Source organism: Budorcas taxicolor, chromosome 12 (assembly GCF_023091745.1).
Source record: "Budorcas taxicolor isolate Tak-1 chromosome 12, Takin1.1, whole genome shotgun sequence".
In the NCBI taxonomy this organism is placed as follows: Eukaryota; Metazoa; Chordata; class Mammalia; order Artiodactyla; family Bovidae; genus Budorcas; species Budorcas taxicolor.
This window is the reverse complement of record NC_068921.1, coordinates 75,207,586-75,278,393: the sequence shown is the minus strand read 5'-3', so window position 1 is coordinate 75,278,393 and position 70,808 is coordinate 75,207,586. Positions and strand designations below refer to the sequence as shown.

At 40.5% G+C, this 70,808-nt stretch overlaps 1 protein-coding gene across 1 annotated transcript; it reads right to left on the bottom strand.

Moving 5' to 3' along the window:
- Nucleotides 1–11,704: 11,704 nt before the first annotated feature.
- IPO5 (importin 5) lies at nucleotides 11,705–53,014 on the bottom strand. Its single transcript, XM_052649929.1, has 26 exons — nucleotides 52,864–53,014; nucleotides 46,551–46,631; nucleotides 43,813–44,005; nucleotides 41,925–42,027; nucleotides 40,716–40,812; nucleotides 40,389–40,493; nucleotides 38,145–38,267; nucleotides 37,939–38,059; nucleotides 35,572–35,659; nucleotides 33,509–33,615; nucleotides 27,870–27,994; nucleotides 27,687–27,776; nucleotides 27,432–27,605; nucleotides 25,465–25,683; nucleotides 23,922–24,005; nucleotides 22,389–22,521; nucleotides 22,170–22,291; nucleotides 20,063–20,159; nucleotides 18,703–18,875; nucleotides 17,675–17,786; nucleotides 17,531–17,586; nucleotides 16,374–16,496; nucleotides 15,300–15,519; nucleotides 14,491–14,719; nucleotides 13,125–13,266; nucleotides 11,705–12,523 (listed from the first exon to the last, which is right to left on the bottom strand). Exons 1-26 carry the CDS (start codon nucleotides 52,951–52,953, stop codon nucleotides 12,437–12,439), a joined length of 3,294 nt encoding a protein of 1,097 aa, XP_052505889.1. The 5' UTR covers nucleotides 52,954–53,014; the 3' UTR covers nucleotides 11,705–12,436.
- Nucleotides 53,015–70,808: the final 17,794 nt, after the last annotated feature.

Below are 70,808 nucleotides of genomic sequence, written 5' to 3'. Positions count from 1 at the left end.
GGTTTGGGACAATCCCCTGAAGTTGAGCATGGCAACCCACTCTAGTATTCTTGCCTGGAGAATCTCCAAGGACATAGGAACCTGGCGAGCTATAGTCAGTGGGGTTGGAAAGAGTCAGAACGCAACTGAAGTAACTTAGCATGTATGCATGCATGCACGTATTGATTCTATTCATCAATTTGGGGAAAAATGGACATCTTTACCATATTGAGTCTTCCAACCAAGAGTACAATATATCTCTACATTTATCCAGGTCTTCTTTGGATTATTTAATCAACATGTGATTTTGAGCATACAGACCCTGCCCTATTTTGTGCTACAAAAGACTCCGAAAAGATAAGCTACCAAATGGGAAAAAAAAATTAGCAAATTGCATACCTGACAAAGACCTTATATCTGTAACGTACAATGAATTCTCATAACTTGACAGTAAAAAAACAAAACTAAAAAACACAGACTAGCAATCTAATTGTGAAATGGGCAAAAGATATGAATAAATATTTCATCAAATAGAAATTAGGGATGGCAACTGAGCCCATGGAAAGATGGTTACAATCATTAACCAAATCATATTTTAATATTCACAAACTTGATTATACACAAAAATTAATATACTGAGTGTTCATGTTGCCTGTTAAGTGTGGGAGAATTAAATGTATTCATATTAAAAAAAAATAAATGTATTCATATTATGACCACTAACAATAAAAGACATACTTAAGAAATTCAATTCTGTCAAAATTATGTTTTTATCATATACAAAGGCTATTGTTTTATCCATAGACATATGCCAAATGTATAACAATGTAAAAAGTATTCACCATATTGTGTATATATTCCTTTTCAGAAATGTGTTAAGAACACAGAGCTAGCTTCACCTGTATTTTAGGGTGATAGATTTTATTTTTCACATTTAAAAATATTTATCTTCAATGAGTCCCTTAATTCTGTTGTTATTCATTTGATCATGAAATGCTTGTGGTTTCTTCAAATTCTTTCTAGCTCATTTGCTTCACCATATTGTACTAGGCTCTAATTCTGAAGGGAATGCCTAGAAGCTGGGTTCTAAATATTGCTGTAAAAAACAACCCTAGATATCAAATAGCAATTAATTCTCCACCATATGTTTATTGAAGATCAAATAACTGGTTGGCATTTATCAGGCACTGAAAGTACAGAAAGTTTTAAGTCCTCCACCATGGAAAATTTTCAAAATAATAGCTCAAGACTTAAACCTTACCAAGTTTATGTTGTTAATTGAATTATTTGTCTGAACAATGAAGGAGGGTCAGAAACGATAATAGAAACACACTAGTAATTAAGCCAGGAGAGAATCTTTCCACTTGAGAATCATTTGCTATCTTTTCTGCCCCAAGGGCTCTAATTCACAATAATCTGCATTTCTTGCCCATTTATGCTTTGAAAACTGAACACAGAAGGAGAAAAATGTAACCCTGACCTGTGACAGGAGATGGCAGCCACATTATCCACCTGACCGAAGAGAAGGCCTCAATGTTGCAGTGTCTCTAATATAATCGGTATATTCCTCAGAATCAGCTTCCATACAGGCCAGCCTTTTTTTTTTCTCCAAAAGGATGAAACACAAAAAGTCATTGTTCGCTAACTCTTTAAAGCAGTGACGCTCCTCTGCTGCCCCCTCAAGGTTCTCACATTTTTTTCTCCAGGGAGACAAATCTTAAATAACCCCCAATCCTATCCCAAATAGAATATAAAAACCATACATACGCTGCTCACCGTGCAAACTATTGACAGCATCAGTTATTTAAAAACAGTCATCTTGGGGTTTCCCTGAAGGGTGAAGAGTCCGCCTGCCAGTGCAGGGGACATGGGTTCGATCCCTGCTCTGGGAAAATCCCACACGCCTCGGAGCAGCTAAGCCCGTGCTCCACAACTACTGAACCTGAGCTTGAGAGCCCAGGAGTCACAACTCCTGATGCCCACACGCCTAGAGCACGTGCTCCACGACAAGAGAAGCCCCCGCAACGAGAAGCCCGCACCGCAGTGAAGACCCAGCACAGCCAAAAACAGACAAGAACGAACAGACAAACAAAAACCAGTAATCTTATCTTCCAGACATTTATTTCATGGGGTGACTGTTTACTTTCCATTGAGCAAAATTCAAGGATGATGTATCTTTCAAATATATTTTGTGTACATTTTAAGGTAAAAGAGAAAAAAACAAAGAACCCAAAGAGTTTCTTTTTTGGGGTGGTCAAACCATGCAGCTTGCAACATCATAGTTCCCCAACCAGGGTCTGAATCTACGCCCTCTGCAGTGAAAACACAGAGTCTTTACCACTGGACCACCAAGGAGTACCCAGCAAAACCTTTTTTTCAAATGTTTTTAGACTCTAAGATATCCACAGGGACTTCCCTGGAGGCTCAGTGGTAAAGAATCTGCCTGCCAGTGCAGTAGACACAGGTTCGATCCTGGTTCTGGAGGATCCCACACGCCTTTAAGCCCTTGTGCCCTGCTCGCTGAAACTAGAGAAAAGCTTGCCCGAGTAGTGAAGACCCAACACACCCAAAAGACAGATAAATAAACAAATAAAATTTAAAAGATACCCACAGGATTCATTTGTCAGAATAAATTCAATTTTGATTATTTTATTGTCCATCATCAACCTATCAACTCAATTTTTGTTCGCCAATAAAAGAATTTACTAGACATTGTGAAAGGTCAAATTTCGAAAAGGTGTTTTAAGTTATTTGTAAACTGCTGTGAACAGGTCCCCTTCAGGTTCCACAGGCATAATGTGTCTGTGGGAGGGATGGGGGGCGCCCAACCTTCATCAGAACGTCTGCACGCCTGACCTCACTGAGTTCTCAGAGACCCAGCAGAGCAGGTATTTCCCTGTTTCACAATGAGCAAATTGAGGTAGAGAGGTTATGATGCCAAATGCATTTTCCAAACCACACAACTAATAAAGAGGATACCTGCAATTCAAATGGGGCTTCCCTGATAGCTCAGTTGGTAAAGAATCCACCTGCAATGCAGGAGACCCTGGTTTGATTCCTGGGTCGGGAAAATCTGCTGGAGAAGGGATAGGCTATCCACTCCAGTATTCTTGGGCTTCCCTTGTGGCTCAGCTGGTAAAGAATCTGCCTGCAATGAGGGAGACCTGGGTTTGATCCCTGGGTTGGGAAGATCCCCTGGAGAAGGGAAAGGCTACCCACTTCAGCATTCTGGCCTAGAGAATTCCATGGACTGTATAGTCCATGGGGTCGCAAAGAGTGAGACGTGACTGAGCGCCTTTCAAATCTAGCCTGGTCTGACTATGAAGTCCATGCTTAAATGTTGGAGAAAAGGAAACCCTCGCACAGCGTTGGTGGGGATGTCAATCAGTGCAGCCACTGTGCAGAACAGCACGGAGGGTCTTCAATACATTAACAACAGAATTACCATATGATCCAGCAACCCCACTCCTGGATTTACATCCAATGAAAATGAAACCACTAATTTGAAAAGATAGGTGTACCCAGTGTTCACAGTAGCATTATTTACAATAGACAAGATATGGAAGCAACCCAAGTGTACATCAACAGATGGATGAATAAAGATGTAGCACACATAGAAACTGAAATATTGCAAAGCCATAAAAAAAAGAGAATGAAATTCTGCCATTTGCAGATGGATGGAGCTAGAGAGTATTATGCTTAGTGAACTAAGTCAGACAGAGAAAGGCTAATACTGTATGTGGCTGTTTAGAGGGTGGCTAAACGGACTTGGCAGGATTCTTGCTAAGACTGGATAATGCAGAGACAAACACGGCAGTCTGAAAAGTCAAGCCCTAGGTGAAGGAACCACCTTACCTGCTTCCTGAGAAATCTGTATGCAGGTCAAGAAGCAACAGTTAGAACTGGACATGGAACAATAGACTGGTTCCAAATTGGAAAAGAAGTACGTCAAGGCTGTATATTGTCACCCTGCTTACTTAACTTATATGCAGAGTACATCATGCGAAATGCTGGGCTGGATGAAGCACAAGCTGGAAATCAAGACTGTCGGGAGAAATATCAATAACCTCAGATATGCAGATGACACCACCGTTATGGCAGAAAGTGAAGAGGAACTAAGCCTCTTGATGAAAGTGAAAGAGGAGAGTGAAAAAGTTAGCTTAAAACTCAACAGTCAAAAAACTGAGATCATGACATCTGGTACCATCATTTCATGGCAAATAAATAGGAAAACAATGGAAAAAGTGAGAGACTTTATTTTCTTGGGCTCCAAAATCACTGCAGATGGTGACTACAGCCATGAAATTAGATGCTTGCTCCTTGGAAGAAAAGCTATGACCAACCTAGACAGCATATTAAAAGCAGAGACATTACTTTGCCAACAAAGGTCTTTATAGTCAAAGGTCTTTATATTCTCCATCAAAAGAATTGATGCTTTTAAACTGTGGTGTTGGAAAAGACTCTTGAGAGTCCCTTGGACTGCAAGGAGATCCAACCAGTCCATCCTAAAGGAAATCAGTCCTGAATATTCATTGGAAGGATTGATGCTGAAGCTGAAGCTCAAATACTTTGGCCACCTGATTTGAAGGACTGACTCATTAGAAAAGACCCTGATGCTGGGAAAGATTGAAGGTGGGAGGAGAAAGGGACAACAGAGGATGAGATGGTTGGATAGCATCACCGACTCAACAGACATGAGTTTGAGCAAGCTCCAGGAGATGGTGAAGGACAGGGAAGCCTGGTGTGCTGAAGTCCATGGGGTCACAAAGAGGCAGACACTACTGGGCAGCTGAACAACAGCAAGGTGAGGGAAACAGCTGAGAGGAGTCTGATTAGAACTTGGGTTAAGGAGAGTCTTTGTCACTCTCAGGGGAGTCAGAAAATGTCACAGTATTTTAAAATATGCATAAAAGATACCTGGGAGTTTTTGTCTTTGAAAATTATTTCAAAAGGAAAAGTAACCTGCCCCCCCCCCCCAACCCCAACCAACCTATGCAATTCTCCTGTTTTCCTCTGATTCATACTTCCAAGTGTCTCACTGGCTGAGCCATATTCTTCTTGCTGGCTTTTGTTCATCTAATGTGACAGAATAATTACCACACTGTATTTCTTCAAATCAAGCAGAACAAAGCTTCTTGGACCTATACAATTGTGTTGCAAACCTCATCCAAGAAAAAGTGTTTCCTGAACTTCACTCATGAATACTGTCCATGTACTTGCCATACTTCAAAGCAATTGTGCCTCTGTTTACATTATAATTTTAAAAATCCACTCAGTGACTTTTTAAAGGAAAATTTTAAATTACTACTATGAATGAAACACAGACTGATATCATTTGCTATTAAAATAGCATGCAACCACAAAATACACACATTAAAAACAGAAGTGTTATTAAATTTAAAAAAGATGAAATGAAATAAATGATGAGACAATTAATTTAGGAAAATGCATTCTTGAAAATATGCTCCCTAAAGAGAGTGGAACTTTTTATGCTGATTTAGTATAAAAGGATTTTGGCCAGATGTCACTTAGTTTAAGATGAAATGAGGTTCTAAATCCATATAATGAGCTAGTTTTAAAATTTTGATGGTAACCAGCACTGCACATACTACAAGAGACATTTAACCTCCATCTTTAACAAAGTTCAATACTGAGAATTAATTCCTAACCAAAGTGATGGTAATTTTATTCCAAAAATGCATTTGAATGTTTATCACCCTGGAAGGATACATTAAAATAGACAATTTTTCCTTCTGAGAATGTTTTAAAAAAAATAATTTTTGGATAATTTAGTTATGTGGGAACTTTATTATACATGTATTGCAAGGGCACAGACCTTGAGTTGGCCAATTTAAAAAATTTCTTTCATAGCAGAGGTATTTAGAGGCCAAAAGAAAATAAGAAGACAATAGGGTAGATAATCACTATTGACTTAATGGCGGGGGCGGGGGCGGCGGAGAGGATAACCAAATGTTTTAAAGAACTCAGGCTAGGTTACCTAGGAGGGTGGGCAGTTTCTCAGAGTAGTTCTTAACCTGAGATTCATATCCACAGAAAGACATGTCTGCATTTTCATCAGGGATGCTAATTTCCTTCCAGAAGGTGGTTATGAATTGCATCAAGCAAAAATGTTCTGGAGGGACCAAGTTCTCCTTGTGAGTAGAACTAGGTGGAGGTGGCCAAGGAGAAAGTGTGGGAAGAGACTTTTCACCGAATAATGTTTTATAAACCTTAAATTTTGAACCAGGTGCAGGTGGCCCTTTTTGTACAATTTAAGTGATTAAAAAAAGGAAATTAAGACTCTTGAGAATTTGGGCCCCTTTCTCAAAATACCCACATATTTTTGTGACGTATGAGAACTAAAGGCAGAGAGCATCCCTTGCTTATCCATTTGCTCCTACCACCTGAATTGAGAAAATATGTCAGTGCTTTTTTCATAATATTTCCAGCAAAGTGTTCAGAAGCAGGAAGCTCCGATCGCTAACAGACTCTCAACTTCTGTTGGTATCTGGAATGTCTGCCTGACTGGGGACTGGCCCCCGAGGCCTGGATGCAGCTGTCAAGTAACAGCCACTACTGGAGTTCCCCAGGCATGCTACACTGTGGTTACAGGATTCTGTCCAATCCTCACCACCACCTTCCACCACACACCAGAGGAAGCCTTTGGAGCACCCAGAAGAAACTATTTGGAAATAAGGTAATCTATGGGCTTCCCTCGGAGAAGGCAATGGCACCCCACTCCAGTACTCTTGCCTGGAAAATCCCATGGACGGAGGAGCCTGGCGGGCCAGAGTCCATGGGGTCGCTAAGAGTCGGACACGACTAAGCGACTTCACTTTCACTTTTCACTTTCATGCATTGGAGAAGGAAATGGCAACCCACTCCAGTGTTCTTGCCTGGAGAATCCCAGGGATGGGAGAGCCTGGTGGGCTGCCGTCTATGGGGTTGCACAGAGTCGGACACGACTGAAGCAACTTAGCAGCCCCAGCAGCAGCAGCATGGGCTTCCCTGGTGGCTCAGAGGTAAAGAATATGCCTGCCGAGCAGCAGACACAGGTTTGATCCCTGGGTTGGGAAGATCCTCTGGAGGAGGGCATGGCCACCCACTCCGGTATTCTTGCCTGGGAAATCCCATGGACAGAGGAGCCTGGCAGGCTACAGTCCATGGGGTTGCCAGAGGTGGACAAGATTTAGCAACTAAACAACATCCAAATAGCTCAAAAGTCAAGATGGGATGTTTGCAATAAACCGTCCAGGTAAGAAGCAAATGCTTTCCATATGAAAGTGTTACTGAGCACTTTCACTTTCATGGGGAGAGCATTTGCTCCTTACCTCGACCTGGTTCACTGCAAACATCCCGTCTTGACCTTTGAGCCATCCGGATGCAAATGCTCTCTGTATACTGTGTAAGAAAGCAGGAGCGGGCAGAGGGAAAGACCCTACCTTCAGGTGGAAACAGTGGTTTTCAGGCAGGAGGCGTGTGGGTCTAGGGCTCACTTCTCAGGTGGGAAGAGTTGGGATGGAAAGGGATGATGACCAGTCAGATGTGGGGATGGGCTCGGGCCTGGCTGGCTGAGCCGTTTTGCAGGCCTTCGGGAGTGACTTCCAGGAATTGGCTGCTGTGTTGGAGGTGGGCAGGCTGTGTGGGTAAAGCAAGTTGCCAAAGGGTGAATGGCAGGTCTGAGGGCCAGGGAGGTGCCCCTCACTCTGCTTCTGCTGACCGGACCCTTGAGGTTTCTAACTTTGGAAGGAGTAGCAATCCCTTTTCTGACACTAAAAAGTGTCCTCAAGCACAACCTCCATTCCACTGATGCACCTTCACTAACTGCTCTTTTAAGACGCGGTTATTTCAATGCATTATAATGTCTCCGAATTGGTGATTCGTCTTGAGACAGCAGCCATAAGAAGAGCTTATCTGCCTTATGGCTTATTGATCATTCATAGTAGTGGTAACCATTCCCCATATGACCCAGTTCACAAACATGGCAACACTGATGGGCTGTTTTTCCAAAAGTAGAACTATCTTTTCTGGCCTTTTAATAATGAACTTTCAATGTGTGTTTTTTAGTAAGAAGATGCAACAGGGTCGTAACCCTATAAACATTCTTTCACTATTTCCTGATCACAGGGGGATCTACTTCATTTCAATGGCTGTTTATAATTTTCCTCCAAGGGGAGAGCAGTGAAAGTAGTTCAAGCGTTAGCTGTTTAGTTCTGTCCGACTGTCTGCCAGCCCATGGACTCTAGCCTGCCAGGCTCCTCCGTCCATGGAATCCTCCAGGCAAGAATCCTGGAATGGGTTTGCCACTTCCTTCTCCAGGGGATCTTCCCAAACCAGGGATTGAACCCGGGCCTCCCACACTGTGGGCAGATTCTTTACCGTCCGAGCCACCGGGGAAGCCCCCAAGGGGAGAGGGGTTAGAGGAAATCCAGGAGTGTGTGCAAGAGAGTGGAAAGCAGCAGCCATTGGTTGCCCTAAAAGAGGGATCCCACATGGGCCATCTGCCACACAGCCTGTGGTGGAGAGACGTGGAGAGACCTGGAGAGACCGCTTCCGCTCAGGGAAGGCTTTTCAGTGACCAGCAGAGGCCAGACTTCAGTGTCTGGTGCAGTTTGTTGGAATCCCCAGATGGACAGCTTCCAAGTGAGCACTGAGGCACAGAAAGGCGGAAGAGCTTCCCAAGGGTCGACTGGTGACAGTGGGGTCAGGCCGCCCACCTCTGGATGGCCACCATGGAGACCTCCTCCTGCAGGGGCGGCAGTCACCGGAAGGGCAAGAGTCCCTGGTCTGGTGGAGAGAACCACCTAAGGCTTCAAGTGTGTTCCCTAATCAAGGGCAAGCTCTTCGTTTTGAGGTTGCAGTGCAGACACGGTAATGGGTGGCTTTAGGGGTTGTGCCACACACACACATCTCCAAACACCAGCCACTTGGTGCTGAGCAAGTAAAATCCCATTTCCATCAGCCAGACACACTCCTGGTACCACTCCGCTGACTCTGCAAAGATGTTGATCCTTTTCACAACTGCCTCACAATGCTGAGGCTCTTCAAGGAATTTGCAAAAAAGAATACTTGATTTTGAAAAAATGAAAATGTAAATAATGACAGCTAATACCAAGCCTGACTTCTAAACTCAATTCAGTTTTCTATAAGGTGGGTACTATTTTATTCCCGTTTTAAAGAGAAGGCAACATACTGAAGTTATTAGCCTGTCTGGAGTCTCAGCGCATGTACCGTGTACCCTGAGATTCTGGAACCCAAAGGTTTTAATCAGCTGTCAGGTACGATGGCCCATCTTGTTTCTGTAGTCTACTGGCACACCCGTTAAGTATTGTCTAAACATTTCACAACAATATTCTGCTACTCTAACTGGAATTTTTTTTTGTAAATAATTTTTGTGGTATTTTACACAAAAACTAAGATCACACTGCTTTGGGATTTCTTAGAAATGAGTAACTGAGCTACAGTTTATCTTCAGAGTTTGTATTCATCCACTCAAACATACAACATACACAGAAAAAACATGACCAAATATTGTCCAGCAGCCGGCTGTCAGGATTACAGATTGTGTGAGGGAAAATTGGAGGGGGGGGGGGGGGGGGAGTCAGTCAGTCCAGGATGGTTCTAACACCCTATCTGGTCAGAAGTTCAAGTGTTGGAAGTAAAAATCCAACCCCACTCCTTGCAGTAATTCACTTCCTTCTAAAGCTTCATACCTTCAGGGCTGAGGAAATGAAAGAAGGTTTTGGCTATGACTTTTTTGAGGTAGGGGGTTAGGAAGAACAGAGAGATTTCTACTGAACAAGCCGAGAGCCAGATGGTTTGATGCAATACTTGTAGGCAGAATGAAGGTGCACTAATTACTAAGTGAGCCGTTTGGCTTAGCTCTTTAGCCCTCCAGACAGGCCGTCCCTCAACATGAGATCACGAGGATACAACGCTTAAGGCACTGCCAGTATGCACTGCCCCTTATCAGGAGACCAGGTGCATCACGGATGTTTATTTGCTTATGTATTTGCTGATGGTTTTGTTAGTCAAATGACAACTACAGAGTTACGATCAAGTTGACTCTCATTACAGAAACATATGAGCTTTAAGACAATTTTGCTTTTCTTCAGATTTACAGCATTAAGAAAATATTCCAAATGAGTTATGCTAAAAATTTCTGACACTTATGCACGTAGCTTAACCCTCTGTGTTACAAAAGACCCAGAAAAGGTTAAGGGCCACACACATTTTTTTCCTCTAGAAATAGCTCAAATTCGTAAATATACCATTCTTGGCTGTCATGCAAGGCCACTAAACTTGGTACAAAAAGAAAAAAAAACATGAATTTTCACCTTGTAGAGGCAAAATCTTGTAGAGGTGTTAAGAAGGTTTCCCCAGGTAATTTCAAAGAATTGTGTGTCACAATTAGTTACAAGCCCTGGATTTCAGGATCATGTCACACTGTCTTTAAAACCAAACTTCTCTGATTAATTTGGTTCAACTCCAATTATTTATTCTATTTCTATGCAGAAGGATGCAGTCAACCTGCAATTGATTGATCTGTACCCAACTACGTCTTTCAGGGACCTTAGACCCCTGTGACGAGTATGTCTTCTGACTTTTTCTAAAAACGTTGAAGTAAGTGCTCAGTATAGCCCTCCACAAACACTAGACTCTCCAAAAAAAATGCAGCCATCTTCTGACCATATTCCATCTCAACTTAGGTGAGCACACACCACATTTTTAACATGTTTTAAGTATAGTAATGTCAAAAAAAAAAAAAGCAAATCTAAATTGCTCCAGTTGATTGCTATCGCTACACAAATTAGCTTTCCAAACAGCATTCTGTTTAAGAAAGGACTGAGGGGTTGTCCTACCACATTTTACTCCAACAGGAAGACAGGCTATTAGGCAGCTTCAAATATCCCCTCCCATCATATTAAGAGAGTCAAACAGGTACCACTGAAAGCAATCATCTTCTTGAGAAGTCATTCAACATGGTGTTTGTCCTGCCAGATACCAAAGCTTCTGGGCTGGAAACAAAATACACATGAAGGGTATTTGCTCCCAACCAATCCATCTTTATATAATTTATTTTACTTTCTACTTCATTTCAGATTTACTTTTAATAAAGTAATGCAAATCATTTAAAGAAAAAAACCTTTAATTTTAAATTCTGATCTAGGCATAAAATTCATTTTTGTATCACGGTTAAATTCAGTACAAACTATAAAATTGTTAACACTTGAGTTTCAACAGAAATCTAGTAAGACCTCTTAGAAAAATTCCTTAAAGAAACAACAGCAAGTCATTTACTGCTATGAGGTTAATACATAAAGAAAAAAACATTCACACATTTTACTGAATTTATCAGTAAATAATTTTAGCCATAATACTTATCATAAAATTAAAAGTTTAAAAGTTGTGTGTGGCTCCATAGCAATTACAATTTGCAATAAAAATACTAAGCCAAATTCTTTTCTTCTAACAAGAACAATGCTAGCTTTAAACGACTGAAGTTTGCACATCAATTGTGAATGGCGTAGGTGTATCATAACTTAGCTTAAATTAAAGTGGAAGATGGTAAAAACTAGATGCTTCTAACTTTGAATTGCACGAGGAAAATATCAGGGGGAAACAAAATTCAGAGCCATTGTTAGCAGTTTAAAAAATATTACTCTTACATTAAAAACATTAAATGAATCAAAGCCAGACAGTACTGAATTTTTACACAAACTCCTTTCGTATTTCAACGCTGTTTATTGAGGAGTGAACGAGACCACTGCCAGACATGCCAACGATACTTCACATTCAAGGGCTGGAAGCCGAAAAGCTCTCCAAACTGAGTCACTGCACAAGCCTTTCAGGGAAAAGGGCCGGAAGTGACGTAAAGTTACATCTCCAAACTGAGTCACGGCATAAGCCTTTCAGGGAAAAGGACCAAAAGTGACGTAAAGTAACATTTTCATGCTTGTTGTTTTTGTCTTCAGCTTTTCTTCAATGTTTGGATCTATGAGCTTGCTGGGTAGAAGGCTTCTTTCTACCCCACAAAAAGACTCACACTCCAATTAACAGAATGAACACTAGGTGTATAGCAACTTGTTTTCACACACATCTATGCTGAGGAACAGATCTTAATTAAAGCTGTTTTGTCTTAAGTTTCCTTACATCTAGTGAGGAAAATTAATTTTATTTCCCTTTCGCCTTCACATGGGTGGGTTACACCAATAGAAAAATACTCTTCAGTGTTACTGCAGGGCTCACAGGACTTCCTCAGTAGTCGGGTGGGGGACACCCACTTACACACCATCCTGAAACCCAGGGCTCCTCGTTCTGCTGTTGTGGCTTTGCAGAAGAATGGCCTACACACAACTCTACCGTTCTCTTTTGCTCAAAAACAAAACAAAGAAACCTAAACAAAAGGGTAAACGTTTATTTGGAGTTAGTTTTCTGGTGGTGGTAGTAAGGCCCTTCAGGCAGAGTTCAGGAGCTCCTGTATGGCTGCCTGCTGTTCGGGACTGAGCTGCGCTATGCATTCAGTCCACAGTCCTCCGGAAGTCTAGGAAAGAACAACGTTACATATTTAGATTTGGCAAAACGATCACTGGGCAGTACTCTCATGACCACCATTAGGCAGACTGGGATGCCAAAATACCTTCTTTCCAATAGATGAGCGTGATGAGCATCACTGCAGAAGCAAGACATCCTTTCATCCCTATGAAGTTTGTTTCACTCACAGTAAGCTTTCTCATTTTTACATTGATAAAGCTACACTTTTGATGCCCTGTTCAAGTTATCTATACACATCCACTTAGGGAGGAAAACGATTATACAACGTTGGTAGCCGACAGTTACTACGATTAACATCTCGTCTTTCTGTTTTCACATATATATAGAAAACTAACATAATGAGTATGTGCTAATCTCAGATTTAAGACAAAGGTTTCAGTTTTAATAGATAATGAGAATATATGGGTAGATTATATTAAGTAAAATATATTTGAGGCTTGATGACAAGATAATATAAAAGTGAAATTTCCTTAGCTTGTTGAATTTCTATTCTCTTCCTCTAATCGAAAATATACAGAAAAACAAAACTAAACAAAAAACCCCCTAAACCATTTTAGTTCTTCTCTCCCAGTTTAGCTAAAGCAGCTTACCTGTACTTGGCGAACTACATTGGCCAGACGTTTGGCACAAGGATCGTCATGTTTAATTGCCTCGTGCATTTCTCCATCTGCGATTATACTGAATATTTTGGGCAGATTGGTATTGTTTGGGCCAAGAACAATTGGGTGATTACTGAAATAAGAGAAGAAAACAATTATAAATGAAAATTGTGATAGAAAATCACTCAAGCACTCATATACTCTCCCATACCCTTCCCTCAATACCAAATTCTGTTATTAGGTCCCTCCTTACACAATGATTATGCACTAAAATCAACTGCCTTTTAAATCCAGTAGGAGGAAACCTGATTAGCTTTGCAGCTTCTTCCCAAGTAAACCATACATATAAGAACAGTTCCTTAACATAAATTTTATTTAGATACTACAGAATGGTTTCTAAAATAACTTTGAAGTTCAAAAAGACGTACGGGCACTTCAAAAGTAAACTGGGAAATAAGTTCCAGTTGAGTTTAATGGAAAGAAGCCTAACAGTGAATCTGACTAGTTTCATCTTTTTCATTAGGAAAATTCCAGAGCAGTCATTTCCAAGAAAGAAGATTAAGCAGCATGATGGAGAATGGGCCACTTCAGAGGCAAGAGCAGGTTAGCGCGTCTCCACGATGGCTCTGAAGCATTCCTTAATGATGTCCTCAGTGAGAGACTTCCAGTGTTTGCATGACCAATGAGAACTTAGGCGTGAAGGAATACACCCACTGGCTCATTTCTACAAACTCCATGAGACAAGTGGTTGTAGCCCCTGGATTTATTTATGAACTAAAAGCAGTAGTTAACAGTGACAGAGCCCAGACTACCAATGGACACAACTTTGATGTGATAGCTTTTGTAACCTCCTGGTTGTTCTAATTCTTAGCAATACTCATAGACACAAAATAACACTAATAACGCCAGAGGTCAAGGGCCAGACCCTGAGTGCCCATCTGGTGTATTTCCCTTAGACCACTGGTTTTTTAAGTCAAAGAAAAACACTAGTATTTCAGAGGGTCAAATAACAGTACTAACCCATGTTCTTTCATCTCATTTCTATTAGTAGATGATATGCCAATGATGCCTCAGTAAAGCTAATAACTGAATGGATGAAAGAATGAATGAATGGGGTGGAAGACAGAACAGAATCTTCTTTGAACATCTTATTCTATAATGCCTCATCTGTTGAACTGAATCCCACAAATAACTCAAAATTAGATGTGATTATAAGGCACTCCTAACTGTGATAAGGCTTCTTAACCTGATTTATAAACACAGCATTATTAGGACCTGAACGCCTGAAAGGCATGCACAGGAAGCACCAAGTTGCGTGAAGGGGAAGGAAATAAGGTTGCCCTGTCCCGCTGCCTACCTCTCAATCAGGTCGCAAAGGTAACTGAAAGTCTGAACAGCTTCTTCTTTATCCTCATGCAGTGGAAGCCAAGAGAGCCAATGTGGGAGGACTTCCTCAACGTTCACACAGTCAGGCTTGAACTTCATCATTTTCCCCACCGCTGAGATGCAGTTCTCAGTAGCATTGATGTTTTCTTTGGTCTTAGCATCAGCAGACTGAATAACTCTTACCAGCAGTGGAAGTGCTTCTAAAACAAGCATTTGCAAAGAAGTCAGTTCAAGGCTCATTTTCACGCAAATGATCAAAAAAATGTATTATTTTTGGTCTAGCTACAAATCACAGTGAGAAAATGTTCAAGTGTAAGGAGCACTTTGTTTTCATGACTTCAGAACCATGACAAGGAGAGAGGGACTTTGCCCGGTGTGCTTAGGACCAGCCACACTACATTAATTCATAGGCCTTAAGAGGTCAGCAGCCTCCAGACTTGCACTCCTGATCACCTCAGTGTACTACATCTTTTAAAAGCCTCCAAGCTCTACTCCTATGTCGAACTCACAGAGACCAAGACATGCCTTAAAAGCACGCCCTCCAAGCCCCAGATGAACTGCACCCTGGGAGTGAGGCGAGGAGGTGCTGGTCCCGCTCAGACTTCATTCCCATCACTATGCGAATGAGGATGGTAAATGTCTAAGTGCTGTAATAAGGTGTTTGCAAAAGGAAATGAGAAGGAAGCAGTGTATACTGTTTTCAGGGTCGGGGCAGAGAGCAAGGCAGGGCTAACAGGGATGTCTAGGGTGAAACGCGTGTAACCAGATAAACAGAAGTACCTGTGCAGAAAGGACGGTAGTTATCGCCACCATACTGTGCCATGACTCCCAGGCCATATGCAGCTGCCTGCCTGACTTCCGGGCTGCTGTCACATACATATTGGAGCATTGGCCTTAAGAAATATTCTGCATATTTAAATGAGGCTGGACTACAGTGTTCTATGACATCATCAAAGATGCACAGTCCCCACTGTCTGTCTGGCCACGGTCTATGCGGACACTACAAAAGAGACATTCTTTTAAGCTTTGGATACTGGAGTGAAGACTGTAAAGAAACAAACATTCACTATTGGCTGTCATGTCACAGGGATATTCCTGATACAGGTAATGAAAAATAAACACTGCAATAATCAGTTCTTGTGAATAACAACCCTCAAACTACTCTCTAGATTTTCCACCACCTGAAACTACCAAGTGTGAGGAAGAATGACAGCAGCATCTACGCACAAACATTCACTTTACAAAAAGACAACGGCAATGCTATATGTAAAAAGCACAGCAACAGCAAAAGCTGCAAACTTCATAGTTCTGATTCAACAGGATGTCACGGGCGTAAATCATTTTTAAAAACATACTGTACTACTAAGTATCACAAAACACAAAATTAAAAGCCAAAAAGGGATAAATATCCAATGACTGCTTTTAATTTATAATACATTTTAAAAAACTGAATATGTAATGCTATCACCCAGAACCTATGATTGCTGGTGGTACATAATATAGATCAAAACTGAATTTTCTAGGGTCTACTTTAAAACAAAAACCTGTAACCGTTTTGTTTCCATTTATTAATTTAGCAGGGTATAGATAATCTGAAATAATAAAAAGTCAGTTGTATATTTTTAGACTGCATTATAAATTAATTAGACTATAGAAAACCTAATTAGTAAACTTCCAAGCATACATTGAGAAAATATCCAAGGCAATGCAAAAAACTCAGTAAATTAAAGAGGTACGGTGAAAACTATGGTTTCTAGGATCCATTTTAACCTGAAAGTGTTAAAATTTTCAAATGCTGTAATAGATTTTCAGGTCAACTATCTAAAATAATTGTTAAAAAGAGGTAATACTCACAATTAGGTTGACAATTAACGGAAGCAGCTGTTCAAACCATGGTAACACTTTCTCCTTGTAGCTACTGAATATTGAGTGTAAAATGTCTGACACTTTGGTCAAAATATAAACATCATTATCATCCTAAAAAAAACCAAGTGGGCATACTATGTGTTAAAACAAGTACGTATGAATTTAAGAAGTGTCCTCACTGTTCGTAACGTTTACTATAAAAAAACTAAGAAACACAGAAAATTAAATTTCTTGTCACTTTCTTAAGAGTATAGCAGGAGTCCAGAGACTGAGGTTACTCCAGTGATGTCTTGTCTGGCAATAGAAAGACAGAAGGAGTATTCAAGTACTGCACTTACTGCAAATACTTTCCTTGGAATATATTTAAAATAGATGGTTGAAAGACTATCCCAAATTTCAAAGTTCTGAAATGAGCGATTTTACTGTTTTGTTTTCTAGGACATCTCTAGTTTTGGAGCGGGATGGTGGGGAGATGTGGGGTCAGTTACTTTCAACACCTCATCCCTGGGAACCATGTGCGTGTCAGGGTGAGCACCTGCCGAGGACAGGGATGAGTCCCACGAGCCAGCACGGGTCTATCAGATGGCCACATGCCACACACGGCAGACCCTATATACAGAGCTGACATATGCTGATGGCATCAAGTGGTCTGATGGTAGGAGTTCTGAGTAACAACGTGAAGAATTATGTCAACCACACGCCTATTGTTTATAGGGGAATTTGCACAATTCTGTGGTCCAGGGGAAAGAGAGCTGGTGTTACAGAAAGACCTGGCCTTAAGCACGAGTGTCAACAGTGTGGCTCTAGGCAATCACTTAACATCTGAGTTTGAGTTCACTCATCTTCAAGATGGGGAAAGCACCAGCAGGCACAGATGAGTGTTGTGAGAGGGTGTAGAAGATCCGAGGGAACTCCAAAGGGCTCTTATATGTAAGGTCACTGCAAAGAAGTGCACACACAGCACCCAAAACACAAACCAGCCAACTTCAATCCACTTAATCTCTAAACTAATAAACGAAACACACATCAGATTCTTCTGCTGAAGATTACTAAGAAGCACCTTTTAGGAGAAGTCCAGAGGAATCAGAAAATTAAGCATTAACGCAAATGGTCACATACGTTAAGTTCTACACAGAGTAACTGACCTCATCTTGTAGTGATTCTTCCACCTGCTCATCATAGTCTTCATCTTGTCTTTTAACTAAAACACACCCAAATAAATGTCTTTTTAAATGGTAGCCAAAAATGGTCAAGAATTACATCCAGAAATAAAGGTGTGGAAAACTTACCTTGCCGCAATTCTTGGTTTTTAAAATGTTCTTCAAGTTTAGCTTTCAGTATACCACCCAACTCTTCAAAGTGTTCATTATTAAGGCATCCATCTCCCATGACTTCAATGCACTAAAAATGAGTTTGAGGAAAGAAAGCGACTCATAAGATTTAAGTGTTTTTGGAGTCAAAGTTAAACTCCATTAAGAATCAGATGGAGGCACTGAGAAAAATGAAGATAACTCCTACCCTGAGATTAAACAGTAGATACACTTGGATTATATTTGCTACCACATCAGTACTTTAAAGAAAATAATTTAAAAAATATTTTTCCTTTAAACATGTCCTGAGCATGTCTTAAGTGCCAGGAATTATGCTGGGTGTTGCAAATTCAAAGATGGAAAAGACCAACCAGCTCCTAAGAAGCTCAGTTATCACATGCATACTCTGTACAGAGATGGTGCTAGAGAAGGCTATGCTTGTCCACAAATGGAGGGAATGAGATGAGCAAAGGCATGGAAGCATTCATTCTTTGGGAAAGTAACAGAAAATCTGAACTTGAGGAGTGCAAATGGGGACAAAGAATTTTTAAACCCAGTTGTGGAGTAAGCTATGGAGTTGTGAGCCTTGGAAAATGGGGAGTGACTCAAGAGCAAGTTAATGCTTGAGGGAAGGTGACTGAACTGTGAGGTAAAGAAGGAATGGCTTCTGGAGCAGATTAAGTGAGGCTCAAGCAAAAAGAAGAAATACAGTAAAAAACAGATTTAGGGGAAAGAGAAGAGGACAGGGACTAGACTTGACTTGGATGACACCCAAGTGTCAACTGGTGGTTGGATTACTAGGTAAATGACGATGGAAACTAATCAAGACCAGAATACAAGAGCAGCTACTCTTAAAAAATAAGAAAAAAAAGTGATAACACCAAAATATTGAATATTTTTGGTTGCAAATTATGTTACAGCATTAAAAAAAAAATCCCCCCATCTATTAAGACAAATATATGAACACACAAACTGTTTGCACTAATTTTGGAGAGAAAAATATTTACCTTTGCAAAAGAATGCATTATTTCTGAGAGGACATCTGAATCTGGTTCTGTGCCAATGGCCTTGATTAGCGCATCACACATAAAATGCCACATCTGTGTGAGGTACTCAGGACCACGAACTCTCGCACACTCCAGGAGAAGAGGCATGGATTCTGCTGCTGCCACTCGAACGCGTTTTATCGTTAAGGAAAACATACTCAAATGAACCTTAGACGACATTTAGTGTGATTACTATCCTCAAGATTGTTCTATTGTTTTGCTCAATTACATGCTGAAATGCTCCGTGAGTTATTAACAGGAGTGCTAGGCAACTTCTGTTTATCTAAGAGTGCTCTCCAAGAGTTTGCGTTCAATATAACTTGTGTATAAAAACACAAGTCTCCCCGCCCCAAGGCATACTTCCTGTCTTTCCATTCACCTAAAATGTAACAGGAATAAAGGTTCAAATATAACCCCTCAACACAAAAATAACTGCGGAAAGAGCCAGGACTCTCACAGCATCTCAGGACATACCTATCCCCAAACTTCAGGTAGTCCATTTCTTACAGAGGCAACTGAAGTAATGACTTTACTAAGAAAACTGCCAAGGATCTCTTCCTGAATCAGTCTCTGCAGAGTTGCCTCCCCCATCTAATATCATGTCTAAAATAAATGTCTTGAGAATTCCTCTTAGAAATGATTCTATCCTGTCCTCAGGCATCACAGGACGTCTGCTGGGGAAAAGCCACCTTCTGTGAAGGGTGCCACCGTGGGGTGCTGTGGGAGGAACCGCAACCGAGGGGCTCTGGGGCCGCAGATCTGTTTGTGGCTCACTCCACTGTGCTGTCATTTTTTAACCCATCTTAAAGTGTGTGTGTGTGTGTGTGTGCGCGCGCGCGCACACGCGCAAAAAGGTGTAAAAATATACTTATACTTATTATAACTAGCATTATATCGAAGAGGACAATTGTTACATGCAGATTTATTGAGACATTTCTCCCCAGAGGTATTATCCACATTTGAAATAAGCTAGAAAGTTAAGCTGGTCTCTAACCTATTGAAAAGAATCTTACTTTCTTAACATCACCAAAAGATATTTGGGGAAAGCGGCAATACAGCATCACAGATATTTGCTAAGAAAATCCCAGTCCTTAAAAATCTTCAGTGCTTCACAGAGAACTGTCAAACTAGTGGATAGCTGACATTTTCCTTTTCAGGTTTTTGGCACAAGTGAAACAAAGGCACAAGCTAAGAATCTGAAACCACCTTCAGTGCAAACAGAATACTGGTGATGTCCACTTACTTTAGCTAGCACAAAGTCTAATACTTCTACAACTTAAGTATATCTAGAAATCTTTTCTGTTCAAAAATTACAGGATATCATCGTGGAAATAAAATTTTAGAAGAGGTACCATGAGTTTGACAACCTGTTCAGTATACTCCACAAAGCCTTCTTTTAACTCCTTAGCATAACAAACCTGAAATAAAAGTATTGGAAGAGAAATCAAGATCCATGTTATACATTTGTTTTTTACTACAAACTGCAAACCTTTAAGGACCACAGACTGCTCTACCCCAACTAGAGCTAACTACTTTTAAAGCTGTACGTATGCAAGGACACGGAAATTAGTCATCTAACTCATGGGAACTGTAAAATGGGAAAGGGCCATGAAACAACTGTAAAATATATTGTCATTCAAAAGGTGGAATGCTTCATATTCTTATTTAGTGTGGGGAAGAATTTAGCAAAAGCTTTCGTACTCTGAAAATACTTCAAACAGAAGATACCACTTAATTAAGGCAATATAAAAAGTTATTTTAAAAACCATGAAAGTGTAATCACGGCACATCTCTTCTTTAAATCTGCAGCTATGAGTTTCTGTTTTGAATTTAAAAAAAAAATCATTACAACAATCAAACAAAAAAACCATCCTAAGTAATTATTTTCTCTTTTACCACATTAAAAGATTTCATAATTGGGTTTATGTAAAAGACGTTACATTTATACTTTTTCTCAAGTTGAAAGATACTATAAAAATTCCAAAATATTTATAAATTATAGGCAAATATGATGGCTCAGTGGTAAACAATACGCCTGCAATACAGGAGATGCACGAGATGCAGCTCAATCTCCGGGTAAGGAAGACCCCCTGGAGGAGCTACTGGCAGCCCACTCCAGAATTCTTGCCTGGAGAATTCCACAGACAGAGGAGCCTGGTGAGCTACAGTCCGTGTGGTCACAGAGTCTAACACAATAGAGTAAATAAGCACACCAGGCACTGATAAGAGTAAGTTCAAGAGATATGCTTAAATGAACTAGAAAACCAAGCCTTGTTAATAGAAAAATAAAATTGAAGCCATTAGTTTTTATTTAGGCTTACTTAACTACTAGATTTATATTATAAAATGTTTTTTCCAGTGGTCATGTATGGATGTGAGAGTTGGGCTGTGAAGAAAGCTGAGCACCGAAGAATTGATGCTTTTGAACTGTGGTGTTAGAGAAGACTCTTGAGAGTTCCTTGGACTGCAAGGAGATCCAACCAGTCCATTCTGAAGGAGATCAGTCCTGGGATTTCTTTGGAAGGAATGATGCTAAAGCTGAAACTCCAGTACTTTGGCTACCTCATGCGAAGAGTTGACTCATTGGAAAAGACTCTGATGCTGGGAGGGATTGGGGGCAGGAGGAAAAGGGGACAACAAAGGATGAGATGGCTGGATGGCATCACTGACTTGATGGACGTGAGTCTGAGTGAACTCCAGGAGTTGGTGATGGACAGGGAGGCCTGGCGTGTTGCGATTCATGGGGTCGCAAAGAGTTGGACACGACTGAGTGACCAAACTGAACTGAATCTCTTGAAAACTTTTTTACTCAAGTTTAGTTGACTCACAAACTTGTGTTACCATAATCTCTTAACCAGTTAAAAACCAAACAAAACCTACCCCTCCCTGTCTATAACACATGCTCATACAGGTTAAGATAATCACTGCAAATATCCTGGTTCTCCTACCAGGTCTTTTTTAATACAATGAAATCATACCAATTTTATTTTTAATACTATGAACACATTTTTGTTCATTCAAAAACATTCCTTAGCCCCTGTCATACACTAAGCACAAAATGGGCAGAAATCCTTCCCTCAGTTAGCTTTGTAACAGTTTTGTAATAGTCCAAGGCACAGTGCTTCCTGATCATCTTCTAACAACAGGCATTTGGGCTATTCACTGTATCTGGGCTATTCACTTTGTTCTTGTTATTAAAAACAGCACTGGTAATGAAAGGTTTCATCCACATTATTTCTTTAGGATCGAAATCTGTAAGTGGAAATGTTGAGTCTAAAGGTTTATATATCTTATTTCTTAAAGAATACATTCCTGGCTCTTCAAACTAACTTCTTCAGTATCTATAAAAAGCACTCCTATGAAATATATTTACACACACACATGCATTCATGAGAAGTTGTAATATAAAGTTCAGAAAACATAATTACCAGCATCTGACAAGCAGTTGACTTTTCTTCCAGCCCTGCAGTTTTAATACCAAAACTTTGCTGATCTCCAAGGTTCACAAATTCCCAACCATCATCATCGCTCATGTTCTCCATGTCTTGAGCTATTAACAAAGAATCAAAGAAAATTCATTTTAACTTTGTTAAAAATGACAACAAAGAGAAATCCTACAAGTGTCACTTCCTCATGAAGACACCTACTATCTAGAAGGGCTACTTCAGGCTTAATTGAAGCTGTCTTCATTAAAGGCCCCATCACCACTGGTAGGTACTGCTGAAATTCTTTTCCAAGGATTTTGCACATCCTGGCCCATGCGGAGATCATGTAAGAGATCTGGGGGGAAAACAATTAAAAATTAAATTTAAATTGATATTTCACAAATGTGTAAAGCCCCTTTCCCCTTCTCATAAAAATGATATTTTATTTTGACCCTTCAAGCAACAAGTGTGCTAAAGATCACATACTTTAAATGTTCAGAAACGATAAAAAGTCACTGAGAACTTCTACATGAGGATACAGACAACAGGTGAGGCAAGAGACAGACCAGTGCTATGTCTTATTTTTTCCTGTTTACAAGAAGCAGAACGTAACAGCACATGAATCATGTAACAAAAATCCACTTAGACTTATCAACCCCTGGCAGCTAATTTTCCCCAAGGCAGGACTTCATCTAACTTTGCCTACAGCCTAACACTCCACTCAGTCAATATTAATCACCCCTTTCTCCTCTTTGTTTAAGTTTTCTGTGTAGGGGGTCGTCCACATTTAAGATATCTCTTCTACTACTCAATTTACGGAGACTTTAATCACTATAAAGTACCTACAGAAACTCTGGTTTTATTTCATCTCTATTTCCCACAAAGGGATTTTTACCCTCCGGTATCTATTTATATACTTGTTTACCTCATGTGGCTGCATGTGCAAACACACTCCCCTACTCCTAATTTTAAAAACAAAACCAAAAAACGTGTTTGGAAAAAAAAAAATTAAGTATGGAAAACAATTACAGCATGGCTGTGTAAAGTTAAAATTTAATCCAACAATTATTTATTGAATGCTCATTGTGCAGCAGACACTGGGAACAGCACCAAGAATAGGGCAGACATTTGCGACATTATTACGACTGGGTCCTTAGCACCCACCACTGAGACTTGTACTGGCCAGGAAATCTGGGCAGGAGTTAGAAAGGCTGAGTGGGAATGGCTCTTTCTAAGCTACAGGATGTTTGTTCCTAGGCAGAGAAAAGAGCACAACACATTCTAAAATTGTTGGTTGCGACATTCCTTTTGCTTTCGAAAGGGGAAGGAAGTCACGTGGCACTGAACGGGCCAGGAGACATCCAAACAGACGTGTCTTGGAAGTGGTTGGATAAATAAACCCTGCGTTCAGTGACTGAAGTCACAACCCTATGGAGGAACACCAAAGCCACGACTGTGGATGACACTGCTCGAGGGAAGTGAGGAGACACGAGCACCTAGGATAATGGAGATCAGCAGCACCAAAAACCTTTAGTCACAGGAGTAGCAGCCTGAAAATCGACTGAGGAAAAACACGGTGTGCAAAAGTAAACACGTGCATGCACGCACGGTGTGCACAGTGTGGAAAGCCACTGAAGAATGTCCCTGAAACCAGGGGTTGGTATTATCTCAAGAAACCTACTGCTCAATTTTTCTTCTCAGTATTTAGCCCTGTGCTATCAACCAGGATGGAGGGGACTGTGAGCGCTGCTGTACCTGAGGGTCGTCATCTTCCATGTCACTGAAGTCTGTCTGCGTCTTCAGTAACAGTTGCATCACGTCGGAGGCATCCTGCATGAACTGGAAGGAAATGTTTGGGGAAGACACATTATTATTCATGTATATCTCATCAGAGATATTACTGCCACCTAATTTTGTTTCTCATGTAACAATAAATCTTTCTCCCCAAATCTATTAACATTTCCCACATGAGTTTTAACCCCTCAGATAAAAGTACTATATAGAGAAGTTTTCACATATACTTCAATGAATTTAGTGCTCTAGAATTTCTAGAAAAATGTTTTCCAGTGAAAGTCAAAATGAATTACAGTATAAAGATAGTTCTGGTGGCATCCAGTTTTGGTCCATGGCTTATGCATTTCCAGCAGTAAAAAGGTAACTCAAATTCAGAAAAACAATTCTGGATTGTTCCCTAGCTTCCCTGTTGGCTCAGTGGTAAAGAATCCACCTGCAATGCAGCAGACTCTGGTTCAATCCCTGAGTTGGGAAGATCCCCTGAAGAGGAAATGGCAACCCACTCCAATATCCTTTCTGGGAAAATCCTACTATGGACAGAGGAGCCTGGTGGGCTATGGTCCGTGGGATTGCAAAGTTGGACACGAGTGAGTGACTGAGGATGCAAAAACTGTTATCATTTTCACTTCTCTGTTTAGTTTTGGCAATCTCCACTGTATAAACAGGCAGTGTTGTACAAAGATAGTTTGAAAGCCAAAATACAGAGTATGGAACATAAAAATGTTTTACTGATTGGGTTCTCAGTGTCTCCCAGAAAACTGTTTGTAAGATAAAAATGCTACTTGTGGAGGAGACCAGAGAGAAAGGTTCTATGTTAAAAGCTCTGAGAATCAGAATGGGAGGGGCTGATAGCAGAAACTTTTTTTGGGTTAGCTTTGACAGCTGAGATACTGGCTAGGAAGAAAAACACATTGGTCAATGGTCCTTTCTAATTCTTTTCTGAAGATCTAGATGCATATTTAGTTTATAATTATTTTCTGAAGAACTAAATGCATATTTCTCTTGGGACACTCAAAGCTTTTGGGATTAATAGGAATGCAACTGGAATGTTCCCAGGCACGTTTTTTTTAGTTTTTTAAAAAAAATTTTTCAGCTGCACCCTGAGGCATGTGGGTCTTAGTTTCCTGACCAGGGAGGGAACCTGTGCTCCATGCACTGGAAGACGGAGTCTCAATCACTGGACTTGGGTCCCTCGAGTGTATGTTTAAATATGGGTGAAACTGAACATATGGGTCTAGAATTCCACAAGCCTCCAGAGATAAGCCCACACATGTAAGGGAAGGTTTCAAAAGCATAACTGAGTTAAGAAGAAATCTTATTAGCAATGAAAAAATGAAGGTGACAAGTTATATATAAAATTAAAGTAATACAAGAATAAGATGATGAAAAACAGTAAGTCTTCAGAAAACCTTTTATCAGAAAGAAAAAACCCTCTGGTACCGTTGATGCCCCCAAAGCCAGATGACACACAACAAACCCAACACATTGTTGATAAATCACTTACCTTTTCCTTCCCAACAGCCAAACCAATGAGGCTGATGCACTCAATAGTTTTTCCTCTGAGAAGCCTGAGTTCCTTTTGAACTGCGTTCTCGACAATGTGCTTCAGTGATGGCATGAATAAGTCATAGTAGGGGACAAATTTTTCTTCTGCAGTATCTGCAACTGATGCGATAGATGTCACAACTTGTTCCAAAACTAATTTGGTGCCTTTCTGGATCAACTGGAAGGAAGACAACAGAACATCAGCCCCGCAGAGAAGATGGGGCAAACACTCCTGGCCAGTTCCCGAGGGGTGCGCTGAGACTGCATGCTGAGCTTGCCCCACGGCAGCCAGAGTGGAGACCAGGCCTCAGCGCACACGGAAGAGCCCCCTGAACTATCTGCGAGGTGCTCCCCTGTCAGCACAGCGCTCCTCACTTGTGTCCACTTTATCTCAAAGCACAGCTAATTCTCGAGCATAAATGTGAACTCCCTCAAATGTTTGTATCCAGCAAGCTTAATTTTACTCATCATTCCTCATTTATTTCCACTCATCATTCCTCACTTATTTCCACTACTTAATTTTATATCTTGTGCTGTCCGACTAGGTCGTGGAGAAAGTTCCCTTTATGGCCCATTCCTTTATTTTCTAGTTCTCTCCAGAAAAATACCACTGAGGACACCCCTGAGAGGTGCCCCCTTTCTCCACCCTGGTGCAACAGGTGAGATCAGCCTTCCCCCTGCACCAACGATCCACGGTGTTCTCTGAGCTGCCGAGGAAAATCCTTCCCGGGTACTTGCGGTCAGGCCATGTCAGCACCTGGCAATGTTATTCTGTAATTCCTTGTGGGTTCATAGAAATACTTGAGCCGGCAACTGCTCTGGCCCTTTACCCCCTCATCAACCACAGCCACTCTTGGCAGAGCTCTTTCTACTTGTACCTGAGTCCACACACCGCTCTGCAAGGTGAGCTCACTCCTTCCTTTGGCATCTCCCATCTGCTCTGCGGTTAACGTCATGACCGGCCTGTGATCCCACAGGAACATCCTTCTTCCTTGGCTACTCTGCCTCCGCACAGCTCTTCTCACACACATGACCCTCTTCCCCCATCCCATCTCAGCAGCCCCTTCCTTCAGTCTGCATCTCACACACGGGTCCCATGGGGGGAACTGGGTTATATAGAGCCACCCTTCAGCCAAATCTACTCTAATGTCCTATCTGATCCATCTATTCCTGATTTAACTAACCTAACTGATCTGCCCTCGACTACCTCCCTGTCTTCACGTACACTCACGTTCCTGTATCACGCTCTTAGTTTGCTATCATAGTACACTGAGTGCCCATCTTCTGCTTTAGACCCCTTCTCTGCCTTCTGGGACCTTATAACTTCCTGTCTTCCTCTCTGCTCTCCTTTAGACCAGGGCTAGGTGAAGTGTGGTTTACCAACTGTTACCAGTTCATCAGGAGCCGAAGTACAGACACTGTTTATAGAACATTTTATAGCAATTTGACAGAAACTTTGTGTTTGCTGAATATTCGAGTTACAAGGCTTTTATTTTGTGCGTCCTTTTTGTCTGATAGCAGAATTTCATCTCATTCTACTTGAGAACAAACCAGGTCTCTGTTTCTGCCTGTCTTACCTGCATCCTGTCTTTCTCATGCTGCTGCACTGACATCATTCACTTGTTTCTAGGTCACCTCTTACTTAAGCTGTAAACTATAAACCATCTTCTATTTGGACGGCCAGGCCTTATTTTAAGAATTCAACATGTTTAATACAAAAAAGATTCTTTTTTCACATCTTCTCTATGTCTGTCATTCAGGTTAAGAGAGTGGTCAGCACTTTTCGCTTTCTTCTCTTTCATCTTTTAAAATTCAAAGTGGCAGAAACTGCTAATGTTTCCTGAGAAGTCTCTTTCAGAATCACCTTCCCCTCCAATTTCCACTATTACAAGCCAAACAGAGAGCTTAAAAGACCGTGAAACTTACCTCTTGAAGTTTAAGGACCATGATGGAATGCAGATGCTTCACCAAACTGTCTAAGTACGGAATAAGCAGTGACTTGGGACAGTCCTCCGTGAAGTTGATGAGAGCAGCGGCGGCGTGGGCCTGGACACGCTGATTGCCCTGGTCTTCCATGGTCTGCAGCAACGCTGCAATCACCTGTGACATGAAATCACACAGGCTGTTCAAACACCACCCCTCTTCTCGGAGTTTTCCAGTGTCTGCAGACTCATTACTTACCTTCTCATGGAATTTCTTCTGGAAACCAGGTGCAAAGTCAGTAGCCATCTGTCCCACAGCATTACAGGCCGCATACCTCACCCTGGGATGCTGGAAGAGGAGCCCGGGTGTTAGTAAAGGCAACAGGGTCCCCTGTGAAACCATGGCAATATATTAACGAATCAAATATTTACTGGTACTTACAGGATCCTGAAGGAAAAGCAGAACAAAATTTACTATCTCGTTGAGAATCCCCTCCATCTGCTGGTGGCATCCTTCGCCAATGGCGGACAAGGCCATGAGCCCCGCGTGCCGGTACTTCCAGTCAGCTGCGGAACAGTTACATGCGGAGGAACAGCAATTAGACACCACCGATGGGGCCTTCCAGTCGTCAGGAGTATGACAGTAACAAAGTATGGTTATACATGACTATTAGGTAGGCAAACAGAAAAAGTGTCTGACTGGATTACTTCACTGTCACAGCGGTTACGTCACACAAGCATTTCACTCCCAAAATTGAAGGGACAGCGTGGCGGCAAAGGGCCTGTCAGTATTTATACCAACCGCCCAAAATAAGACACGTCCCCCCAGACTGACTATGGGCAATGAAGACGCAGGTCTTCTGTGTCACATACTGCCATTCACTGAACAGAGACCTAATGATCTCCACAGGCATATTTCTCTAAAAAGAAAAACCGCCAGGGAGAAAAGATGCTGCTTTCAAAAAATTTTTACTTAATAATACGGTAAATGAGTATGAATGAACCTTATCTGTATTCTAACATTCATAATGGCTATCTGCTTTTTCGTTAAGGGAATATTAACTAATGTTGATTTTACTGGACTTCATATCCTATTTATATGATTTTCCTGACTCTCATTTCTAAATATTTGTTTTTACTATATTATTGTTCACTTTAAGGCTGCTTTAAATTCCTTGTGGAACAAAGGAAGATATACCTAAATATAAAAACCCGAGCAATGGTTCTCAAAGTGGGGTTCAAACATCCTGGGATTTCCTAAGACTCATTCATGGGGTTCACAAGGTCAAAATCATTCTCCTAATAATATTATTTTTTCACTTTCATTTTGAGGGTACAGAGAGTATTTTCAGGATTACAGCATATGTGAAATATCAAGAAAATCAACCCAGAAGCAGACATACAAATTCAGTTTTACCTAAGATATTTACAAAAATGCCCAAAATAAAAAAAAGACATTCTCACTAATATTTCCATTTGTCTTGGAAAAGAGAGTCTTTTTTCACGAAATATGTCATTTCTGTTAACATGTAACAGTTTAACAAATGCACTCTGGGTCATGGTTGTAGAAAACAAACCAATGGTTACCAGGGGGAGGGGGAAGGATAAATTGGGAGATGGGGGATTGACATATACACACTACTATACATAAAATAGTTATAAGGATCTCCTCTATAGCACAGGGAACTCTACTCTACTCTATAGTGACCTATACAGGAAAGGAATCGTGAAGTGGAGATACATATATATATATAGATAGATAGATAGATAGATATGTATAACTGATTCACTTTGCTGTACACTTGGAACTAAACACAACATTGTAAATTAACTATGCTCAATAAAAAAAAAGGTCTCACCATATTATAAAGGGTAGGAAATGTTCATAGAAAAAAAAAAACCAAAAATCAACAGCACTCTGAGATCCTCACTGTAAAGCGGTCCTGAGATTATAAAGTTTGAGAACTGCTGGTGTAAGAGCTAACTAAGTTATAAAAGAAAATCCTAAATTGGAGATAAGACTTAATTCTTCCCTTTGGGGACCCCAAAATTCATGTAAAGATGTCTGTTGTAACTAATTTTTCTGAAAAAATTGCTGAATTATTTGCTAAACATTAAAACTTTAGTATTTATGATAACATTATTTTATCAGTTCAGTTCACTTAGTCATGTCCAATTCTTTGCGACCCCATGAATCGCAGCACGCCAGGCCTCCCATCACCAACTCCCAGAGTCCCCCCAAACCCATGTCCATCGAGTCGGTGATGCCACCCAACCATCTCATCCTCTGCTGTCCCGAGAAGGACATCCTCCTGCCCTCAATCCTTCCCAGCATTAGAGTCTTTTCAAATGAGTCAGCCCTTCGCATCAGGTGGCTAAAGTATTGGACTTTCAGCTTCAACATCAGTCCCTCCAACGAACACCCAGGACTGATCTCCTTTAAGATGGACTGGTTGGATCTCCTTGCAGTCCAAGGGACTCTCAAGAGTCTTCTCCAACACCACAGTTCAAAAGCATCAATTCTTCGGCGCTCAGCTTTCTTCACAGTCCAACTCTCACATCCATACATGATCACTGGAAAAACCATAGCCTTGACTAGATAGACCTTTGTTGACAAAGTAATGTCTCTGCTTTTGAATATGCTATCTAGGTTGGTCGTAACTTTCCTTCCAAGGAGCAAGTATCTTTTAATTTCATGGCTGCAATCACCATCTGCAGTGATTTTGGAGTGCAGAAAAACAAAGTCTGACACTGTGTCTACTGTTTCTCCATCTATTTCCCATGAAGTGATGGGACCAGATGCCATGATCTTCGTTTTCTGAATGTTGAGCTTTAACCCAACTTTTTCACTCTCCTCTTTCACTTTCATCAAGAGGCTCTTTAGTTCTTCTTCACTTTCTGGCTTAAGGGTGGTGTTATCTGCATATCTGAGGTTATTGATTTTCTCCCGGCAATCTTGATTCCAGCTTGTGCTTCTTCCAGCCCAGTGTTTCTCATGATGTACTCTGCATAGAAGTTAAATAAGCAGGGTGACAATATTCAGCCTTGACGTACTCCTTTTCCTATTTGGAACCCGTCTGTGGTTCCATGTCCAGTTCTAACTGTTGCTTCCTGACCTGCATACAAGTTTCTCAAGAGGCAGGTCAAGTGGTCTGGTATTCCCATCTCTTTCAGAATTTTCCAGTTTATTGTGATCCACACAGTCAAAGGTTTTGGCATAGTCAATAAAGCAGAAATAGATATATGCTTTAAATGTATTTCAGTTATCAATATACTATTAAGCCAGAATTTATTCTTAACTGAGGAATAAGAATCTTAAGAAACCAATATCAGATACTAATCTAGACTTATACTGTGGTGGTCATTTTGCAATGTATACAAATGCTAAATCACTATGCTATACATCTGAAACCAATATATTGTTATGCCAGTAACTCAAACAAAAATAAATACTAAAGAATAAAAACTTTAATGCAACAAATATTGAAATAGAAAGATGTCTATATTTGGTTTGGACATTTAAAAAAGTAATGTCTCATATATTCTCAATGGGCAGAGTTCCTGGAAGTACATTCAGCAAATGTGATGGAATGGTATTGGGATGTGAAATGGTCTTTCTGCTTTGAATTTTAAGATTTAAAAAAAAAATGCTATTTATCAATGCTAGGAAAAAAAACAAGGGCTTCCCTGGTGGCTCCGTGGCTCCGTCTGCCAATGGGAGACATGGGTTCGATCCCCGATCCGGGAAGATACCACATGTTGCAGAGCAACTAAGCCTGTGCCACAACTATTTAGCTTGTGCCCTGGGGCCTGGGAGCCACAACTGTTGAGCCCAAGCATCCTAGAGTCTGTGCTTGACAACCAGAGAGCAGACCCCACTGTCTGAAACCAGAGAAAGGCCCACACAGTAGTGAAGACCCAGCACAGCCATAAAGAAAATAAATTAAAAAAAATTTTTTTTTAATTACAGTGGGGTAGATGTTAAGTTGATACTTTTGAACTGTGGTGTTGGAGAAGACTCTTCAGAGTCCCTTGGACTGCAAGGAGATCCAACCAGTCCATCCTAAAGGAACTCAGTCCTGGGTATTCGTTGGAAGGACTGATGTTGAAGCTGAAACTCCAATACTTTGGCCACCTGATGTGGAGAGCTGACTCACTGGAGAAGACCCTGATCCTGGGAAAGATTGAGGGCTGGAGGAGAAGGGGACAACAGGATGAGACGGTTGGATGGCATCACCAACTCAATGGACATGACTTTGGGTGAATTCCCGGAGTTGGTGATGGACAGGGAGGCCTGGCGTGCTGCGGTTCATGGGGGTGCAAAGAGATGGAAACGACTGAGTGACTGAACTGAACTGAGATGTTAAGTTACTAGAGAAAAAGTATTGTTTGTCATTTTTTACACTCTTTTCAAGTGTAGTGAAGTATTAGTTGCTCAGCCATGCCCGACTCTTGGTGACCCCATGGACTGCAGCCCACCAGTCTCCTCTGTCCATGGGATTTTCAAGGCAAGAATACTGGAGTGGGTTGCCATTTCTTTCTCACATGTAGTATTAACACTAAATATACTTTTGGCCCCTGATTCCACGGGAAGACCCTATTTTTTTCCACAAACAAGGAAATCAAAGGTCCAGACTTGCTCCAAGCCACACATTTAACAACAGCAAATCCTTACTGAGAGTTCACTGCCTTACTGTGAATACATGTGAGCTCACTGTAATACAAGCGAAGCCTTCTGCAGCCAGCTAATATTGTAGCAGAAACTTACAATCAAATTCTTTAACCGCAAATAAGCAGGTCCACAGTATGTGTGAAGACTGGCACTAAGCAGTGTGAGACACCGGCAACTGGGTGACTCTGTGCAAACTTTCACATCTCTGGCCTTTACGTTCTTCATCTTCAAAATAGAAAAGCTAGACTCTATCTACTAGCTCTTATAGGCTGACCAGCCTGTGATGCTGTCTGTTTGGGGAAAAATCCTTCAAAATTTAGGAGTAATAAAAGGGGAACCTATTGTTCAAGACCCAGACATAAAATCACCATCATCCTAAAGAAACAATGGTTTTGGACAATGCCCTTTTAGAATACCTAAGAGCTTTATAGCATAAGGAAGACCTACATAATAAAAAACATAAGGGCTGGTATGAAGCTGTTATTAAGACCCAGAATCAAAGCCTGGACCCTCAAGTCTGTCTCCTGCAATGTATGCTACAAACATACATGTTAATACAGGTAAGCCAGGACTTCTGTAAGAGTGTATGCAGTGGCATTATTTGTTACCAACAGAACTATATGGTTTAATGGGGAACTGTGCAATGCTGTGTGGCTGTTAAATGAATGGGAGGTTATCATGTGGTGACCGGATACGCTGCGGGGCAGAAGCTACCGGAAGCATGGGGTCTGGGCGCTTTATTCACACTAAACACAGCTGCCTATGTGCATAATGAGGACAGACACTCAAGTCTCAGAACTGTTAACAGTGAGCACCTCCGAATCTCAGTTAAGGGCCTTTCAGTTTATACACTTCGGATTTGAACTTTTTAAAATATGTCAAGCACAGTAACTTTGTAATATAAAAAACAAAAATGACAATTTTTCTTATTGAAAAACCTGGTTCAAGGTTAGTGACCAAGTATTTGTTAAATTATAAAAACAAATATTGACATGGCTCTCCTCTGATTTGTACAAGGCTTTTTATTTTTTTAAAATAAAAGATATTAGATGAAGGAAAACTAAACCAAATATACTAATATTTCATAAACATTGCAAATACTGGTGCATTAAATTTGAACTTAGGTATTTCTGACTAGGGAGTAAAACTCAGTTTTTAATAGAATTAAAAACTTTTTCCTATATACTGAAGCTAATAATTCTGAGGAGGGAGAATAGGGCAATAGCTGCAGTATCGAGGAAAAAACATTCTCTACCATTAAGACTGAGTGCTTCTAAAGATGACCAAGTAGTATTTTATCAATATGAGAAGTAGGTTAAACAGAGAATATAAAAAGGCAAAGACTGACTTTTAGACGCAGTCTAAGCCAAGCTCCACTGTCCCAGCATTTCAAAGAGGCAACAGCTTACGGTTCTGAAGCATCTGCATAATGTGTTCTTTGATCATCGGCAGGACGAGCTTTCCCCCGAGTCCACAAGCCATCCGGTCTAGAGCACTCTCACCAGCAACCGCATTGCTACACAGAGAACAATGTAACGGACATACGGAAGCACGTAAGAACAGGACGCTACATGGACTGTTTCTAAACTGGGACTGAAGAATAGCTCGAGCAGTCTTTTCTAATGTATGTAGTGAAGTTTGGGGTTAAAAAACCCTAGAATTTAAAAAGTGGCAGGAGGCGGAGGTGGATAAAATTTTTATCATGCCTCATCAATAGTTTAAAAGTCTTATGTCTGAATCCGATCTTTCACGACTTCCCTCTGTCCCCACTCACTGGTTAAAACTTAGCTTCTGACACTCTGAAGACTAAGAGGGATCAGCAGTGTTTAGGAGAGCCTCTGAATCACATTTCCTGGAAATACAGTCTTCAAACTTATCAGAACACAGAAAACAGAAAAGGGTGCTGAGCCTGTGTGTGATTTTCTCTCAACTGGGAGCTTATTCATCTTTTAAAGGGGTGCAATCTGCCCCACAAAATATTATGTGTAAGTGAAACTCAATTACAGTTTTTTCACTGAAAACTGAAGGAATTTGGGCATTAACACCTTTGCACATTTATTGTTTTAGAACCTCAAGATCAGCAGTTGCCACGTACATGACCTCTAACTGCTTTGTGAAGGCAAGATCAGAAAGAGGACACTATGACCTTGAAAACAGGCTCTTAAGACTTAGCTTGACCTTGAAAATGTATTTATGTCCTACTCACTCAGAGATAAAATCTTACTCATCTAGTTCAGATAAAAATAGCTTCTTAACACCACATACACCTTAGTGCCTTTTACAGGGCAAATTAAAAGCCAGGTAGCAACACATCACAGTAAATGAACCAGGACAAGGAAACTCAATCGGAGCCCCGTCTCCTCTTCAGCCCTATTTAGGTGTTTCCAGTCAAGGACTGGAGAAGGAAATGGCAGCCCACTCCAGTGTTCTTGCCTGGAGAATCCCAGGGACGGGGGAGCCTGGTGGGCTGCCGTCTCTGGGGTCGCAGAGTCGGACACGACTGACGTGACTTAGCAGCAGCACAGCAGTCAAGGATTATCTTCATAAACTTCTACAGGGTATTCAGGCCAAAAGTCAGTCATTTTTAATGACAGGATCAAGCTTCAAAAATACACCATATATTTTCGAAGTCAAATGTCTTTAATTATATCTGTAAAAGTAGCTTACGCTGACTACCAATCTTTCAGGGAAATAGTTTCAGTTCTTTTTAAGAAAAGGAGGTTAGGCAGTTTGATGTCCTGGGAAGAGTGAGAGAACTGGTTTTAAGTCCAGTCTACTAACTGGCCATAAACCCTGGACAAATCACTCAATCTTTCCTCTCCATTTCTGCACTTCAAATATGATACTAAACCTTTAGGCCACTGAAAGGATTAATTAAAATGGCAGCTCTGAAGTGCTATGTTTCATCCGTGTTTAAGGGGCCATTTTCACTATTTCACAGTGAGTATACATTTTGGGGACTTTTCCATTGGAATCTGTACTCACGGGCGCCTACTGAGTCAAAACAAGTCAAATAGTAATTTCAGTGTTACTGTCATCCAGTGTCTACCATCACTGCCCCTTTTCCATTCTACAGTTACATTGCATTATATGAGGAAAACACAAGGAATTTGCTGAAACAACTATTGTAAGTTAAGGTCTACACATACACAAAGGTATTTACCACAACAGAGCTCCTTCGTATCTATTTCAGAAGATAACTCTTAAAAAATTCTTGACATGATGAACAGTTTAGAGTAAGACAGGGTAGAAAAGATAGCTACCTTCACTAAAAATAAGTATCTACAAAATTTGATACAGGAAAACACAAAATGGAGAAATGTCCCACGTTTCAAATTTAAAAGCTTAACCTCAGTTTGTAGACCACCACGTGGGGTCGAGACAGACCCTGTAACCCTAACCTCTCACCGCCACCTGGCCTCGCTCTGCCCGACCCGGGAAGCTTCGTACAGCGTTCGGGGTGTGTGATTACCTATCAAAGTCATCGTCTTCCAGCTCATCCGCATTTGCCCAGTCCTCATCCTCTTCAAGGTCAACCATCATGGCTAACATCTGCGGAACTAAAGAAAAGAACTACTTCATACCCAAAGCAGAGAAGGCAATGGCACCCCACTCCAGCACTCTTGCCTGGAAAATCCCATGGGCAGAGGAGCCTGGTAGGCTGCAGTCCATGGGGTCGCGAAGAGTCAGACCCAACTGAGCGACTTCACTTTCACTTTTATGCATTGGAGAAGGCAATGGCAACCCATTCCAGTGTTCTTGCCTGGAGAATCCCAGGGATGAGGGAGCCTGGTGGGCTGCCATCTATGGGGTCACAAAAAGTTGGACACGATGCGAAGAGTTGACTCACTGGAAAGGACTCTGATGCTGGGAGGGATTGGGGGCAGGAGGAGAAGGGGACGACCGAGGATGAGATGGCTGGATGGCATCACTGACTCAATGGATGTGAGTCTGAGTGAACTCCGGGAGTTGGTGATGGACAGGGAGGCCTGGCATGCTGCAGTTCATGGGGTCACAAAGAGTCGGACACGACTGAGCGACTGAACTGAACTGAACTGAACTGAAGTGACTTAGGAGCAGCAGCAGCATACCCAAAGACCACGACGCTGTGATTTTGTCAATGTCACCAACAAGAATTTTAAGAGGTAAAACACAAAGGACATACTAAGAGTAAAACAAAAAACTTATCTGCCTGTGCTCCCCACATGTGGCTTGTTCTATTTTCACCTTTTTCATCTCCCTGGCTTTAGCTTTTGTTCTTTTTTAAGAAGTAAACATTAAGGAGAAAAGTCAAAATATCCAAGTCCTGTTATGTTTTCTTCCTCCCTCATCAGAAGTAAGACCATAATAAAATCAATGTTTCTCATTACCAAACTTTTTTTCTTTTTTACACTTGAACTACAGTTTTCTCTATCTATGTATAACATATAGTAGTATTCAAAGGTTTTATTTTCTATATAATAAATGGTACATATACCCTTTGGCAACTTGCTTTTTTCTCAAGACACATGGATTTCACTTGAATTACTTCACAGCATTCCATTACATAAACACATCAACCTGTCGGTGGACACGACAAAAGGTGCTTTGATAAGATACACGTTATCTCCTTGACAAGAGCAAGTTCAGGGCATTAGGAAGAGAACATATATTAAACCCAGTCTGTACAACCAGGCTATACAACCCTTGACAAATCAATCTTTCCTCTCTGTTTCTGTACTTGAAACTGTTACAAGTATCTTTATTACTAGAACCCACTCAAATGCTCTCCATAGTGGCACCATAAACTTAATTCCTATGGGAAGCTCAAAAGGAGGCCGATCTTATGTCACAGGTGTGAAGTCTCCTGTGAGTCCTCTCTGCTCCACACCGTTCATCAATCAACACTGGACACTGTCACACTCTGACAACTGGTGTTCCACAATTAATTACACTTGTGTTTATTGAGACTGAGCAGTGTTCAACAGCTATAGCTCTTGTGAACTTCCTGTTTCCAACCACTGTTTTCCGCACACCAGAACTGTTGATGTGTGCACTCAACTACTTTCTTCCAGTCTGGCTTATCTTTTGATCTCACTTATGGTGTATTTGGTTGGTCAAAAAACTGTTTTAGTACAAACTGAGCAATGTTTTGCACTTATGGTTTTGACTGTCTTAAAAAAAAATCACTTTCTACTATTAAGCTTTACGTGTAAAATGTATCTGTATTATTTCATGTCTAATCAACTGAAAATTGAGGTTCGAATATGTTTTTCCAACAGAAACAACCAGTCGTGCAAACTACTGAACTATCAAAGTTCAGTTTGTTTCCACGTGAGTGGATCTGCTCCTGGCCACTCTATCCCATCTGATTCAACTGTCTATAGCTGCACCATCAACAAACTAAATCTTCATAGCTGACAGGCAAGACCTGCACTTTAGTCATCAAAACTGTCTTGGCTACTCCAGGCCCTACATTAGACTCTATCTTATCATGACCAATTCTAATTTTTGGCTGAAATTATACTGAATATTTAGGTTAATTTGAAGGGTATTGACACTGGGTTCTCTTATTAGTCTTTCAATGTGTCACCCAATTTTCCCCAGAGGTTTTACACATCTTTTGGTTTACTTCCAAGTATGACAAACCATGTTTGCTACACTGAGGTTTCAGGGTGCTGGAGCATGGCCATCGTGTCGGGCCTATGCAGTTAAGAATGTATTGCTGCATTTTCATGGATTCACCTGAGTTTGAAAGGACATTCACTCTTCCAATAAATCCGTGGCCTTGCACAACTCTCAGCAAACCTATCTGACAATTCTGTCACCCTAAAAAAAACTATTTAGACTTTTGACTTACTTGTCTGTGCAACAATATTGGTATGTTTTCTTAACATAGCAGCTGCAGTCTCAGAAAGGGTCACGATTACTTCCAGGGCAAGCTGGCGCTGCATGTTATTGAGGCCAGTGTCTCCACACAACTACAAAGAAGATATATTTGTACACATTTAGTAGTTGATTCATTGAAAACAAGAAACAGAACATTCACTGCAGTATTTAATTTACCTTTAGACTCAGCTGTAAAGTGGCTTCCAGATGAGGACGTAAATACTTTGGAACCGTGTCTGCAATCTCAACAAGGGATTTTAGGACTGAATCATCATTCTGGTAGCAGGAGTCATTTACAGCCTAGAAAACATGAAATAGATTAAAAAAAAAAAAAGTCTGTGTTCAACAGTCACTTTATGATGCCTCATTAGCCAGAATATCAAGAGGCAAGGACAACAGAGAAACACTAGCGTTCTGTTTTTCAATAAATAACTTTGCAATCAACATTACGCAGATGTTCTACCTACAACTACGTACACACTTCCCTCTATTCTAATCTTAACTAGAAACGTATAATATAAAGATTTAAACCGAAGTCAAAATTAAAACCAGTCAATCTCCAATAACCACAACAAAACTTAAGACTGGCAAGGAAGTGTTTTCATAACCAGAAGGAATCTCCTTTTCTCTGTCCTTCCAATATTCATACAGATAGTAAATACTAGATCCCATGATATATTTAAAGTGTTCAATATTACTGTATTTCTCTTTAATGATAAGTTCAGTCACTGTGGAATTTTAATGTAGCATTCTGTATCTACCTTTGCCTATATCACAGCCATAACTCCTAGAAGTTCTGGCTAACATTTTAACTTACTCTAAATTCAGACAAGAAAAATATGAAATTAAATAGTAAGTCAAGATGTGTCGGTAATATAAAACAATAGAATGTTTCATCAGCTAATGTTTTATCATTGACTAAACTATATTTTCAGCTTAGTATCATGGGAAAAACAGTTTCTACTAAGTCCTGGCAGCAACTCCATCACATATGAACTTTTTAGTTTCAGATTCCCTGCTGCTGCTACTGCTAAGTCGCTTCAGTCATGTCCGACTCTGTGCGACCCCAGAGACGGCAGTCCACCAGGCTCTGCCATCCCTGGGATTCTCCAGGCAAGAATACTGGAGCGGGTTGCCATTTCAGTTTCCCTAAATCCTGTCTAATCTGGCCCTCAACAGGGCACTATCTGTCTCAGGAGCTGTTTTTTTGGTTGTCACAAGATTGAGGACATGGAAAGGCTGGGCTACTAGATGTCCCACACCTGTGACACAAACGCTTACGAGGAATTCATTTGACCTTATCGTGCATCTTTACACAATTATGTCAAACACATATATTAAAAAACTCATTTATAATGGTCTCAACCTAGACCCTAACTCACAAATTCCCTTTTGCCTGGTTTTAATGTACTATGATATATTTCTTCCCTAAAATGCAGATACCGTACAAACAAAGAAGGAACATGTATTTTGTTTCATCCTGAACTGTACCTTTTCTGGAAATCACCAGTTCAAAACACCAACAGTAACAGAAATCATGGTGTTCAAATGGCCAACGATCTCTATCAGTCCACATTTTTAGCTACTGGATTCGTATAGACCGTGTAGAAATCACCTAGTCTCCTATGTCTGTTGGGTCAGGCCCTAGCATTTATATGTGGAAAAGCATGTCATTTTACTAGAGATTACTTTCTCTTTTTCCTTTGTATCCACTTACCACCATACATTGATATTTTAAAAACTTACGTGCATACATGAGCTGTACGCACATAAATGCATTTCATTTTAAGAGCGAATATGGAAAATTATAAAATACTTGTTATAAAAGGTTTGATGTCTGACAAGGTTGAAACCAATTACTCTAACTTCCCCAAGTTTATTTTACTTTCTCACTGGGGCAGATGTCCTTAAAATAATAATTTATCCTTGGATTCCAGTAATGTTTAACTATAAAATTATTTTGTGATACAAACTGTCACAAGCCCTGTATTTAACAGTAAAGACTCTGGTCCAATCTGGGTTTCAACTATGCACAACTCCAGCATGCACCCCTCAACACTGTGACCTTGGGCAAGTTTCTTATCTCCTCCTTAGCTTCTCCTTCTGTAAAATGAGCATTTCATAGGTTATTTGGTTGTTCTAATAGAAATAACCTACTGTGATTATATACTCAATAATAAGCATATGTTGCTTATTATCATTTGCCTTAAAGAAAAAATTTGAAATGAAGAGACCCAAGGTATATCAAAGGCAAAAAATATTAAGAAATGTGCATGTTTTGTTCACTGCTGTATCCTTAGTTGGTACACAGCAGGCAATAAATATTTAATGAATACATGAATGCAATACAGAACTCTGATGAGAATTTAAGCAACAGAAAACTAGTTAAGGATATAATTATCACCTAAACTATTTTCTTACCTGTAAGAAACCGGGTAACAAGTCTGCAAAATGCTTGAACAGAGCAACATTATGCTCGTTGGCAAGTATAAACGCAGCGGTAGCTCTAGCAGATAATGTTCGGATCTAAAATGAAGACAGGACAAACGCCAAATATGAGACGATTTTTGATAGATGTGCAAACTCAAGTTTCCTTCCACAAGATGAAATTTTCTTTATCAGTAAAACTAGTATTTATATTTTCAAGTATAAAAGCCAAGACAATCTCCAAACACATATAGATTCTTTCACAAGTTAGATGCTATATTAAATTATGTGTTAATATTAATGGAATGGAAATCTACTCACCGACGGATGTTCCTGATCTTGCATGCACTGAACTAACATCCGTTTGATGACGTCTAAATAGTGCTGCTGCTGATTCCCAAAAATTCCTGGGAAGTTCCTGAAAAAATGATAGAAAATATCCTCTGAAAACTAGGTTATATCTTAGTAAGGTGTCAGCTAGAACATCTTAGTAACATCTTAGTAAGGTGTCAGCTAGAACATCTAATTCTATGTTTATTTACATTAATCCCTAAGGCTGAACATCAACTACCTGACCTCCAAGCAATTCTACTCTGGGCTCGGGTGAACAGAAACAAATGGAGCAGAGGAGATCAGACTGGGAGAATTGGGGACTCAGGCGCACACCTGCCCAGATCTCTGCTTTACCCTTACTGCTCTGTCTCAGCAGGAAGCTGATCTGGAGTGTAGGACGGGACAAGAGCAAGTACTGGGGTTCAGGGGTAACGACACTAACCATGCTCACAAGCTGTTTCCAGCCTTGGTATCCAGACAGTCCACATTGTGCTCTATTTTAAATTTGGTAAATAAATAAACTGAATACCTTTACTTAATTCTCCAGTTTGGACCTTTGATAGGAACAAGATACATTTGACAACTGAAGTAGAAATTGGTGTACTATCTACCCTTCTTTAGAGGTTCAAGGTAGATCTCGTTTAAAAAAAAAAAGTATATGATCTTGGTAAGTTACAAATTCAATTATATATTACTATTTTAAATGCAGTAGAACTGTACAGTAGGCCAAACTTTTAAAATGCAATCATTTAATTCTAAACTTAGATCATCTGCTTATAAATGAGGTAATTAAAATAATACATTTTTATAAAGCTTGGCCACAGACCAAGACAGTGGGGGTTCACCACCATTTTCGTTCTTTTCTTTCAGATGCTAATATGAGAATGGCTTTCTAAAAGTTACAGTTGGTACTGTTAATCTCTTGAAGAAGAAACTGTCCCAGAAATTTTTTCAGAATCATGAAGGACAAAGGAAAGGAATAAAAATTGCAGAGACTCCTTGTATAACAAAAAGATCCATAATATCAAATGGAAAGCTTTGTTCTTTCCAATTTTGCTTCCAACAAAAGTACAAAGGTTATCTAGAGGCATTATTTAAGGCTAAAAAGTTAAACTAGAGTAAAACAATCAACTAAAATGCACTTCGGGCACTCGTAACATTAAATTTTCCCAAACGTTATCAGACCAATGTATATACCAGAAAATATGAAGGGCAGCTTCCCGCAGTCCCATGTTTTGAGAGCTGACAGAGTCAAAAAGGAACTTCAAACCTTCAGGCCATTGGTTGTTGCCATCCTCATCTAAAAGTAAAGAAATCCAGGCATAAGGTGTGTAAATTCAACTTCAAAATATTGATGGTGAATTCATTTCATAAGCCTCATTCAAAATATGTGGCTACAGAAAGTGTCACTTGCTCTGTTTTTACAAACATTTTAATGAAATCAACTCCTTCAACCATAAAATGGCATAATAATCTAGTAAAAAACAACTGTGTAAATCTGGGTTACAGAAGCACAGGTATAAGTGGTGGTTATTTCTCAGGAGGGTGATTTGGAGAAAAGAAAGCACACTTTGACTATGTGACTAGTTGAATCTTTCACACATATTATTGCTATTAAAGATTAGGCTAAAAAGTAGACAAAGTTAATATCTGATAACAAGTCTTAAAACCAAAACACTTATTACTTACAAACTGCAGAATGGGAATCCCAGAGCACTGCTCACGCTTTGCAGTTTTAAGTGCTACAGGATGTTATCAATGTGCTGACATTTTAAACAGATTTCAAAACACAGATTTTTGTGATACCTTGCGATAAAAATGAACCACAAAAATCTACTGAACCAGTTTAGACTTGTTGGTTTTACTGTCACAAAGAACTTAGGAGTTACAGAGAATATAGACACAAGTTATGCATTTTTTCTTTTTAAAATATTGCCCCCATATTTGCTGAACTTCTCTGAAAGGAGAAGTGGGATGACAAAAAAATTTATGGAGAGAGCACTTTTTCCATTATTAAGGGATTTAGAGTTAGGAGTGATGTAACTCCTAACTCAAAATAAAAATGTTATGTGCAAAAAACTTGAAAACAGAACTTCCCACGTTACTTAAAAATTCAAGTTTCTGTGGGTTTAGAACTTACTTAAAAACTTAACACATTTCCTATTAATTTTTAAGAACTGGTTGTGTCAGTACGTTGAACATCTGCGTTACTGGTGGTGGTGGTTTAGTTGCCTGGGCGTCTCTGACTCCTCTGTGACCTTATGTACTGTAGCCCGCCAGACTGCCATGCCCATGGAATTTCCCAAGTAAGAATACTGGAGTGGGTTACCATTTCCTTCTCTAGGGGATCTTTCTGATCTGACCCAGGGATCAAATCTGCATCTCCTGCATTGCAGGCGGATTCTGTACCACTGAGCCACCAGGAAAGGAGATTTGAAAAGTCATGTCATAATTTACTAAGCACGACTAAAAATATTCTCCAAGTTAGCCTTATCTTAGTGAATTATTCTTTTCAACTTTTAAAAAATACCACCTAAGTGAACAGAGCTTATGATGATTCTGTCAAAAAAAAAAGTAACAGCATATCCGATTATACTACTAATGTTTTAAGTGTGACCAGAAAAAGTTCTGGCTGCTGATAAAATGCATTTTCAAATGTTTTAACTTAATTTCTAAAAATATTTTGTGGTACTGAAAAACAAACTATAGTAGTATAATAAGCACATGTGCTTACTTTATAAACACAAATGTAACAGCACAAAATCACCTGGAGCCCATGATCTCCACTTCTATTGCCAGGTTTGTAAGTTAGACTATGCTTTCAAAACCACAGATTAAGGGGGAGATAAAACTGACAGTTGTAAACTAGAAAATTATTTCTCTAGAGAGAAATGGTTTTGAAGATCAAGAGGTAAGAATCTGTAATGTTTGGTTTTAAATTAAAAATCCACAATCACTCTCATTTCAAACAGAATAAATCATAGTCAAGTACTTGTGACTCGTCCTCTAAGATTCCACTGAAACAAACAAAAAAATGTACTCACTTTCTTCTGTAACATAATGATAACTGTATTTGCATACACACCTATTAAATTCCTGGCCAGTTCAGCAGCAATGTCACAAATTTTTTTCCTCATGCTAGACTGTGTTTCCATTTGAATAATCATCAGTAGCTCACTCTTGATGGCAGTCTGAACATCAGTGGGAAGAGTTGGATAGACTTCATCAAATGCAGAGGACAAAAGACGTCTTAGGAGAACGGCAGCCATTTGTCTAGCCTATAAATAGATAACATTGTTAATGACCTGGTGTCTTACTGGAGAAAAAATTTCCAACAAACTACATTCACTCTGCCATTGATATATTTCACTATTCTATTTTTACAGTTCATTTCAAAAGCATTTTGTTTTAAAAAAAAGGTAAAATACATAAAAAATATAAAAATCTTTCTAATCACATTAGTCTTTTGTACAGAAAATGCCACACAAAAGCTATTTGTTTATAGCTGAGGAAAAGTCCTGAGCATATTATACTTTGAATCTTGGTAATGATGAACCTGTCTTTAATTTCTATTTTTAATATTCTCTTTGGAGAAAAGCAAATCTTATGTAAGTCAGAAGCCCTATAATAAGTCTTTTCTTATGTCTCTATCTGGCTCTCATTCCAGCATATAAAGTACCTTTCCTTTTTAATCTTATGCTCCCAGCCTGGCCTATCTTACTATATTATTACCCTTTCATTAGCCTCTTACATAAAATGCTATCAAATCCATTTGTCTTTATATTTTTCATGCAAATAAATATTACAAGTTCCCTACACCTAAAAAGTACTAACTAATCTCAACATGTGTATTACTAACCCATTTTCAAATCTGTAAAATGTATTTAAATTTGGCATTTCCTACATAATAGTCCTTCAGATTTAAAAGAAAGCTGAAACAAATGCCATTTAAAAATTTTATCATAATAAGTCAATAAACCCCTGAAAATATTAAACTGGATTTTTCATGTTTTTTTCCTGGACTGCAGGTACTCGTGGATCACTGTAACTATTCTGATACTGTGACAACAAAAAGTAATAAAAATAAAATCTGCCACTTTTTCCATCATCTGAATCTTACTTGAAATCACTTCTGGCAAAGAGAAAAATTTAATTTATGCTCTACAAAGGATTCAGAGAGGTTGCTACGCAGTGCTTAGTTGCTTAGTCATGTCCAACTCTTTCCGACCCCATGGACTGTAGCCCGCCAGGCTCCTCTGTCCATGGCGATTGTCCAGGCAAAAATACTGGAGTGGGTAGCCATTCCCTTCACCAAGGGATCTTCCCAACGCAGGGACTGAACCTGCGTCTCCTGCACTGCAGGCGGATTCTTTACCGTCCGAGCTACCGGGAAGCCCCTCAGAGAGGTTAAACAATGGCTAAAATTAGTGCAATTCTTCTCACACATACACTGACTTATGAAGGTTCTGAGGCTAGTTCATAAATCAAAATAAGATCTAAAGAGGGTTCAAAATAGGTTTTTAAAGATAAAATTCAATAATTTTCATATTATTCTTGGCTTGAAAACAGCTAACCTGCATCGATCTTCAAGAATTAAAAGAGCCAACTATTTTAGGGATTTAAGTCACTTCTATGTTTGTTCCTCACATTTGACATTTATTTTGAATTAAAGAAAAAACAGTATGTTACAAAGGTGAAGAAGTGTCTTTTATCACCTGTTTTAAAAAAACTGAGGCACATTTATAGTGTTTCCTAAGTGTTACTGGAAAGCACTAAATTGCCAGCTTAAACTGACCTACTAGAAGGCAGGTGTAACACTATAAGAAGATGAGTGTGACTTCATTTCCATCATGTGTTAAAAGAAGTATTTTACATCTAATGTGACTGCTAGCAATAAAGTATCACTTTACAAAATTCTAACGCAATGTTTTTTTACTTGGAGTAAGTTTTCTAGACTTGGGTATTTTGATGCCTTTTCCATGAGGGAGGCTATTCAATGAACATTCATTATATACAAGGATATTACTTTTGAGAAGATAAACTTGTCTGTTAAACAAATAGAAGAGGAGTCACAAACTATAAATTTGAATTTAGTACAGAAGCTAGGTAATTTGCTAAAAATCATGATTTTTAAATGATTCTAACAAAGTGTGCCCTTGTTCTTACGCATCTGTAGCACAAATTCTTCACCATCCAGAGATAGCTTAAGCACAAAAACTTCAAAGACAAAAAGTATTTTTTCATTTGGCAACACATTAGAACACTGAACTCAATTTCCTCCTTTGGAATGAACTGTTCCTAGGCAGAAAAATTTTTATAGCTATTAAAAAAATCACTTGAATTTAGTAATTTCTATGTAATTATTTCTCAGTCATGTCCGACTCTTTGCGACCCCACGGACTGTAGCCTACCAGGCTCCTCTGTCCATGGGATTTTCCAGGCAATAGTACTGGAGTGGATTGCCATTTCCTTCTCCAGCAGATCTTCCCGACCCAGGGATCGAACCCGGGTCTCCCGCATTGTAGACAGACGCTTTACCGTCTGAGCCACCAGCGAAGTCCAATCTGTAATTATTTAGGAACCATTAATTCGAAAACATTTGAGATACACCATCTTACATGGAAAAAAAGAAATTCTCACCCTTGAAAGAGAGTATTTAAAAAATTATCATTCCAAGTAGCTTTTCACAACAAATTAAGTTCAGAGTTCCGGTAACCTCTACACAGTCAACAGTTCGCATTACTCACTCTGACCACCATCTAATACCCAACTTGTTTGTAAAAAAAAAAAAAAAGGCACATTTCTCAGGTATTAAAGAAGTACCTCCTCAGCAGCTGCTGTATTTCTGATGGCTTGTAAAAGGAATGTGATCTTCGACTGGCCTGGGATATTCTCATAGGTTTCCTATATAAAAAACATCAAAGATTCGAATATCATGTTAGAAAACTTCATGAGTATACCAGTAAAAGGAAATGACAAGAAGAGCAGCAAAGATTCATGCATGATGAGTCCACCAATCTAGGTCTGGTGGAAGTTTTCTCCTGTGACAAGAACATACTTCGGACAGGCCAGGAAAGCGAAAATATCAAATAAGTGACTTAATTAAGATCCTTTTCACCCTTCTTAAATAGACTTTTCTGATGTACAGGATCTTAGGCTCCTCTGATTAATAAAACTCAAGGCCTGGGGCGGGGTGGGGGGTGGGGGGGTGGGTGGTGTTCAGATGGGGGACACATGTACACCCATGGCTGATTCATGTCAATGTATGGCAAAAACCACTCCAATACTATAAAGTAATTCGCCTCCCATTAAAATAAATAAATTAATTAAAAGGAAAAAACAAAACAAAAACTCAAGGCCTAAGAGAACCAAAACCTTGATCAATGTGACGGGCTACCAGGCTGCCAAGTTAAGTGCTCACTCCATATCCTCCTCCATCATGGAAAACTGCTTATTTTGTCAACATTGTTTTGATCAGATGATGCAGAACTGGTTCAAATTACCACTTATAACCACCAGAGAAACAAGCTCAGATGAAGCAAGTCAGAGAAAGGGCAAGTATTCAACTTCTCTATGCTACATTTTCTTTCAGGCAAGGATTATACTGACATCATTTTACATACATAAATAAAAGGTCAGGAGAAAGTTGGCCAGAAAACTTAGTATCATTTCTTTAATATCACTTTAATAGATCTAGACATCTAGGTTTTGTAACTCAGGACACTTCTTCCCTTTTCCATTAATCACATAAATAATGAGAACAAACTGTTAAAACAGTTAAAAAATAAAACAAAACCTGACACCAATTGAAAGGTAGGTTGTTAAGAGTGGATCAAAATATAAGACCTAAGTATATGATGCCTACAAAAGTAAACTGAAGAGAGGTATAGATTCATGTGGACCTCCCTGGTGGCTCAGTGGTAAAGAATCCACCTGCTAATGTGGGAGATGCAGGTTCAATCCCTGGGTTGGAAAAATCCCTTAGAGAAGGAAATGGCAACCCACTCCAGCATTCTTGCCTGGGAAATCCCATGGACAGAGAAGCCTGGCGGGCTGCAATTCACAGGGTTGCATAGAGCTGGACATGACTTAGCGACTGAACAACAAATAGATTCATGTGCACGCAAATAATGTGGGAAAGAAATCATTCTTTTAAGTACACTTGGAATTGTTTTCCCTGAGAAGTCTCTTAGTAAATATTCTCATCTATCCACTTTAAGGGCATAACATGTAGATAACACATTAATTTCTCAGCAGGCTAAATTCAAAGAGCTGGCCTGCACTCTGACAGCTACTGTGCCCTATAATTTACCTAGTTTCCTTCTAGTCAGAAGTGATGAAGACAAGCAAAGGAAAACTGGGCTTCTCTGAATCCACATCTCCCATTTGTCTAGTGCTCTGTGGTGCCCTGGGATATTGACAGATAAGGAAATAAAGGCTCAGAAGTTAAACAACTGGCTTAATATCACAGACAGTAAATAGTGGAAAGAACCCTGGTCTTCTGAGGCTAACCATACCCCAAATCTCCCTGACACTGAATGCTCTCTCTGGGTTTCACCTCTGGAGCCCGACTGTCCTAAACAACCAGTGTTATTTAGTTTTCAAACTTCTCAATATCTGAATTTGGGGAAAGAACACATTTTGAGGAAAAGACAATACAAAATCTGATAACCTCAAGTTCCTCTCTAGTACATAAACATGTAGGAACATAACACTGCTGAAAACTGTGACCAAAAGCATTCACAGCTGAGCAGAGAAGAGGGTCTGAATTTATCCAGAAATGAGGTAATTCATGTAAAGGTATTTTCATTTAAACAAACTCTCTCACAGTACAATAAAAATGTCTTTCTGTTCCTTGTACTAGCTTAGCCCCTGTTGCCCTGTAGATGCTATAAACTTTTAACTTTTCAGTGGTCTAAATCAAGTTCTGGGGAAAAAAATATTCTTCACTAAGATACCATGCTCAGAAAACTTACTAAACTCTATTCCATAACAAATTAAAAGTCAACTAGATGAGAGTTTAGTGTGACCCCTGACTCTTGCAAGAGAGTTCTCCCCATTTGATATGTTTCAGTGTGGCAATCCAGATCTAATATTATTACATTTATACCACAACATTGTCAGGATAGTTTGGCAGTAAGAACACAGCCGTGAAGTCAAAAGAATTAACTTTTTCTTAGCCTAAGTAGATGGAGTTCCACAAAGATAGAAATGGTATCACTTTTTGGTTGTATTCCCAGCACAGAGCAGGTTAGAGTACAGCAAATACAAGGAATTTTTCTAAGAATATTCCTAGCACTAGCCCAGGCAGGTTCAATGAAATGTGAGCAGTGTCACCATAATAAAAGTTCAATTCCATTTGATACCATCAAAAACAATCACACAATGTAAAGCAGACCTCATCTAACCCTCCCAAAGGAGAAATGCTAATATGCACTCATCTTACTCATTCCATACGGATTTATGGCAAGCCTACGCTGTATATGGGCTTCCCTGGTGGACTCAGATGGTAAAGAATCTACCTGCAATGTGGGAGACCTGGGTTCAACACTTGGGTCAGGAAGATCCCCCAGAGAAGGAAATGGCAACCCATGCCAGTATTCTTGCCTGGGAAATCCCATGAACAGATGAGACTGGTGGGCTACAGTCCATGGGGTCCTAAAGAGTCAGACACAACTGAGCAACTAACACTTTCACTTACCTTGTATATGGAAATGTAAAGAGAGGACAAACAACTTTTATCTAATGAACACTCTGGTTCAGGTAAAATTTTTAGTATGTTGCCCTCCTTCAAATCTCATCAACCAAGTGTCGTACTAGAATCAACAAAGAATATGTCATTGGAAACAACTGAGAATATAAAATCCATGCATGTATGATTAGTGAAATACTCAAGCTTATGTCATAGAAAAATGTCCAGTCATGAATGCCATGGACATTCAACTTATTCTGTTAATTACTGAATTTTGGGACTTAGGGGCATTCAAATCATTTCTTCAAATACCAGAAACATTTTTTTGTAAAGCTAAAGAGAAAAATCCTTTAAGATTTAATAGAAATAAAGCCTACCAAATGCTTTGTACAATGTAAAAAGCTTTATCTTTTAAAAGTTCTGAAGCCATTCAATGATTTCAATAATATATAACAATAAGGTTTTAAATGTACTTGACTTCATATCTGGAGTCGAAATAAGTCACCTTAGTCAACAGTTTGGTATTTACGCGTCAACTAAGTATTTTTATTTTGACTGAGTAAATTACACAAATACTTACTGAGCCCTTGCCAATTCTTTAGTTAAGAAAAAATTCTGTATTTGCTGTGGTGTGTGCGCTCAGTCGCTTCAGTAATGTCCGACTCTTTGCGACCCCATGGATTATAGCTTGCCAGGCTCCTCTGTCCAAGGAATTTTTCAGGCTAGAATACTGGAGTGGGTTGCCATTTCTTAATCCAGGGGGATCTTCCCCGTCCAGGGATCAAACTGCACTGCATCCAGTGTCTCCTGCACTGCAGGTGGATTGTTTACCTGCTGAACCACTGGGGAAGCCCAATGGCTTCCAGGATACAACTGTAATATTCAATTTTATTTAGTTTGATTAGTTATAAAAGGTTCACTTTGTAAGGAAAAAAAGAGAAGAAGGTGGTATTACGGTATCATTTCATGCAGCCATTTCTGTTTCAAATATTTTGCTTAGGAAAGAAGCTCTATCTATAGATGAGTTTAGTGCTATATTATATGCTGCCAGGGAGCTTCCTCTCATTTACCTTTTCTGTCAAATTAAGAAAATTGCATATTATAGTACTTATTTTACATGTTAACACAGTTCCAGGATAGACAATGAAAGGGAAAATATAGTATCTGAATGTTTTCACTAAGAATAAAGAGACTGAGAGCGTAACAGTACTTATTCTCAATTGTTCTTGATGAGAAAATGTGCTGAATGCTGCTAACTATCCCCAAAGTGATGGGAGAGATAAAAGATTTACAACAGGCACCAACTGGAATTCAAGCTGAACCAGACATTGGTATTTAGTTCAATAGAAGAGAGATTCCCCACTAGGTTTGACAATAGAGACTTAAGCAACTGGAGGGAAGAGGGAGAATTAAACTAGCTTACTAATTACAATGCTGTTCTGCTTTGCAACACATGGAAATTTCTATTATGGGTTGGGATTAAGAACTTATTTTGGTGAAAAATTACCTCTAGAGTTAGCAGACAGCATTAAAACGTTTTTATAGGCTCATCACATCCCACTGGTATCAGTGCAAAGTGATGCAACTAACAAATGCACATCACTTCTAAGGAAAAGACAACTTTTAAGTATTATACAAATAAACCTGGCAAAAGTCTGAAAAGATAGTATACACGTACTCCTATGTACAGCACTGTTTTTAGCAGCAGGACACTAGAAACTTCAACGTTCATTCATAGGAGGTTGGTTGAGTAAAGGCATCCATAGCTGCTTTAAAAAACAAAACAAAACCCTCTAATAGGGCAATGTGAAATATACTGAGTAAAAAATTCCAAGTTGGGCAACAGGATGCATATTATAAACCCACTATTGTAAAAATAAATGTATACATATATACATGTAATATTTTGCAAGGAAGATGCATACACCACTTAAAACTGGTTACTTTTGGGGAATGGGATAAAAAACTATTTGCAATTTGAATTTTTTACCCTGAGTATGTATTAAGTGTATAATAAATGAATCGACAGCATTAGGACAAAGTTAATCATACTTTAAAGTGCTTTTCACACAGCACTGAACTTTCAGAGTATTTACCTCACGGATCATAAAACCACTAAGTGTAACCAGCAGATCCTCTATTTAAGAATGATGCTGTGATTTTAAAAACAACTATAAAATCTCGTGAGTCCTGAAAAGGATTTCATTAACTATGTAAAAATAAATGTTTGCTCTATAAGACTATCTGGCTGAACATCCCTCATTGAATCTTTTTCTTTTCCTTCACTGACTCTTATAAAAATCTTCAATCACATGGTGACAAAGAATTCCATATGTAATCAAGTCTGAGGATAGGATCTGATAATGCACTTCACAGAAACTGGAAAGTTTCTGCCCTTCCCTTGACGTGTCTCAAATCGCATCTCAACACATTTGAACAACAGTCTTCTACAGAACCAAGTGTGCCTTACCGCTACCTGATAAATGAACTTGCAGATACATTTCAAATACTGTCTCTTGAAACTTTATCCACAGCTCCACATTTTGGAGGTCAGGAGCCAATAAAGTGGTTAAAAAAAAGAGAAATTCAGATTAGATTGGGTGAAATTAAAAAAAGCCTTAAACATGTGGCACTAGCCCAGATAGACAACGGAAGTCCGAGGATATCCCATTAGTCTCTAGAGACCAAAGAAAACTTATCTGAAGGATGAGCAAACTAAGGTGCAAGCTGCTTAGAAAGAAATCTTAAAGGCAACTTCGCAAAAACTTGTGCGGGGGCCGGGGGGCGGAGGGGGGGCCGCGGGAGAGAAATGGAAATCCGGCTTCTGATATTAGGTACTAGACTGAGAAAGAGGACGAAATGGAAATAGGTGGAAGACGACGAGGCACACTATTCAGTAGGAGGGGTCGGGGAAGGGAGGGACGGACGGTGGTATGAAGAGTTGAGGGACAGAAGAAAAGCAGGGGTGATGGTTCAGGGAGCAGCCAGGGTTTGGGGGGGACCAAAGGGCTTGGGTATGGTGGAGACCGCAGCTGAAGGGCGGGGGAGGCTCGCAGCCGGAGAAAAGCGGGAAAGGGGCGAGGGGAGACGAGGGGCCCGCCCCACACCCCACATCCCTCCCCGCCGCCCGGCTTCCCCATCTGGGCGGGGGCAGCGTGTCAGCAGCGGCCGCACGTGTGTGCGACCGGCGGCGGGGAGCTAACTGGCGCCGGGCGCCGCGGCTGCAAGGGCCGGAAGGGCCTGGGGGCACCGCAGGGAGCCGCGGGCCGCCTCACACGTGGGCTGCGCGGCCGCCGCCCGCCCGGCCCGGCCCGGCCCGGCCCGGCCTGGCCTGCGCCGCCGCCGCCGAGGCGGACCAACCGAGGCCCGGGCGGGCGGCGTCGGGGGGCAGGCTCGGCGCGCCGACCCAGGGCGCCGAGAGTCGGGGGCGGCGCGCTCGGTTACCTCTGCCTGTTTCCGGACCACATTGTCGGGGCTGAGCAGGTTTCCCAGGAGCAGGTAGAACTGTTGCTGCTCCGCCGCGGCCGCCGCCATTGCGCTAGGCGTGAGAGAGAGAAGGAGGGAGGGGAGACAGGAGCCGTGAGGCGCGCTGGCGGGCCGGCGGGAGGGGCGGGGGCGGGCCCAGCGCGGGGACCGGCACCAGCCTCGGCGCGGGACTGAGGAGGGGGGCGGGGGGCGGAGCGGGCTGGAAAGGGAGGGGCAAAGGGGAAAGGGGAGGAGGGGGCGGGGCCTCGTGACCCCTCACCCCCGCCGCGGCCGCCGGCGCCAGCGCCCCATTGGTCCTGGACGCCGGTGGGGGGGCGGAGCCGAGGCCGCCTCCTCGGGGGCAGTGCCGATTGGCCACGCACCCTGTAGCGCCGTCACTGGCGGCGCGCGGCCGGCCGCCTGGCTGGGCGCGCGGCGGGGGCGGGGGCGGGGGCGGGGCCTTGGCGGCCCAGCTGTGGTCGCGGCTGTGTCGCGGGGAAAGCGGGAGGAGCCGGTGGGCCAGCCAGCCGGGCGGCGAGGGGGCGTGAGACCCGGCTGGGGAGGAGGGGCCAGCTCCAGAGCGCGGGAGATTTCGGCGCCGCAGGCGGGCGGGTCTCCTCCCCTTGCTGTCCGCCAGCCCCTCCCTGCGACCCCAGCAGCGCCCCCAGCCTCTGGGACCCTAGGTTAGACCCCCGCTCCCTCCGCCCCCCCTCCCCCAGAGGGAGGGAATGAGTTTCAAAATCCACCTCCTACTTCCATTCCACTCCTAGCTCCACAGATCCCTCCGTCAGTCAGACCTTCTGGTCTTCCCCGGGGCTGTGACTCAGGCCGCCCCTTCCTCCCGCCACGCTCACCGGTGACGCACGCCCTGGGCTTGTCCGGAAGAGGGGTTACTCAGCCCCGGGCCCTGCCGCCAGGCCTACCCTCCTCCCCTAGCCGGTTGTCCTGAGATTGCCACGTAGCACACTTTCCTCCCCCTCTTCTCCCCCCCTCCTTGTTTGGGGGTCACATTTCTTTCAATCAGTTCAGGTCAGTCGCTGAGTCGTGTCCTACTCTTTGCGACCCCATGGACTGCAGCACGCCAGGTTTCCCTGTCCATCACCAACTCCCGGAGCTTAAACTCTTGTCCATTGAGTCGGTGATGTCATTCTTTCAGTGGCTGGGGTAAATTAAGACCACATCCCCTTTCCTAAAGAAAGACTAGCTTGTAGTGATCTTTCAATAAGTGTTTGGGTCACACCAGTCCTTAAGAGCTCAGAGACCTGGTTTCAGTTTGAAGTTCACTAATCCATAGATACTGGGCTTCCTAGGTGACTCAGAATCCGCCTGCGATGCAGGAGATGCAGGTTCTATTCCTGGGTCAGGAAGATCCCCTGGAGAAGGGAATGGCTACCCTCTCTCCTGAAGGCTTCCCTGGTGGCTCAGACGGTAAAGTATCTGACTGCAGTGAGGGAGACCCGGGTTTGATCCCTGGGTTGGGAAGATGCCCTGGAGAAGGGAATGGTAACCCACTCCAGTATTCTTGCCTGGAGAATTCCATGAACAGAGGAGCCTGGTGGGTTATAGTCCATGGGGCCGCAAAGAGTGGGACAGGACTGAGCAACTTTCATTTGCTCATTTCACTTTCATTTCACTCAATGAATGGATAATACCCCCAACCTGCCTTCACTGGACCTGCCAAAGGCTGAGGGAGTAGGAGTGTTCCAATCAAAGGGCACTTCTGTTGAGCTCCTACTATGTCCAATGCATTGGGCTAAAGGTGACAGTGAAGAAAATAACAATTCATTTCTGCCTCAAGAAGACACATTTGGAGAGAGAAGGTTCCACATCGAGTACATAGAGATGACTACACTTCTGGCTGCTCATAGTTTTTATTTAGGGGATTTAATGTCCTGTTGACTATTCTGTTTAGGTTCTAGTCTTTGAAAGTCTTGAACATTTGCTTTTGAGTGAATGATAAACCTCAGCTGTACATTTAGAGTCTAGACCACTGTGTCCAGAATCTGTGGGCCAAGGGTTGGGTGCTGTGCTTAGGTGCTCAGTTGTGCCTGACTCTTTGTAACCTCATGGACTGTAGCCTGCCAGACAAGAATACTGGAGGGGTTGCCATGCCCTCTTCCAGGGGATCTTCCCAACCCAGGTGTCTCACTTTGCAGTCAGATTCTTTTATCAGCTGAGCTGCCAGGGATCCACATGAAACTATGATTGCTAGCCAAAATATTTTTAAAGAATTCTGATTGATTCATGGAGAAAACTCCCTTAGAAAGTTTTATCTCTGACTGTGATGTTGTTGTCTATAAGAAGATTGCCAACCTAGCTTTGTAGAATTGATGTTTCTTAGATGTGACAGTTTGTCATTGTTATAACACCTTATTTCTTCAAAGACAAACCATTGTGTACATTAATTTGGGGTAGGTTTTGATTTTTGTTTTTTGCAGTGGACATGTCTGGATTCTGAGGAAGCTTAATAACCTCACCCAAGGTTTATTAGGGTTTGGGGAACAACCCTACAACAATCACTTTTAATGACTAGCTTACCTATGAAATAAGTGAATTGCCTACAGGCTTGCTCAGAGTATGGCCTGGTCTAACACCTGCTGTAGTATGTGTGTTTATAGGCAATGACTCTGTAGAGTACATATATTTATTAACTCTCAAATAATAGAAATTCCAACCTAACCTAGGGCTTCCTTAGTGGCTCAGCGATAAAGAATCCACCTGCCCGTGCAGGAGATGCAGGAGACGTGGGTTCGATCCCTGGGTTGGGAAGATTCCCTGGAGAAGGAAATGGCAACCCACTCCAGTATTCTTGCCTGGAGAATCCCATGGACAGAGGAGCCTGGTGGGCTATAGTCCATGGGGTTGCAAAGAGCTGGACATGACTGAGCAACTAAACCACAACCTAAGTCTACAGATTTGTCAAAAGAGGAAGCTTGATGAGGCAAAAAAGCGTAAAATTATTTCAGGCTAGAAACAACACAAGTTAGTATTGGTGACATCAACAGCTAGAATATGGACTGACAGCCCATCTTTCTTTTAGCATTGTAAATATCTAATCAAAAGAGAAGGAGGAGATTTTTAAGGGTAATGAATAAGGAGATTCCCAAATGGGAGAAATGCCTATAACCTTAGGGTAGGTAACCGGACATCCTAACAGTTGAGACCAGTTTTGGCGTTAAACCTACTAGGTGGATAGATTGCAGGGCCTACTGTCCTCTTAGCAGCAGGACTGCCTGCCACCTTAGAAGAGTTTGTAATGCTCAGCTTTCTAGGAATTTACTGCACTGGAAACCAGTTTCCCATGGAGATAATGCAGTTGGTTTTTTACGTATTATCTCCCCATAAGAAAATAACTCAGATATTGTATAAAGGCAGTCCACAAGAATAGAGATTTATTTCCCAAGGAGATTAGATGGCTTAAGGTAAAGCACCTTGAACTTGAGTTGAACGGGTTTGGGTCTTTAGTCTGTTACTAGTCATGTGAAGTTCAATGAGCACTTAATGTCTTTAAAGCTCAATGTCTCATCTATAAAAAGGAATAATAATGGTTGATAAGGTATGATATTACTAATCACAAAGTTCTGACATTAAATTATAATTGGGAATGAAATGGAGGAGCAGAAAACTTTTTGAGTCTTACTCCCAATTGGTTGGCATTGTTTTGGACTGATTAACGGGGAAAACAGCCAACTCTTGATGCCTTTGTCTTAGCTTATTGAAAGTGAAAGTGAAAGTAGCTCAGTCGTGTCTGACTCTTCGCAGCCCAATGGACTGTACAGTCTGGAATTCTCCAGACCTCTATTAAATTCTGGAGGCGTTGCTTAGGGCATTTACAACTCCCTGTAAAAGACGGTGAGGTGGGAAAAATGGAAAGCTGTAAGTTTCTGTCACCTGGGACTTGACATCTAGGTAGTTTAGGAAATTTGAAGTTTGTGAGAAGGCATCGTGCTGACTGGCCATCAGTCTGTTTATAAAGCTACAGGAGCAAAAGAGAGTCTCAGAATCCTCTCTGGTTGCTGCCCTTGGTTTTCTGGGCTTCCATGTGGATGGGCCTGTCCTAGAAATGGGAGGAGGCTGGAGAAATGAGGCTTATAAAACTTCTGTGAAAGCTCCTGTCAGCTGTGGTAGAATTTGATCTTGTCTGTCATTTCTGGTTCATTAGGTGCTGAATGTAAATAAAATAAGATTCTCCCAAATGAACAATCTGTAATTTTTTTTAAAGCTGCCGCAGGACTCCAAGAGAACCTCAGTTACTTATCCTGGTAGTTGTAAGCACGTGGGCATTCTGTATCATGACTCATTATGAGAGTCAGTTTGGATGATCTAAATGGAAGTATTATCATCTGTAACTGTACACAGGTTTAAGGTGATGATATTATTTATAGATGTGTATTTTATTAATAGCTAACATAACATACTGAAAAAAAATGTTGGCTATGTTTCCTTACCTGTCAACTGGGAATAATACTTCTTCGTAGGAGTGTTGTAAAAGCTAGGATAACATTTGTAAATGTACATAGTGTGGCATCTGCATCGTATTTACTTGGCAGTTGCAGCTATTAGTAGTTAGATGGATTTGGGTATTGAATAATAAACAGGCCTTAAACAATTACTTTTAAAACTACATATGATATAAATGTATAATCACATTTCTGTGTGTATAAAATATATCTGTGTAGTTTCTATTAGTCTTTCAGTTATACAAATTAAAATAGTACGTGGATGAATTAAAGAATAGTTAGTAGACACTTGGCTGATAAAGAAGATTTCTAACTCTTTTCCATTACTGATGTTATCAATTGCCTAGATGAGACTGAGCAGAAAAAGTTGAGAGCTGTTGAAGAGCTATTTACTCAAAATAAAAAATGCTGAACAGTTCACATTTCTTCTGCTGCTTTTTATCAAAATGTTCAAGCCCTTCTCTGAAGCAGTTGGTTTCAGTCAGAGAATGCCAGCCAGGGGTGAGTGAAACCTGATTCCCAAGGGCACTGAACACAATAGGCCCTCAGCAAATTGCTGAATTGAATACACGCAGGGGAACTTTGGACTCTCATAGCTTTATATATGAAATTCACTGTATGTCTGCAGGTGGTTGATTCATTTTAGGGAGGCAGTAGAATTTGGAGGCTAGGCTTACAGGCTCCAGAGCCAGCCAGAAAGAGACTTCACAACTTACATGCTGCTTGATCTTGCCCAAGTTAATAAACTTTTCTTAGCCCCCGTTTCCTCTTCCATAAAATGGAGATAACAGAAGCAGCTTTCACCATGTTTTAAAATACTTGTCATAGTGCCTGGCACAGAGCAAATGCTTAATAAATGTTACAAATCATTACCAATGCAGATTCAGTTGCTCAGTCATATACATAACTCAAATGAAAATCAGTTACCTTATAGTGCTCTCCGTTGCTTCCAGTTTTCCAGACTTGATTCTCAGGGATTGGGAGACATGGTACAGTACTTTCTGAGCAGTGTTCCTTGCTTAGGAATTTCCTTTCCCTGCTGGTTTGACAATAAATGGATTGGTGAACCTTTAGAAGGTAAGTAAGACTCCAGATTTAATCCTGTGGAATAAACCGTTATGGGTTAAATCAAGGACTGGTTAAAAGATGGGGGAGATGGAAGACTATCTTTTATTATTTAGATATTATTTTCATTTAAATGTGCTAAATGGATTTTAAAGCCATCATTTGCTGCAGTGTCTCAATACCTGAGACAAAATATAGTTAGCACAACAGTTTAGTTTTTAAGTTTACTGTTGTTCCTTAGGACACAAATAGGTTAAAAGTAAAAGAATAGAAAAAGATATACATGCAAACAGTATCCAAAAGAGGGTTGAAATGGCTATATTAATGTTAGAGAAAATAGATTTTAAAATGAAATTGTTATCAGAGACAAAGAAGGACATTTTATGATAAAAGTGTCAATCAGTCCGGAAGACTTAACAATTATAAACATATGTACCTATCCATAGAGCGCCAGAATACATGAAGTAAAGCTGTAATGAACTGAAGAGGGAAATTCAATAAAATAGTTGGAGACTTCAGTTTCAACTTTGAATAACAAATAGGACCACTAGGCAGAAAAGCAACAATAAATAGAAGACCTAACAGACATCTATCTGTAGCACTCCATCCAATGACAGCAGAATATACATTCTTCTCAAGTGCGTGGGCAGCATTCTCCAGGATTGATCGTATGTTAGACCATAAAACAAGCTACGGTGGGTTTAAAAGGATCGGAGTCCTTTGAAGTATGTTCTCCATCCACAGTAAAATGATATTAGAGCTCAAAAACAAATTCACAAATAAGTACAAATTAATCATCCCACTCCTAAATAACAAATGGCTTGAAGACGAGGTCACAAGAGAAGTTAGAAAGTGCTGAGATGGAGGAAAATGAAAACATAAGATACCAAAACTTAGGGGATACAGGGAAAACTATTTTCATAGGAAAATTCAGAGTTGTAAGGATCTTTATTAAAAAAGAAGAGAGATCTCAAAGCAATAATCTCATTTTCCTGAAAATAGGAAAAGGGCAAACTAAACCCAAAGTAAGAAGAAGAAATAAAAAGAAAGGAAATAAATGAAATAGAAAAACAATATAGAAAAAAAAATTTTTATTCTTTGAAAAGTCAAAAAACTGACAAACTTTGGGCTTGGTTGACCAAGAAAAGAAGATTCAAATTACTAAAATTAGAAATAAAAGAGGAGGAAATTCCCTTGTGGTACAGTGGTTAGGACTTGGTGCTTTCACTGCAGTGGCCCAGGTTCAGCCCCTGGTCAAGAAACTAAGATCCCTCAAGCCTTGTGGCACAGCCCCCCAAAATAAAATAAGACAAGAGGGAATCACTATTAAACTTTCATAAATAAAAAGAATTAAAAGGGAATACTATGAGGAATCGGAGAAGGCAATGGCAACCCACTCCAGTACTATTGCCTGGAAAATCCCATGGATGGAGGAGCCTGATAGGCTGCAGTCCATGGGGTCGCTAAGAGTCGGACATGACTGAGCGACTTCACTTTCACTTTTCACTTTCATGCATTGGAGAAGGCAATGGCAACCCACTCCAGTATTCTTGCCTGGAGAATCCCAGGGACGGCAGAACCTGGTGGGCTGCTGTCTATGGGGTTGCATAGAGTCGGACACGACTGAAGCGACTTAGCAGCAACTCTGAGGAATCATATGCTAACAAATTAAATAACCTAAATCAAATGGGGAAATTCTTAGAAAATCTCAACTTTGAAAGTAAATTCAAGAAGAAATAGAAAATCGGAATAGAAAAGAGATTGAATTAATAATTAAAAAAAACTTTTCACAGAATTCCAGGACTCACTGTAAATTCTACCAAACATTCAAAGAAGAGTTAGCTCCAATCCTTCTTAAACTCAAAAAACAGGAGTGTAGTGAACACTTACTTTTCTGTGAGGCTAATGTTAACCTGATATCAAAACTAAAGACTGATAGCTCAGGAGAACCACTTACCAATATAAATATTGATGCGAAAAAAGTGAAAGTGAATCCAGCAACGTATAAATAGGATTATATACTATTACCAAGTGAGTTTCACCCAGGAATGCCAGGTTGGTATAACTTAAGGAAATCAATCAATGCAATATATATCATAGTAACAGAATAAAGTACAAAGATCACAGTGTCATCTCAATGATGCATTGACAGAATCCCACACCCTTTCATAATAAAAAACACTCAACGAACTAGGAAAAGAAAGAAACATCATTAAATTGATAATAGCCATTGATGAAAAACCCACAGCTAATATCAGGCTTACTGGGTGGAAAAATCAATGCTTTCTCCCTGACATCAAGAATAAGATAAGAATGTCAATTCTTATCATTTCTATTTTACATTGTACTGAAGATTCATAAATGACATGATCTTGTATGGAAAAAAATCCGGATGAATCCACAAAAATGCTATTAGAACTCAGCAAGCTTGTAGAACACAAGCTCAATATACAAAGATCAATTACATTGCTATAAACTAGCAATGACCAATCAAAACAATGAAATTAAGGAAATCCCATTTATAACAACATCAAAAATAATATACTCAGGAACACATTTAACAAAAGAGTAAGACTTGTACACTGAACATTATAAAACATAGCTAAAAGAAATTTATAAAGAGCTAAATAAATGGAAAGATATTCCATGTACATGAATTGAAGACTTAATATTAAGGTGGCAGTATTCCTCAAATTAGATTCAAGGCAGTAACTATTAAAATTTCAACTTCTTTTTTTTTTTTTTCATAAATGGGCAAGCTGGTCCTAAAATTCATATGAGTTGCAAGAGACTACAAAATAGCCAAAACATCTTGAACAAAACAAAAGTTGGAGGACAAACACCTTGATTGTAAAGCTTACTATAAAGCTACAATAATCAAAACACAGCAGTACTGGCATAAGGATAGGCATATATAGATCAATGGGATTGAGTGGAGAACCTAGGAATAAATGATACATTTGTGGTCAGTTGATTTTTGACAAGGGTGCTGTGATGGTTAATCTCATGTTTCAACTTGACTAGGCTATGAAGCCCAGTTGTTTGGGCAAACCCTAGTCTAGATGTTGCTGGGAAGGTATTGTGGATGTGAGTAACATTTACAAGAGTTGATCTAAGTAAAGCAGATTACCCTCAGTAGGTGAGTGGGTTTCATTCAACCAGTGGAAGGCCTTGATAGCAAAGACAGGTTTACAGAAGAAGAAGCAATTCTGCTTCAAGATGGCAACATAGGAAAGCTTGCTAGCTTGCTCTCCAAAGTTCAGGCTCTAGATTACAAAATCAACTTTTATCTGAATTTCCACTTGTTGGCGTGCCCTACGATTTCAGACATGCCAGGCCTGACAATCATGGTAGCTAATTCCTTAAGATAAATCTGTCTATCATGTATGCTAATGGTTCTCTGGAGAATGCTGATATATACAGGTACCAAGACCATTCAATGTGAAAGAACACTCTTTTTTAACGAAGATTGCTGGTACAACTTGCTATTATCTTTTGCATGATATCCACGTGGAAAAGAATGAAGCAGGACTGCTAGCTTGCACAGTGTGTAGACCTCAAAATGAAGCACAGATCTAAATGTGGGAGCTAAAACTGTAACTTTCTTGGAAGAAAACATGAGATCAAATCTTCATGGCCTTGAATTAAGCATTGGTTTCTTAGATGTGACACCAAAATCACAAAAAGACAAAGAAAAAAAAACAGATACAACTTTTGTGCTTGCAAGGAAACCATCAAGAAAATTAATCCATAGAATGGGAGAAATATTTGCAAATCATATAGCTGTTAAGAGACTTACATCAGAATGTATAAAGAACTATAAAACTCTATAGCCAAAAAACCCCCCAAAACTAATAAGTGAGCAGAATATTTAAACAGACACTCCACCAAAGAAGATATATGAATACAGATAGCTTTAAGTACATTAAAAGATGATCAACATCCTTAATTATTAGGGAAATGTATAATGAGGTACCATTTCATACCCACAAGGATGACTATAATAAAAAAGACAATAGCAAGTTCTGGTGGAAAGATTGGTGTAGAAATTGGAACCCTCATACACTGCTGATGGAAATGTAAAATGGAGCCGTCAATTTGGAAAACAGTTTGACAATTCTTTAGACGTTAAACAGAACTACTATATGACTCAGCAGTTCTGCTGAAGTATATCCTTGAGAGAAACGGAACTGTGTATTTACACAAAACTTGTACATGAATGGTCATAGCAACATTATCCATAATAGCCCCAAAGAATTAACAATCCAAATGTCCATCAGCTGAGGAATAGATAAAATGTTGCTTGTCTACACAATGGAGATATTATTTGGCAATAAAAAAAAAAAATACTGACACAGTGTATAACATGGATGAACCTTTAAGACATTATCAGTGAAAGAAACGTAATGTTAAAAGTCGTATATTTTTTGGTTAAGTGGTTATGAAATTTCCAGAATCAGCAAATTCAGAGAGACTGAACATGGACTAGTGGTTGCCAGGAGCCGGGAGGTGAGGGGGCTGAGTAAGAGAGAGGGGAGGGAATGTGGAGTGACTAGTAATAAAAAATAGGTCTAGAGTTTCTTGGGGGAGTGAAATGTTCTGGAATGTGATTGTGATGATGAATGTGAAACTCTTGTAAATATACTAAACACTCAACTGTGCACTTTGAAAGAGTGAACTTTATGGTATATGAATTATATCTCTGATAAAATGGATATTTTTAAAAAATGCTTTTCCTTAGAGAGATGAAGGAAATTGATGCAGATTTCAAATACTGATTTTTTTTTCCTATTTTTTTCACAATATATGTAGTTCTGTTCAGAATATATGGACGGCATTCATAACTCTCAAACCTGAGCACTCCTGAACCAATGTCTGGGGGCAAGAGGAATGGGGAGATTCAGATGAGATTTAGTCTGTATATTTTCCTCTCCATTTACTTGCTACTTGTGGCAAATACCTTACAGTTTGGACACAATGACATATATATTTTAGTTCACATATTATGATGCTATACAGAGTGCAATATTAATTGTGACATCAATTCACATCTCAAACTTGCATCCACTGGAAAGGTAGATTTTTAACAGTCCACAGTTAATAAGGAAGAAGTGAAAAAAAAACTTTATAAAAAGTTCATATTCCTCAATCCTACTGACTCTATGTGTAGTACCTCTTCGTAGCATATTTTACTACATTAGTATTTATTTAACACACATTTCACTTGTGCATTTATTTAGCAAATACTTTATGGGAACCTTCTCTGCAGTAGATACTGCTAGGCTGTGGGGATTCAGTGGTGAGTAAATGAACCTTCACAGAGTACGTAATCTTTTGAAAGAAGTCAGACAATAAAGAAAACTGAGTAGATAGTTTCTTATTGTGACAAGTGAAAAGAAGGGGATAATGGGATCAAGAATGACTGGGGTGGAGCTGAATCTCCACCCAAAGGACCCAGTCTTCTGAGGGGAGGTGACATTTGAGCTGAGACTTGAATGAAAAGTGAAAGTGAAAGTGAAGTCGCTCAGTCGTGTCTGACTCTTTGTGATCCCATGGACTAGCCTACCAGGCTCTGAGGAGCCTCTCAGTCCATGGAATTTTCCAGGCAAGAGTACTGGAGTGGGTTGCCATTTCCTTCTCCAGGGGATCTTCCCAACCCAGGGATCGAACCCGGGTCTCCCACACTGCAGGCAGATGCTTTACCATCTGAGCCACCAGGGAGACTTGAATGATGAGGCAACAAGTGAAGAAATGGGGAAAATTCCCTTAAGCCAGGGAAAGGGCTAGTACAAAAGCCTTGAGGCAAAAAAGACTGTGGTATATTCCAGCAAGGAAAGAAGGGTACAGCTAGAGGGGAGTCAGCTGTACAGAGAAAGGACTGGGAGCTAAGCAAGGACCAGATGACCACAGGCATTGTGATGGTTCAGTGGTATGACTTATTTTAAGTGGAATGAGAAACCAGTGGGTTAAGTAAGGGGTACGACTGGAAAACAGTTTCAAAAGATCATTCTGGCTGCTATGTAGAGGGAAGTGAGGAAGCTGGGAACATCAGGAGGTCATTGTTGTACTTGAGGTCAGAAAAGGTGGTGGCTTGCAATACTTTTCTTACGAAATAGGGCAGGAGGTAGGGTGCAGAGGCAGACCTGAAATATATGCAAGTTGAGGGCCCTCTGTAAGAAAAATGAAAACCCGAACACAAAATGGGGTGCCTTGCAAGGGTCCTGTGCGTGGGGAAGGCATGGCAGATGAAACTTCACAAGCATTATGGTGGATCCTTCTCTGATGAAGATGAGATGGACGAATCAGGCATGCCTAGGTTTGGGGTCTGAGAACCAGTGATGGAATTTAGATGAAGATCTTTTAAGGGTAAGGTCTGGAGAGAAGAACATAAGAGTTGGGGTTTGTTCATGGTGAATTTGAGATGCCACTAGGCACCTGGGTGACAATGTCCGGCAAGTAGTTGGACAGAGAGGCCAGGCGATCAAGGAAGGCAGAGCTGGAAATACCAACTTCAGCCATCACATTCACGGCATTTAAAGCTGTGGAAGTGGGTGACATTGCCTGGGGAAGAGAGAAGGGGGCCAAGGACTCAGCCTTGAGACACCCTAACACTAGAGGTCAGGCAGGAGGTTTCTAATTTGTACATAACACACATATCATCATCAGAGGGACCTGGCACAGTGAACCTGTCCCCTTATAGTCTAATTTCCTTTGATCTGTTTGTAAGGGCTGTTTTAACATCTAGGAGTCCACTAAGGGTGAAAATAAAGGTAGTCAAAGGAACAAGTAGGTACAAATGTTAACTGTCAATTGCACAGCATTTTATTTGAGGGGATTTTAAAAAAAGATTTTGTTTGATGTGGACCATTTTTAAAGTCTTTACTGCTTTTGTTGCAGTATTTTTACTGTTTTCTGTTTGGGTTATTTGGCCCATGAGGCATGTGGGATCTAGTTCCCTGACCAGGGATCAAACTGGTGCACCCACAGCATTGGAAGGTGAAGTCTTAACCACTGAACCATGAGGGAAGTCTCCCTATTTTAATTCTTCATGTTTCAGGAGATGTAGTAGTGGTGGTGGTGCTGAGGAAATACTATTTTCTCTAAATCTTCAACTAATCAGCCTTCCTACAATCTCATCTACTTCTCAACCTCACTTAGAAACCATGCTTTAACAATATGGAATTAAAATGATCATTTAAGGAAATTAGATCAAATCAAAACTAAGATGTCAAATGCTATTCTTTTCCCATCTCAATCTAAGCTGTTATCTAAATTTTGTTTACACTTAAGTTTTTGCTTGATCATCAGAGATAATAGTCAGTCCAGGCCCTTTTAAAGAACATAGAAAATAAATGGGAAATTAGTTGTTTGTCAGTTGCTTCATTTGCCATTATTTTCTCGCATCCTGAAGGCTGTCTTTTCACCTTGCTTATAGTTTCCTTTGTTGTGCAGAAGCTTTTAATTTTAATTAGGTCCCATTTGTTTATTTTTGCTTTTATTTCCAATATTCTGGGAGGTGGGTCATAGAGGATCCTGCTGTGATTTATGTTGGAGAGTGTTTTGCCTATGTTCTCCTCTAGGAGTTTCATAGTTTCTGGTCTTAGATCTTTTATCCACCCCTGTATCCGAGACAGCAAAAGAGACACAGATGTATAGAACAGTCTTTTGGACTCTGTGGGAGAGGGAGAGGGTGGAATGATTTGGGAGAATGGCATTGAAACATGTATAATATCATATAAGAAATGAATTGCCAGTTGAGGTTCGATGCAGGATACAGGATGCTTGGGGCTGGTGCACTGGGATGACCCAGAGGGAAGGTGCGGGGAGGGAGATGGGAGGGGGGTTCAGAAGGGGGAACTCGTGTACACCTGTGGCAGATTCCTGTTGATGTATGGCAAAACCAATACAATATTATAAAGTAATTAGCCTCCAATTAAAATAAATAAATTTAAATTAAAAATTTTTTTAAAAAGGAAAGTAAATGGGAAGATTCAGGAAAGTGTTCTAATTTCTATATGCCATGTCCAGTAACAGTGACATTGAAACTGTATTATAAGAATGCTTGTGTTAGATGTAAAGAACAGACTTTTGTACTCTGGGAGAAGGCGAGGGTGGGATGACTTGAGAGAATAGCACTGAAACATGTATATTACCATATGTGAAATAGATCATCAGTCCAGGTTTGATGCATGAGATAGGGAGCTCAGGGCCGGTGCACTGGGCTGACCCTGAGGGATGGGATGGGGAGGAAAGTGGGAGGGGGGGTTTCAGGATGGGGGACACATGTACATCAATGGCTGATTCATGTCAATGTATGGCAAAAACCACCACAATATTGTAAACTAATTAGCCTCCAATTAAAATAAACAAATTAATTTTTTTTAAAAAGAATGCTTGTATTACATGAATTCACCTCTACCACAGCCCAAATATTTCCTCTTAAAACCTGACTACAGATAGAAAATCTTGATAGAACTCAGTTTAAGGTGGGAATATTGGTACTTATATATAAACACCATCATTATAAAGGGATTTTGTTATATGTTATAATTTAGGCTTGTTATAATAAGTTACTTTTATATATGTGTGTGTGTATATAATTTGTTCAGTTCAGTGGCTCAATCGTGTGTGACTCTTTGTGGCCCCATGGACTGTAGCCCATCAGTCTCCTCTGTCCATGGGATTTCCCAAGCAAGAATACTGGAGTGGTTTGTCATTTCCTTCTCCAGGGGATCTTCCCAACCCAGGGACTGAACCTGTGTCTCCTGCATTGGTAGGCAGACTCTTTACCACTGAGCCACCAGGAAAGCCTTTATATATTTGTGTGTGTGTGTGTGTGTGTATGCATATATATGTGTATGTGTGTATATATATATATATATATATATATAAATTGAGAAAGGAGTACATCAAGGCTGTATATTGTCACTTTGCTTATTTAACTTATATGCAGAGTACATCATGCAAAACGCTGGGCTCGATGAAGCACAAGCTGGAATCAAGATTGCCAGGAGAAATATCAATAACGTCAGATATGCAGATGATACCACCCCTATGGCAGAAAGCAAAAAAGAAGTAAAGAGCCTCTTGATGAAAGTGAAAGAGGAGAGTGAAAAAGCTGGCTTGAAACTCAATATTCAAGAAATGAAGATTATGGCATCTGGTCCCATCACTTCATGGCAAGTAGATGGGAAACAATGGAAACAGTGACAGACTTTATTTTCTTGGGCTCCCCAAATCACTGTAGATGGTGATTGCAGCCATGAAATTAAAAGATGCTTGCTCTTTGGAAGAAAACCTATGACCAACCTAGACAGCATATTAAAAAGCAGAGACATCACTTTGCCGACAAAAGTCCATCTAGTCAAAGCTGTGGAAAAAAGCTGAGCACCAAAGAATCTATGCTTTTGAACTGAGGTGTTGGAGAGGACTCTTGAGAGTCCCTTGGACTGCAAGGAGATCCAACCAATCTTAAAGGAGATCAGTCCTGAATATTCATTGGAAGGACTGATGCTCAAGCTGAAGCTCCAATACTTTGGCTGCCTGATGCAAAGAACTGACTCATTGGAAAAGACCCTGAAGCTGGAAAACACTGATGGCAGGAGGAGAAGGGGATGACAGAGGATGAGATGGTTGGATGGCATCACTGACTCGATGGACATGAGTTTGAGCAAGCTCCGGAAGTTGGCGATGGACAGGGAAGCCTGAGTGCTACAGTCCATGGGGTCGCAAAGAGTCGGACACGGCTGAGCGACTGAACTGAACTGATATATAACTTCATACGGTGATAGGTTATAAGACATATTATATCAAGGTAAGGAGATAGAAGTAAAAGAAAGAGGCACTGTTGTTAACAGGGTGATCAAGGGAGAACCTTTCTGAAGAGGTGACATTTTAGCACCCAAGAATGGGTTGCTTCATGGAAATTAATTTTCAGAAGAAGAAACAATATTTAAAAGATTTGTATTAAAAATGCTCAACCATTGTTTAGATCAGATTTAAAAATTCATAATAATAGCTAACAAGAAAGATTTCAATTTCTTTCTGTTTTTGTGTGAACTTTCTATACTTTATCTCAGTCGATCCTCATCTTTAACCAATGAGGCTTCAACCATTTTGTCAAGAAAAAAGTGTACTGGGGTCAGAATAAAACTGGTTCCAACTACAGCTCCACTACTAACCAGCTACAATTGCTGACCTGGGCCCCTGGAGCTTCCCTAGGCCTCCATCTCTTCATCTGTAAATTGGGAGAGTTGGCCTAAGTCCCAAGAAGTCTTTCCAGCACCAAGGTTTGAGGATAATTAAGTCAATTGTCTCACTGTCATTGAAACAGATGACTACAGAGGGCACTTAGAGGTGCTTGTCCTGAAACAAAGTTGTTCTGCACCTCTGGGATTTGAGGTCTTCTATCTGCCTGGCTTTTAGAAGTTTTCTCTTTTTTGTTTTTCATTTTTCCTGTCAGTTCAGCTGCCACTTCTTATGAGTGAGTGTGTGAGTAATAGTCGCTCAGTCATGTCCAACTCTTTGCGACCCCCATGGACTGTAGCCTGCTGAGCTCCCCTGTCCCTGGAATTCTCCAGGCAAGAGTCCTGGAGTGGGGTGCCATTTCCTTCTTCAGAGGATCTTCCCGACCCAGGGATCGAACACGGGTGTCCTGCCACTTTTCACAGCTGCTGACATAAAACGACAGCCGTCTCTCCTTCTCAGCTGCTCTCATCATCTGGTTTGCTGTGGACTCTGGAGACCGAATAACCAAGGATATTAAATGGGATATGAAATAGGGAAAACTGAGTATATTTTCTGTAGAGTCCCGTGCATGAACTTCACTATTATTTGGCCTCTCAGATATTTTTCACTGAGGGCTTCCTAACTGCATTCCAAACGTTTAAGCAGGTGCAGACACAAAGCCCCAGCACAAAGCTGCCTCTCACTGCTAGTGTTATGGAGGTTCCAACATATATATGTTTAAACACATTTTAAAATGTGGAGCAAAACTGTTTAGGGAGGCCTAAATTAGAACTTTAAATAATAAGAGCATTGCCATTAACAAGTCGCCTGCATCTAATAATTTTCCTTGTAATTTTGGCTTTTTTTTATACCTTGCTGGGCTTCCCTGGTGGCTCAGATGGTAAAGCGTTTGCCTGCAATGTGGGAGACCTGGGTTTGATCCGTGGGTTGGGAAGATCCCCTGGAGAAGAAAATGGCAACTCACTCTAGTACTCTTGCCTGAAAAATTCCATGGACGGAGGAGCCTGGTAAGCTACAGTCCATGGGATCGCAAAGAGTCAGACACAACTGAGCAACTTCATATACATTGTTAGGAGATTAAGTTCTTAGAGAAACAGTTAAGTAAGGTAGTCCATCAAGTAAGTAGTCTTTTGCCTACTAAGTGATTTACTTTTCCTGCAATGAAAATGAATGTTATCCCTCCTTTACTAGCCTATAGTCCCTGAAAATGAAAATAACATGTCCTCAGCCTCTGAGAGGAAGCAGCCAGAATGTATAGAGGCCTAGGATGGAAATTCTAAAGATTTTACACAGAGCTTATCTTGAGATGCTTGAGAAATGAAAGATGCTAAGAGTCAAACTGCTTTTAAGTGCTTATTTCCTGTGGGAAAGTCAGGTGGAAAATCCTGGTGACTTGGATTTCAATCTATTGATGACTGGAAGGTGAAATGACCAAGAAATGAATATCATCACTGTAGAAGAAAATAATAGATACTTTTTGTTATAAAGGAAACAAAGAATGCAGTTAGCAGTGGCCAGAGATAGAACAAAATGTATCTGATAATTTTAGTCTTACTTGGGTGCTGCAAGGATATGGATCAGGGGAAACAGCCGTGCCCATACATAGGTCCCGGAAAAGTTTCTTCCCGGAACCACCTAAATGAAACAAAAACGCACTTCTAACTCTTTCAGGATGGCCACCCAGATCACTCGGGCAATGGTCTACATTCTTTTGGGCAACTCTAACCAAATGATGCTTCCTTAAATACACAAAGGCGGTCAACAGCTAATTTAAGACACAGTCTCAAGGAATAACTTGCGGTCACAGAATTCACATTCTTTCTTTCTTGGTTTCTGTCTAATTCATTCTCAGAATCACTTTTTCTGGCCTTTCCTCCCTTGCTGGTACCACTGTGGGGACCGCAAATGGGGAGAAAGTGAAAAGACCCTGCAGGATCTCACACAAAAGACTTGCTCTCCAGAATCTCCTGAATTTGTCCTCACTATGAATTGAGTTTTTCATTTATATCTCAGGTCCAGGGATGACTTACCGTAGTAGTCAAAGCTGTTCTCAGCACTATGATTGCTCCAGTCGTGGGATGTCATTAATCCCACAGTTCCGACCTCATGGCTCAGAGACGTTGCCATGGAGACTGCTGACTACCATTGTGA

Coding starts and splice junctions, on each gene's coding strand:
- IPO5 (XM_052649929.1), bottom strand. CDS start 52,953: ATGGCGGCGGCCGCGGCGGAGCAGCAACAGTTCTACCTGCTCCTGGGA. Junction 17,587..17,674: donor AAACCAAGAATTGCGGCAAG/GTAAGTTTTCCA, acceptor GGTGTGTTTTAG/TTAAAAGACAAGATGAAGAC. Junction 12,524..13,124: donor ATGTAGTTCGCCAAGTACAG/GTAAGCTGCTTT, acceptor GTTCTTTCCTAG/ACTTCCGGAGGACTGTGGAC.